Source organism: Perca fluviatilis, chromosome 14 (assembly GCF_010015445.1).
Source record: "Perca fluviatilis chromosome 14, GENO_Pfluv_1.0, whole genome shotgun sequence".
Lineage (NCBI taxonomy): Eukaryota > Metazoa > Chordata > Actinopteri > Perciformes > Percidae > Perca > Perca fluviatilis.
In genome coordinates this window covers 21,152,778-21,224,866 of record NC_053125.1, presented here as the reverse complement: position 1 = coordinate 21,224,866, position 72,089 = coordinate 21,152,778, and the positions used below count along the sequence as shown (strand labels likewise).

At 40.6% G+C, this 72,089-nt stretch overlaps 4 protein-coding genes across 7 annotated transcripts in view; 1 reads left to right on the top strand and 3 right to left on the bottom strand.

Annotated features, from left to right (window-relative positions):
* Positions 1–10,785, bottom strand: part of si:ch211-200p22.4 (phosphatidylinositol-binding clathrin assembly protein) — a 110,205-nt gene extending 99,420 nt beyond the window's left edge. Inside the window, exon 1 of one of the 3 annotated variants that reach the window (XM_039823273.1) lies at positions 9,510–10,785. In XM_039823273.1, coding sequence (XP_039679207.1) covers positions 9,510–9,639 — 130 coding nt within the window. In that variant the 5' untranslated portion in view covers positions 9,640–10,785. The remainder of the gene's footprint in view (positions 1–9,509) is intronic. The other 2 variants (XM_039823272.1, XM_039823274.1) reach the window with 2 other exon arrangements.
* Positions 10,786–28,910: 18,125 nt separating this feature from the next.
* On the bottom strand, positions 28,911–39,228 carry zgc:162171 (uncharacterized protein LOC565931 homolog). 2 transcript variants are annotated; one of them, XM_039822775.1, is made up of 5 exons: positions 38,894–39,228; positions 38,397–38,709; positions 33,613–33,743; positions 32,035–32,178; positions 28,911–30,634 (listed from the first exon to the last, which is right to left on the bottom strand). In XM_039822775.1, the coding sequence occupies exons 2-5, from the start codon at positions 38,587–38,589 to the stop codon at positions 30,416–30,418; spliced, it is 687 nt and encodes a 228-aa protein (XP_039678709.1). In that variant the 5' UTR covers positions 38,590–38,709; positions 38,894–39,228; the 3' UTR covers positions 28,911–30,415. The 2 variants fall into 2 exon arrangements, with proteins under 2 accessions (XP_039678709.1, XP_039678708.1); XM_039822774.1 differs by having other exon boundaries at positions 38,397–39,228.
* Positions 39,229–40,409: 1,181 nt separating this feature from the next.
* Positions 40,410–57,368, top strand: rab39bb (RAB39B, member RAS oncogene family b). Its single transcript, XM_039822776.1, has 4 exons — positions 40,410–41,116; positions 44,432–44,720; positions 51,728–51,908; positions 53,606–57,368. The coding sequence occupies exons 2-4, from the start codon at positions 44,506–44,508 to the stop codon at positions 53,849–53,851; spliced, it is 642 nt and encodes a 213-aa protein (XP_039678710.1). The 5' UTR covers positions 40,410–41,116; positions 44,432–44,505; the 3' UTR covers positions 53,852–57,368.
* Positions 57,369–62,929: 5,561 nt separating this feature from the next.
* On the bottom strand, positions 62,930–70,032 carry vbp1 (von Hippel-Lindau binding protein 1). Its single transcript, XM_039823393.1, has 6 exons — positions 69,901–70,032; positions 68,290–68,414; positions 66,532–66,598; positions 65,858–65,956; positions 65,464–65,602; positions 62,930–64,551 (listed from the first exon to the last, which is right to left on the bottom strand). The coding sequence occupies exons 1-6, from the start codon at positions 69,979–69,981 to the stop codon at positions 64,475–64,477; spliced, it is 588 nt and encodes a 195-aa protein (XP_039679327.1). The 5' UTR covers positions 69,982–70,032; the 3' UTR covers positions 62,930–64,474.
* Between the last annotated feature and the right edge of the window lie 2,057 nt (positions 70,033–72,089).

The window sequence follows — 72,089 nt, the reverse complement described above, 5'->3', positions numbered from 1 at the left end:
ATCGCTGAACAAAAGCTGGGTGGGACTTCAGCACCACTTTATCAGCCACTTACATGACTTCATTCACACCCCCATTAATGTGACTCCAACAACTCTCACATTATGACTAGCAAGAGTCTTACATGTGCTGTCAAGGTGTGAATTGCGGAAGTGCTGCAGAAACTTCCCACCAGTCATTCAGTAAAACAGATCAATGGCAAGAGAACAAGCTAAGTCTTCCAGTTGTCTTCCACTGGGATTATTAGATATTCCATTATCTGGATTACTGGGAAGCTCCATTAGAGTCGCATTCAACGGTTCTTAAAAAAATGCTTAAGAAATGGCCACCAACGGTTGTAAAAACAGCACCATTACTGAGGCTGCAGCCGATTTCACCATCCAACTTCCCTGTCAACTAAAGTCCATTTAACAGAAGCCAGTTGGCTGGTTTGCTGCCATGACAACAGTGTGCCGGTGAAGGGGAAACTAGACTTCAGTTTAAATGTCACAACTTCCCTTAACCCCTTAACACTCCTGTAAAATTAGCCAAAAACGCCTATCCAAGGCATACCCATAGTAAATTGGAAGCTGTTCTTGAACCATTTGTTCTACATGCATGTTTATGGTTTCTTTTGAAAGGTAACACTCTGAGGCTTCTTTCCCCAACAGTTAGAATTAATGTAAGTGCTATTGGCTTTGAGTAATAGAAGTTTGAATATACTGGAAAATATTTTTTTATGTCCGTCTGCATTATTTTTTATAGCAAAATGCCTGTAGATGACTTTTGCTGGGACCTATTAGTCTGAAAACACAATGGGGCTATAGCATGAAGTCTTACACAGTCCCAGTTGAAATTTCATATCAATATCTCATAAAATGAATATTCTACACCCGTTTTTGTAGGGGTATATGTCTAGGGCTCACTTAAAACGGACATTTTAGTGACTCTAAAAGGACCCTTGGTAATGATGGTCACATACCTAGACTAAAAACTGCTACCCATGAACATTTGACATTACAGTCATCATTCAGGGCTCTATTGAAAGGTTACATTAAGAGCTATCCTCTCATATCCAGAATCACTATCAGTATTTCTGACACAGAGTAACAGAAGCATAAACACAATCAATTGCAGTTTTCTAACTTTGTGTGTAAAAAAGTCAAAACAAGTGGTAAGGTGGAAAAGTACTGTATAAAAAGGTAACAAAAAAAGCTGTTAACATATCTAAATAAACATATTTACAATTATGTATGTACAGGTATCTGCTACATGCAACAAAGCACAAAGAACGTTTGAAGACACAAAAAGGACCCTTTCGTAAAAATTTCAAATAAGTGCTATGGTGAAAAAGTAGTGCAAAAAGATTACTATAAAACTATTTACATATTATCTAAATCCACATATTTAGAGGTTATTGGCAACATGCCAGACATTGTAAAAATCTCAAGTGACAAAGCACAAAGGACATTTGAAGACCCATAAAGGAACCGCTGGTAAAATGGTCAACAAAGTAAAACAAGTGCTATGCTGAAAAAGTATTGGAAGTACTATTATATAACTTTTACATACACATATCTATAAATTGCAGGAACCCAGCAAATCAAATCCATACTTCACTGTTAACCGTCAAGCCACTAAATAAACCTGTATGGAAAATGAGCACCTGTGCTGATGTGTTAAATTAGTTAACGATCATATGACATGAGACAGCACAATCTCTCCTTCTCTTTGTACACAGACACACACGGTCGATCTGGTGGTTGATGAACAGATATGTGCGAGGCACATAACAGCCACTGTACTAGTATTTACAAATTACAGGTTACTGGCAACATGCCAGTCATTATAACAGTCCGCCAGCGACAAAACACAAAGGGATATCGCGGGTGGAGCACTTCACTGGTGTCTTTGCATGACACTGCCTGCACTTAAGCCGACCAGCAGTGCTGATGAAATTACACTGGCCTGTGATGTGTCCACGTGGAGCAGGATGGTTGGTGTGGCTGTGGAGGAAGACCCCGCCTCTGCCAGCTCCACTGCAAGCGTCTCTCTGAATGCCTTCTGATGCAGAGGTACCTCTCCTTTGCCAATTGCAAGGTCCTTCTGGAGGAGGAGAGCGTTCCTACAATTGCGATGTCCATGAAGTGGTAAAAGAGAGTCTTGTACCACCGTTGGGTCTTTTGCAGGACTTTGTAATACCCTATGAGGGCATCTGAGTGGTCCACTCCACCCATGCACCTACAGTAGATGAACAGACAATATACAAAAACATTAATGTATACAGCACACAAATAACACTTCCAAGAGCATACATGAAAATGTAGTTGAATATATAGTACGATACCGGTTGTAGTCCTTCACCACTGGTGGAACTGGAGACGTCCTTCAGCTGCCACTGCCCATCTGCACCTTTGATCCTCCTTCTGCACTGTGTCCTCGCGTGGGCCCGTGGAGAGTTGAGCACAGAAAAACATCCCTTGTGTCTCGCCACTGAACAAAGAGCAAGGAGCCATTCCTGATCCAGCGTATGCTGCCCACGGGGAGATTTTGAGACCAGAATGTTGACCTTTGACCTTGGGAATCCGATTCTGTTTGTGCGGATGGTTCCGCATGCCCAGATCCTCTTAAGAAGGAGGTCCGCGAAACAGGATTGGACTTGTATAAAAATTGTCCACAAAGACCTTATAGCCAGTGCCCAGCAACTGTACATCAATTAGCTCCATCACTGCCTCATAACTGGAGTCCCTTACCACTGTTTCCCTGACACTTTCCCTCATAAACAAAAAGTCCCATGTATAACCGTTCCTGGAGTCTGCCAGAACAAAGAGTTTATAACCCCAGCGAACAGGCTTGTTTTTCATGTATTGTTTCAGACCAGTGCGGGCTTTGTGAGCAAACATTCCACATCAATGGCGATTTCCTGGCCAGGGTGATAGTTTCTTCTACAGGAGTCCCTCATCTCCTCGAGAAGCGGCTTTATCTTACCGGCGGTCGTAGGCTCCTGTGCCTCTCCTTTCATCATTAGCAGCATCCCCCCACGGAGCTGCTGAGGTGAAGGGACTGGGAGATCCTGAGGAACTTTTTACCAGTCATTACCCGTTCCGGGAACGGCAAGCTATAAAGATGACCCCCCGCCAGTAATCAGTGAAAGAAAAGCATTTGACTACACCCATGTAAACAACTAAAGACATGAATGCAAACATGTCCTGCAATGTCAGATCAATCCACGGGATAGAGGGTGTTGAATGGTGTGTTGATCCACAGTTGTTGGTGTTTTGAAGTATTGTCTTCAAAACAGAGTTGGTAAAAATAGTTGAAACAACTGGAGGGCTGTGCGTAGCGAATGCGTATGAGCTGGGGTCCTGGGACATTTCTGGGTCTGAAGGTGGGCTGTGGTGGTGTGATGTCTGGAACGTCAACATCATTCCACCTCTCTTCAGATGGGCTGGTTGATCTGGCTTGACTGCAGCCTCTCCCTTTTCCTCGTCCTCTACCTCTTTGTCTCCTGCTGTTCTGGGGAGTTGGAAGATGAGGGCTCCTCACCTGATGAACTGTCCTGCTCCTCGCCTCTCCTTTTCCACTACCTTGTCCTCTACCTCTTGGTCTCCTGCTGTTCTGTGGAAAGGAAAGGCTCCTCACCTGATGAACTGTCGCTGCTCCAATCCATGTGGCCACTTGCTCACTGGTGCAGATGTAGCTGGCTCCCAATCCATATCTACATCACATTTCCTATAATGTGAAAATAAAGAAATAACAGTAATTACAACTAATGTTCTGAATGCGAAGCCACCAAAAATATTAACAAATGTGTAGATATTACCATAGATATTTACATAAATACAATAACAGCTCCAAACTTGTAATGCAGTATTTACTCAAACGTTTTCTTTTGCAACACTTCTTGCAGTAAATGTGGAGCAACATAAATGTGTAACATTAGCTGTGGAGCTCTCGCAGCGGAAGAGTAGAGAGCAGGGTTGCCCTTAGATGAGAGACAACTTTGTCTGGCTCATTTAGTGTTACGTTAGCATGATAGTTTGGTGAAATTAGCAAGCTAGGGTTAGCTTAGCGAACTGTCCATTCTCTAAATTAGTAAACATTTAAATCATCTAAACACTCTTCAACAGTCAAACTGAAGCAGACGGTGAGCTCCAGGTCACAGCCTGTCTAAATATACAGTAACGTTATATACGTAAAATACTCACTTGTCGAGTAATGTCTCCTCCCTGTAAAACATGTCCTCTGCCACGGAGTCGATGCAAGACATTTCACTGTCTTTCTCAGACATTTCCTCCTCTGACTTCGTTACGCTTTCCGGTGGCCGAGTACACTCTTCCACTGCCTCTTGGAGGGTATATCTTCTTGACTTGCTAATTTTCGCCATTCTCAACTTCCCGTTCGTTTAGGATGCAGAAAGTAGTGGGACGATATTTTTGCCGGTGTTTGCACTAGACAGATCATTCCTTTGTTTAGGATTGTAAATACCCGAAAGCATCAGTTCCCCATATTGAAAAGTTGATTGGCTATGCAAAACGTCAGTCATCGGCACAACCAGTTGCAATTGGCACAAAATAAAAGTACACCTTCTTTCACCGCAGGCCCTCGTTGGCTATTCTAGGCTGTAGACGAGCCGGGAAGGTCCTATTGGTTCAAGTGAGGTGTCAATCGGAAGGTCAGAGTGCAGGGGCCATTTTGATATCAGATACCGGCAAGGAAATATATGCAAACAAGATTTACTCCAGCAAATACAGTAAAATATTAAATAACTGCGCAATTTGAAATTTAAAAACAGCTGTCCGTGGATATATTTTAATGTCATAATATGTTTGGACTAAATAGTTTACTGGATTTGATAGTCTGGACCTTTGTCAATGTAACAAGACCCTTTTTGTCAGAATATTACGGATCTGTGGATTACAATGAGGCTTCAAAGGTGAGTTACCTCAATTTTGTAGTTGTTTGTTACTCAGACAGAGGGGATGCTTGTACCTGCTGTTGTTATCGTGTCTTGGAATAGATTGTATCAGTGAAATCACAAGAGTTTTAGCTTTCTAAAGATGTGGTGGCATGAGTAACTACTTAAATATAGGAGCTGTATACATAGCATCACGTGTTAAAAGGCACACGGCGGCCCGTGGCGGCCGCCGGAACGTTAAGGGGTTAACAGCTGTAAGATGGTAAAAACAATCAGTGTTTCAATGATGCCAAAGTGGAAAGAAGTACAGTAAGTAAGTGTGTGTGTGTGTGTGTGTGTGTGTGTGTGTGTGTGTGTGTGTGTGTGTGTGTGTGTGTGTGTGTAAAATGGCATCACTCAGCTGCTTATAAAAGGCTGGATTAAACACACAATCACGCTCACCTTGACAACCTGAAAACTGCAAGCAGTCCCAGGCATATTCTGACCCATCTGAACCCTTCCTTTGGTTTTTCATGACGATAATTTCTATAAATAGAATGGCTATTCAAAACGGATGGGAAGACTGGACATTTCTGCTGCTGACTCACAAGCTGAGGGTTAATTGAGGTGGACAGTCCGAGTCATGACACTAAATGGCTTTAAAACGGCACTTATTTTCGCCAGTGGTGCGTGAATGTCACGGCTGCTCCAGCTTAACAGCGGACTCCCGAACCCTTGCGCGCTCACTGCTGGCTGGCAGGGCTTCTGCCAGAGTTATGCGGTTATTGGGTCTAGATGCAAATATGCCGGTGAGATCATTCACAGCTGGCTGTCAGACAGTCACAGCTGCTTGCAGTGAAAATGTGCCAAAGGGACAGCGAAAGAAAATGATGTATGAGTGTGGTGTGTGTGTTTGTGTGTGTGTGTGGGGGCTCTCTGACTGTGTGAAAGATAGATAAACTGACAAAGTAAGCATAAACACAACCTAACTTAGGTCTAGTGTCACAGCCTGTCAGGTTTCTCCCTTACCGTTGATAAATGGCTCTGCAGGCTTACAATTCACTAGCCGGTGGACTTGTTAGCTGACTCACACACTAGCTAGCTGGCCCTCCTGAACCCTGTTCAAACCTGTAGCATCTTGTTTCCAGATGTATCTAAATTGTGCCAATATCCAGTTGATGTGGAGCGCAGTTTGGCCCTGGCTTCTGAATGCATCAACATCAACACGTTTACTGCTGCAGACTACGGCAGTTATTAGGTAACTCACCATGGGAGCAGATTTCAAAACTATGTGAAGAATTACAGTATTTGGCAGAGGCACATTGACTTAATACCACGGCTAGTTGTCTGCTGTGCTGGTTGTGACAGGTTGGGGCACGTTAAGTGAAAATATTGGATTTAAAACGCTGGTTTTTGGCCCCACGGAAATATTTTCTCACTCCGGACAGACTGAAGACATCTGTGAGATGACAATACCTTTGAAATCGCAACTCCCTGCTGGATAACGGGCAAAACAAATAGCATAACCCATTGGTTACCCACCTTAGATTTGGGAACGAATCGCATCGTTTACTACCCCATATATTCTAGGTACATTGACACCTGTTCAGCTCATTGTTAAGTTGAAAAGGGCTGACTGAATAACTGGAAATTAGGGCTGGGCGATATGGAGAAAATCAAATATCACGATATTTTTTACCAAATACCTCGATATCGATACCGCAACAATATTGTAGTGTTGACTATTGGTGCTTTCACAAAATATTTACACAATGAGAGTTTTGATAAACAATCATCAGTAATGTGGATATAATGACTAAGTGGGTAAAGGCAAATAATAGAACAGTTACAACAGTCTGGTAAATTCAGAAAATGACATCACTTTACTGTAATGCAGCCTTTAAAACCAGGAAAAGACAACACTTATGTCATATTACGATATCCAAAATCTAAGACGACATCTAGTCTCATATCACGATATCGATACAATATCGATATATTGTCCAGCTCTATTGGAAAACTATCTCACCTGGCTGCCTGTGTTCATTACATTACTGGATGGTTGGATCAGCTGGCGGGCTAGTTGACTGAGTAATGATCCAACACGCTGCCTGCCAGCCTCCCTGGCTTGCTAACCGACTCACAAATTGACTACCTGCCGGCGTGAATGACGACCTAACCTATAACCTGCCTTCATTCCTGCCCGCTGGCCGCCCGCCCTTACTATACCAACAGCACAATGAACCTGACAGCCTCGATTTTTACCTTCACGGGGAAATCATCTACCGGACAAACAACATGACAATCAGGCCTTCATGCGATGCACCACTCACTGACCGTTACCCCTGCGGCACAGAGGTCGTTGCTCTCGCAAAGAAATCAATAATCTACAATGATTAAGCTTGACGTGGCGTATTGGCTGTAGGGGTCTGGCCAAGTTCACAAAAGGAGAGGAGACAATGCATGACTTTTGTCGAACGTCAGCAGCGGAGTCTTACGAGGAGGAGTTGACGGATGCGAGGCAGCTGAACAGAAGCATCGATCAAACACGTGCATCCTGTGCCGACAGCAGGCTGGTTCCCAGAAAACAGAATTTCAGCAAAAAAAAAAAAATCCCCCCCCCCCACCCCCCAAGAAAATGTCTAACACAAACTCTAACATTATCCCCATGATTCATTCTTATTTGTGATGATTAATGTGTTCATTCATTCTTTCCTTTGTTGTTGTCCCACTCGCATCGTTGCCACCTTCAACATGACTCAGTTTGATTTCAGGGGGCTCTGCTGGCAACTTAATCCACTCTTCATTTGCAAAGCAAAATGTGAAGAGACAACCAGGAATCTGGAGAAATACGACCAGCAACTTAGATCCAGGAATTTGCGGTGTGATAAGTTTCCCCGAAACCCCATGCACCAATGAAGTAAACATGATGTTTTCTGAGATACACAGTATACAGCTCTGTCATTTTGTCTCTCCTTGGATATAAAAAGGTGAGCACAGTCTGTCCTCCCTGGGCCACAGGTCTGATAAAATACCTGCCGTCTATTGCTTCGGTCACGTGTGTTGTTATCTCTGTCATGTCTGTACAACAGGATCCTGCCATAAGAGTTTTGTAACTGAGCCAGGACCCGAAACACAAGATGCTTTTAGAGTGGTTTGTTTTTCTTGGCTCTGTTTTAATAGAGGCCTAAACTGAATTGGTGGTTAAAACGATTTGTCTATTAAAAAGATTAGTTGAGCGACCAAGTTGATCGCCAACTATTTTGATAGTTGATTGATCATTTTGTCATTTATCAATCAGGATTTGCAGCTTTTCACTTTTTGTTTTTACACATCATTAAAAATTTCATATTTTTGGTTTTAAGACGGTTGTCTGGCCAAAACAAGCAATCTGAAGTAGAGCTGAAATGATCAGTCTACTTTTTTTGACAACCGATAAATTGTTTCGCTTATTTATTTTTTTTACGCAAAAATGTTAAATATTCTGTTTCCAGGTCCTAAGATGTGGAGATTTTATGTTTTTATATATTTTTTTGGTCATATATGATTGTAAATTGTGAATTTTAGACTGGTGGTCAGATAAAACAAGCAATGAGTCATGTTGAGCTCTGAAAAATATAATGGGCATTAGGGCTGGGCGATATGGAAAAATCAAATATCACGATATTTTTGACAAAATACCTCGATATCGATACCGCAACGATATTGTAGTGTTGACTATTGGTGCTTTCACAAAATATTTACACAATGAGATTTTTGATAAATAATCATCAGTAATGTGGATCTAATGACTAAGTGGGTAAAGGCAAATAATAGATAACAGTTATAACAGTCTGGAAAGTCCAGAAAATGACATCACCTTGCTGTAATGCAGCCTTTAAAACCAGAAAAAGACAACACTTATGCCATAGGCCTATTACGATATCCAAATCTAAGACGATATCTAGTCTCATATCACGATATCGATATATTGCCCAGCTCTAATGGGCATGGGCATCTGAAAGCAATTAATCGAGAAAATCGCGTTCATCGATAATGAAAATAATCTTTATTTGAAGCCCATTTTAAGACTATACCTTTGGCTCTGGGACATTTTGAAGGGCATTGTTCACCATTTTCTAACATTTCGAAGTATAGGAAATTAATAATTTTTGATTGCAGAAGTAATTGACAGGCTAAACAATAACGACACCAACCATTAGTTGTAGTAGCTTTAATTGAATTGTTAAGGATATTCTGCGGTTGGTCGAGCAATTTTAGGACATTCCTTTGGGCTTTTGGTAACTTCAAAAGAGGCACTTGTCTTATATGGCATTTGTAGACCAAAGGATTGATCAAAATCAAAAAGATAATTGGTAAATGTATTGACTCTAGCATCCCCACAGTTACTACTGCTAACGTGTCACTTGTTGTCTCAGTATACAAACAGTTAACAGGCTGTATGTGAGCTACATGTAAAAAGAAGCATGCAGGTCTTTATTCTCTAAACCCAGCCTGTATAATCTGTTACCTGTCCAACCAGCCAGCCAGTGTGTGAAGGAATGTGTGCATCAGAGCTTCAGTGTGCTGCATTTGAAGCCCTGCAGCTGGCTGACAACAGACACAACTAGACATCTAAAAAGAAGATATACTCACAGTCAAGGTGTTTTTTCTTGGGTCCGCTGACTTCGTGTGTGGTGGCTTTGCACACAGCCTTGCTGATAGCCGACCCGGTCATGCTGTGCTGCGCTGCTGCGATCCGATCCGTGATAGATTGGCCCGACATCGCTTCTTTCTTTCTCTCTCTCTCTCTCTCTCTCTCTGCTTTCTTTTTTCACCCCCTCAATCAGCTAAAATAGCACAATAACGATCCGATCAATGGATCAACTCCCTGCGGGACACAACTCAACGTGACTTCACTGTCAAGTGGAGGTAAAGGGTTGCGATCAGACACCCACTGTTGTGGTTTTTGTTTTTTGTTTCAGGTGCGTACAAAACCTGTGCAGTCTGCAGTAATGTCAGATCACTGGTGGCAAAAAAAAAAACCTGCAGGTACAGGATTGGCTCAACAATGAAACCCACAATCAACAGCTGATTTGCAGTATAGTTAAATTGTTTGGCAACAGTTTATTCCGACTATCTATCTATCTAGTAAACACAACACGACGACACTAAACTGAGCTAGTCTGTGTTAGCTAATGTTTCCGTTGCAGTACTCGAACCAGGAAAGAGTCCCACTGTGGAATTTGAAAACACTGGAAATTACTTTCTGGCCACAAATAAACATCGCTAACTGGCTGCTTTGTAACCTGGACGATTTGTTTTTTGAATTGATCACCTCGAGGCAACAACAAAAAAGTAATCCGTATGAAATCACAGTTTGGAGAACAGCAACAAAAATCTCGACAATCCCAAAAAAAAAAAAAAAACCTTGAGTTCCTCCTCCACGTCAACTTGTTAGCTTGACTGCTTTAGTTAGCTATCACTGGTCGCTTTTTAAAGTGTGTGTTAAACCACCCCTCGGGCGTGAAAAGTCATTCAGAATTTGGCAGCACATTGTTTTGAGTTCATAAGATACTGTGTAACTGACAGCCGGGACAGGTGCCGTTTCTCCCGGTGAGAAAAGATGCGAGGAGCGGTGGGTGTTAGCCGAGTAGCTAGCGGGGGTTAGCTGTGGTCTGTGAATAAAGAGCCGAGCCGGCGGACCTGTTAAGTTGAAAATGACAGCTCCCTTAGCTCGGTTATTTCCTTTAACGGTCCTCGGGCTCAGCTGGTTCAGTCCTTCCGCTGCACACGCCACATTACCGGCTCGTTTTACCACCGACAGTCCCGTCCTGCGCTGCTGTCTGAAAAGTCTCACCAGTGGTTTCTCTTTACGGACTGACTGGCTGCTTGCTTGCTTGCTTGCTGCTCTGCCGGACAAAATGGCAGCGTAAAAAATCAGCTGATCTCACAACTGTGCTGCCTTCAGGAGCCCCTGGAAGGCTCGGAATTTAAATCGTTGAACCCCACGACTTTCCACGAGTTCAAGTAGGCTACTCCACTCGTGTGTTTTTGTTTAACCAAATCCTACCAACTGGGGTACCTGCAGATGCCAGAGGTATATATATTTTTTGTATATCTCACGGGTGCTTTTTTTCTACAATTCTACAAGTTTCTTTAAAAAAAAAATGTATTACAATGTATTGGGGTCATGATGGACTCCAGTCAAAATTACTCACTTCCAACTATGCAGTTTTCAAATGTTTTAAAGTAGGCTATCACACTATCAGGGGGTAGGGCGGTCCTATAATATGACCTATATCGTGGTAGGGGCATCTGTCAGTCAAAATGACTGACAGATGCAGCAGACAAAGAAATCCTCATGTGCTCTGTCTATTTTCGTTTCACACAATATGCAAATCAACTGTAGGCATAACTTGTCAAAAATCATTTTAATTATTTTTTTTCAATTGGCTTTAATTGCATAGGCTTAGTTAATTTTGCTATGATGGTTGTTTCTTATACAGTAGTTTATTCTTGGGGTCTGTTACAGTCCGTGTCTGTTAGAATGAGGGTTAATAGTGTCCTTTTCTTTTAGTTTACTACTTCATAACAGTACACTTGAACACTTAAATCATCACAACAACATCCACTGTGTTCAGTGGTTCAACAAAGTGAAGAAAACAAGCAACAAGCATACGATTATTTATTTGATGTTTTAAATGATTTATCAAAAGCTTATCAGTAACAGAGCAGTGCAAACATTTAATAAAACAAATGGTAGCAAACGTAAAAATAAAATAACAATGTATTAATGTTTTTATATTAACATTCACTTAAAGTACATTGAAGTATTATTATTATTATTATTATTATTATTATTATTATTATTATTATTATTATTATTATATACATTGAGTATTTAGTGCTTAATAGCTCTAATTCCGACAGCTTCTGAACGCCTCCATAGTCTATTGGACCTTTAAGGTGTCACGGTTTTAATTGTAGCGGAATGAAACAAACGTCTTAAATTCCACATATTTTTACACTGTAAAGGCGTTTCTGCAGCCTGACTTTAATCTCTGTTTCTCTCTCTTAATTAAAGCATCTCTCGTGCCGCACTAATCCAAATTTAAGGTCGTATTAAATTATTCCTCAGACGCCGTGTCCTTGTTTGACTCCAGGCTATATGGAACACGGTGTGCCGAAAAATCTGTGGGAAACCGCTCATGCTGCACCGCGCAAAGCCCATTGGGTATCAAACCGGATCTGAAGGCTGAATAAATCAAATATCGGTCTGCGTGTCACACATTGTAGCCTGTAAGATGTAATTAGATAGCAGGCTGCTGTTCTCAGTCGTCATAAGTGGTTTGCATTGATTACAGCTGCATGTCATGATGCAATAAACCTATATCAAATCTGATTTTGAGCATGAGGACATGGGGTGTTTGAGTTATGGCAGAAAGAGAGTGGTGAGTGATACCATAAGTCACATATGACTATAGGTGCATTTTTCCTGTAGGGTGTGTGTCTCAGTTTCTTTTTAGTTTCATAGAACCAGATGCAGTTTGAAGTATGTCCCACCCAGGTGAGAAAAACTGCAAACTGACCCCAGCAGCAGCAGGTGAATTCCTAGAGTGGAGAAACAAACATTTCTGATCTTTGTGTGTGTGTGTGTGTGTGTGTGTGTGTGTGTGTGTGTGTGTGTGTGTGTGTGTGTGTGTGTGTGTGTGTGTGTGCGTGCGTGCGTGCGTGCGTGCGTGCGTGCGTGCGTGCGTGTGTGTGTAATCCACCTTAAAGAAACTGTCAGCCTAACTGCTCATCTGGTTTCTTTTTCACACACGTCTGCCAAAACTAATGAGCTGTGTGTGTGTGTGTGTGTGTGCTGAAAAAAAAACATGCATGCAGCAGAAAAAAAAAGCAACCACAGTAGATGGAAGTGGTTAGCGCTGCACAGGCCACCAAAGTAGGTTCCGTTCCCAGGTTTTTATGCTCTGTGTCACAGCTGAATGGTACACCAACATGCAGTCATGTTCAATAACAGCTGCTAGTCGACAGTCGACTACATCAACTGTTTTTCGTTATAAAAGAGGATTTGCAGTTATGTTCTTGCAGCAATTCGCAGTCGTCACATATTGTCGATTAAACCAAAAATACAAACATCACTTTATCAGATCGTGTTTAAAAAAAAAAAGAGCGATGCACATAAAGAATTGATGTACAGCAGCACAAAGCAGTCTGCACTGATGCCCACAGGGAATACAGAGTCTGAGTCTGGGAACTGCGGCACCCAGAGGAGACTCAGGTGAATTCAGAACATGCAAACCATGACATCAAACCTACATCCTGCTCTTTATGAGGCATCAGTGCCAAACACTGACTCGCTTGCTTCCCTCATACCCATCATCACCTCTCTCATACCCTCCCTCCTGACTTGGAGTGCAGTGTTGCCATCTGCAGGCGGAATGGCTGAACTCCCTATTTCCATGGCAACTGCTTGGTTGCAGGGAGTCCCCCCTGTAGTCCCTGGCAACAGGCTCTCGAAACGGGATTTGAGTCATATCAGCAGTCAATCATGGGATGAACCGCTGCCTTGCCAAAGGCCAACGTGCTAGGAATAAAGAATAAGGAATAGGAATAAATCCATTAACACGCAAGTGACAGGGATGGGGGTCAGAGACAAAAGAGAAGGGGGGGGGCGGGGGGGGAGAGGACCAAGAGGTACACACAGTTTATCCACAATGTGTAAATTAACTATAGTATGTCAGGGAGGATGGTTTACGATCGATGGAGTAGCTCAACATCAGTCAAGGTGAGCTCTAAGCTACACTTATTATGATGATTACACAAAATGGTGCTGCATCATAGTCATGGATGGATTATGAGACAGTGAGACCTTTGAATTTCCAACAAGAAATTTTGATAATTTTCATTTTAAATACAGGCTGGCCAAGGGGACCCGAAGGCCCTCTGGGACTGTACTCTGAAATCCATCCATGATTAAAATGTATGTACTGTAGGACTCTGACTCCACATATTGACCCTTGTGTGAAGTTATTTTGAATAAACTAGAGATGCTAGAGAACAACTAGAGTGAGCCAAGCCAATATACAGCTGGAAATATAGCTATAGTGCTACAGTTATTTTCTAAACAGAGATCACGTCCAAAGAAAAGCTGAGCTTAAGTTAACAAAAACAAGCTACTGTAGAAAGTCCTTACTTGTCTGACAATGACATAGGTTTCCTTTCCTTTATGTCAAGCAGAACTTGACAGACTTCAGATCAGTCTAAAGCAATAAATGCTGAAAACTGTATAAATCAATAAAAGCTGTCAACACACAGAGCTGCCAAAGGTTCACTCATTTATGTCCTGCTCCACAGCGTTCAGAAATGGCCTTCGATCAACATGTTGTATGCAATATTAAACATCGCCTTCTGCCTTCTCAGGATTCTCTCAGATCACTAATTCATTCATCGAGATTTTAAGAGATATGGAGCTGTTGAATTATGAAACTGATCAAATTTAATTGGATCCGATAAGATGCAAACTTGATAGCCTCCGTCTTACAGGGACGGTTTGTCCATTTTTCAGGCAGACTGTGAGGTGACTCACCTTTTATCTGAAATGTTATTATCTCATTTATTCAAAGACAGATACAAAGGGTCAGATAGAGGCCTGTTATTGAAAAAAGAATTATAAGAAGGCCAGTAGAATATATATACACAAGTCACTGTGTGTGTGTGTGTGTGTGTGTGTGTGTGTGTGTGTGTGTGTGTGTGTGTGTGTGTGTGTGTGTGTGTGTGTGTGTGTGTGTGTCTCAGACAGATAAAGAAAAGAAGTATGGCCTCGCAATAATGCAATTTTCTTGTGTCTTTTCACATCGACTCACTTAGTACATGTACAGTAAAAAATAGAAGACATTTTCTATACTAAGTATGAAGAAAGTGTCCATTTTGCTCAGGTTGATCATAGGTGGACTTTTTACGGAGCCTTGCAAGCATTAGGAGCGAGAAAATGTTCAAGGATTAGTAATGCAGGACTTCTTAAATTGCTTAATTATTAGTTTATGCATCAGCCGTTGTGACCACTCCAGTTATGGAGTGTTAATATTGTTAGGTTATCACTTTCATTGCATTTGTCCATGTCCATTAAAAACAGATGGTTAAATTTGAAATTATTTACTTTGAGACTATAAATTAAGATGTAATGCTCATGAATCATTAAAGGAGCAGTGTGTAGGATGTAGTGGCGTAGCAGTGGCCGGGGGTGCAGATTACAACAGAATAAATACCCGTGACCTCACTCCTCCCTTCTTAAGCGTGTAGCAGAACTTGTTTGGTTTGTCTGTTCTGGGCTCAGATGAAGAGGACCTGCTCCCTATGTAGCTCATTCTAAACTAATGAAAACATGACATTTCTTAGTTTCAAATGATTATACACTAATGAAAACATAATTATGAATATTATATTCAATTTCAGCCAATAGTTCCCCTTAAATGCTACACACTGCTCCTTTAAAGCTGCACTAATACATATTTTCTTCTCCGTGAACCATCACCTTATCGTGGTGGAGAGGTTTGTGTGTCTCTGTGAACCTGAGGGCTGTGTTGTCTGGAGCTTTGTGCTCCTGGTAGGGTCTCCCAAGGCAAAGTGGTCTCAGGTGAGGGGCCAGACAAAGAATGGTTCAAAAACCCCAATGGAAAAACAAGGTAGAAATGGAGTGACCCTGCCCGGAGGAAGCCCGGGGCCCCCGTCTGGAGCCAGGCCCAGACGGGCGCGGCTCGCCGGGCGAGCCTGGCGGGTTTGCCACGGAGCCCGGCCGGGCACAGCCCGAACAAGCTTACGTGGCTCCCATCTCTCCAGCCCATGGGCCCACCACCTGTGGGAGGAACCGCTGGGGGCGCGCGCTGCCACATGGGTGGCAGTGAAGGTCAGGGCGCCTCGACCGGACCAGACCCGGGCAGCAGACGCTGGCTCTGGGGACGTGGAACGTCACCTCTCTGTGGGGGAAGGAGCCGGAACTGGTGCGGGAGGTGGAGCGCTACCGGTTAGATCTGGTGGGGCTTACCTCTACGCACAGTCTCGGTTCTGGAACTGTACTCCTGGATAGGGGTTGGACTCTTTTCTTCTCCGGAGTTGCTCAGGGTGTGCGGCGCCGGGCGGGTGTGGGGATACTAACAAGCCCCCGGCTGAGCGCCGCTACGTTGGAGTTTACCCCGGTGGACGAGAGGGTCGCCTCCCTACGCGCGCGTGGGGGGTTTTGGGGGAAAACTCTGACTGTTGTTTGTGCATATGCACCAAACAGGAGTTTGGAGTATTCGGCCTTCTTGGAGACCTTGAGTGGAGTCCTGCATGGGGCGCCAGTGGGGGACTCCATTGTTCTGCTGGGGGACTTCAACGCACACGTGGGCAATGATGGAGACACCTGGAGAGGCGTGATTGGGAGGAACGGCCTCCCTGATCTAAACCAGAGTGGTTGTTTGTTGTTGGACTTCTGTGCTAGTCATGGATTGTCTATAACGAACACCATGTTCGAACATAGGGATGCTCATAAGTGTACCTGGTACCAGAGCACCCTAGGCCGAAGGTCAATGATCGATTTTATAATTGTTTCATCTGATCTGAGGCCGTATGTTTTGGACACTCGGGTGAAGAGAGGGGCAGAGCTGTCAACCGATCACCATCTGGTGGGTGAGTTGGGTCAGGGGTGGGGGAAGACTCTGGACTGACCTGGTAAGCCCAAACGTGTTAGTGGGGGTAAATTGGGAACGTCTGGAGGAGGCCCCTGTCCAAACGGACTTTCAACTCGCACCTCCGGGCGGAGCTTTTCGCATCCCTGTGGAGGCTGGGGGCATTGAACCAGAGTGGACAATGTTCAAAGTTTCCATTGCTGAAGCTGCGCGAGGAGCTGTGGTCTTAGGGTCTTAGGTGCCGCCTCAAGGGCGGTAACCCACGCACCGTGGTGGACACCGGTGGTCAGGGAAGCCGTCCGACTGAAGAAGGAGTCTTTCCGGGATATGTTATCCCAGAGGACCTCCGAGGCAGTTGCAGGGTACCGAAGGGCCCGAAGGGCTGCAGCCTCTGCCGTGAAAGAGGCAAAGCAGCGGGTGTGGGAGAAGTTTGGAGAAGACATGGAGAAGGACTTTCGGTTCGGCACCAAAGTGCTTCTGGAAAACTGTTCGCCACCTCAGGAGGGCGGGGAACCATCCAAGCTGTGTACAGTAAGGATGGGACACTGTTGACCTCAACTGAGGAGGTAATAGGGGGTGGAAGGAGCACTTTGAGGAACTCCTGAATCCGACTAATACGCCCTCTATGTTAGAGGCAGAGCTGGAGGATGTCCGGGGGATTGGCGTCGATTTCCCGGGCGGAAGTCACTGATGTAGTCAAACAACTCCACAGTGGTAAAGCCCCCGGAGGTTGATGAGATCCGTCCAGAAATGCTCAAGGCTCTGGGTGTGGAGGGACTGTCCTGGTTGACCCGTCTCTTCAACATTGGCGTGGAAGTCTGGAACAGTGCCAAAGGAATGGCAGACTGGGGTGGTGGTTCCCCTTTTTAAAAAGGGGACCAGAGGTGTGTGCCAATTACAGGGGTATCACACTTCTCAGCCTCCCTGGTAAAGTCTACTCCAAGGTGCTGGAAAGGAGGGTTCGGGCCGATAGTCGAACCTCAGGTTGAGGAGGAACAATGCGGATTCCGTCCTGGTCGTGGAACAACGGACCAGCTCTTCACTCGCAAAGGATCCTGGAGGGGGCCTGGGAGTATGCCTAACCGGTCTACATGTGTTTTGTGGATTTGGAGAAGGCTATGACCCGGGTCCCCCGGGAGATTACTGTGGGAGGTGCTGCGTGAGTATGGGGTGAGGGGGTCTCTACTCAGGGCCATCCAATCTATGTACGACCAAACTGAGAGCTGTGTCCGGGTTCCGGCAGTAAGTCGGACTCGTTTCAGGTGAGGGTTGGCCTCCGCCAGGGCGCCGCTTTGTCACCAATCCTGTTTGTAATATTTATGGACAGGATATCGGGCGTAGTCGGGTGGGGAGGGGTTGCAGTTCGGTGGGCTGGGGATCTCATCGCTGCTTTTGCAGATGATGTGGTCCTGATGGCATCATCGGCCTCGCGACCTTCAGCACTCACTGGATCGGTTCGCGCCGAGTGTGTGAAGCGGTTGGGATGAGGATCAGCACCTCTAAATCGGAGGCCATGGTTCTCAGCAGGAAACCGATGGAATGCCTTCTCCAGGTAGGGAATGAGTCCTTTACCCCAAGTGAAGGAGTTCAAGTACCTTGGGGTTTTGTTGCGAGTGAGTGGACAATGGAGCCGGGAGATTGGTCGGAGAATCGGCGCAGCGGGTGCGGTATTACATTCCATCTATCGCACCGTTGTGACAAAAGAGAGCTGAGCCAGAAGGCAAAGCTCTCGATCTACCGTCCGTTTTCGTTCCTTACCCTCACCTATGGTCATGAAGGCTGGGTCATGACCGAAAGAACGAGATCCAGGGTGCAAGCGGACGAAATGGGTTTCCTCAGGAGGGTGGCTGGCGTCTCCCTTAGAGATAGGGTGAGAAGCTCAGTCATCCGTGAGGAGCTTCGAGTAGAGCCGCTGCTCCTTGCGTCGAAGGAGCCAGTTGAGGTGGTTCGGGCATCTGGTGAGGATGCCCCTGGGCGCCTCCCTAGGGAGGTGTTCCAGGCACGTCCAGCTGGGAGGAGGCCTCGGGGAAGACCCAGGACTAGGTGGAGGGATTATATCTCCAACCTGGCCTGGGAACGCCTCGATCCCCCAGTCGGAGCTGGTTAATGTTGCTCGGGAAAGGGAAGTTTGGGGTCCCCTGCTGGAGCTGCTCCCCCCGCGACCCGACACCGGATAAGCGGACGAAGATGGATGGATGGATGGATAATACATATTTTTATATGAACAATTCTTCAATGTGTAAAATTAGAGGTGTCCCTCATAGTAACAAACCCACAGTGAATCATCTCCACTCTGCAGCAGTTCCCCTCTGTACAGAGCGTTTTAGCATCTTTAAGCTCATTGTTTTGGTTTCACAGCCCTTCACTTTAGGCTACTGTTTTGCTCTCACCAACATTGTATTCCAGCAGCAACAGGCAGCTGTTTTCGGTTAGCAAAGTTAGCGACTAGCCGGTGAACATTGTGGAGCATTTAGCAGCTAAAGAGCAACACCTTCTTCTCAGGAGCTGGTGGAGACCAAAACAGAAGCAAAAGCAGAGACTAAAGCGTGTTTTACAGTAACCGCAGCCCAGCTGGCGCGCGCATATGTGACGTCATGAAATCGCTGTGACTATTTATACCTGCGCTGGTGGTCGCAACACTAGTTGCAGTCTTCTCCTGAACAGCGGTGGCGCTAATGAGCAAAGGCTACCTTTTTAGAAGAAGAAGAAAAAGGTAAACAACGGCAGAACTGGCAGCAGCATTGCCGTCAATGCTTCGATTTGATTCGATGACCTACTTGGTCGGATCAAGCCTTTCATTCGCCATAAAAGAACTCATCTTAACCCAGTAAGTTTACAAGAGAGACTTGCAGTCACTCTGAGAGTCTTGGTATCCGGTTGTCGGCGAACTCATTCAGGCCTCCTGTTTCCGCTTTGTCCCTTGCCGCTGAAAAAAAAGAGCGACTCGACTCGCGCGCCATAAATCGGGCGCGACGGCAGGATTACGTGTCATTTTGACGTCACAATGATGTGCGCCACCTTGGATGCGGCTAGTATAATTCACCTTTAAGGCCCTGTTTACACGAATACACTCGCGGGTGAAAATGACAAAATATTTTATCAGATGTACATTTCGTTTAGACGGCAACGACGTTTTGGGGCTTAAAAACGCGAAAAAGTGAAACCACCCTCCAGAGTGGAAATCTTAAAAATGCTCCACTGTCGCGCGTGTGTGTGTGTGTGCGCCGTGTGTGTGTGTGTGTGTGTGAGTGAGTGCAGTGTGTGTGCGCCGCATGTGTATGTGTGTGTCTGAGTGTGTGTGTGCCGTGCATGTGTGTGTGTGTGTGTGCTGTGTGTGCCACGTGTGTGTGCCGCATGTGTGTGTGTGTGTGTGTGTGTGTGTGTGTGTGTGTGTGTGTGTTGTGTGTGCATTGTTTGGAGCAAAAAATTCCACCTCCTCGTCCGTCCAGACAAAATTGTCAGCTTTTGTTGTGCGTACTACATCGAATTTCACACACTTTTGCGTCACCATATGTACACGCTTGTCTACATATGGTAGACGCTTGTCTAAACGTGGAATAAAAAGTGAGAACGCCACTTTTGCGTTTTCTCTTCAGATCGTTTCCATCTAAACATAGCCTAAAACTCCAAATGATTCTGCTGGATGTGTAAGTAGGCAATTGTTTGCTAACACTACGTAAGTTGATAATATGTCAGTGTTTGTGTTTACAGCTTGTTGTACTGCCCCCAAGTGGGCAAAAAGTAGAAATACATAATTAGTAATAATAACTGCTTTAGTTTAAGAGTACAAATTTATTTAGCCTGATAATTAAACTGAACTGCCATTTGCTTTCGCCTCATTAGTCTGACATCTCTGTCATGCTATCTGTTTTATTTTCGAGTTTTAAATAGTTTCTTAACTAATTCGTAGTGACTGACCATGCTGCCAACGTCATTTTCAGCCAAAGTGGAACTTGCAGTAGCAGTTGCTAGAAGCAGTTAGCCTAAGTTGAAAAAAAAAATGCAGATATGAGTTGTTTTTTTCTGTTGGTTGACTTAATTCAACCTGTGCAGCTTTGTTCATAACACCCACACTTGTCATGTTTGATGGGAAACAGCCATTAACTTCAATTGAACCACACATCAGGGATGTGAGCAGCGATTCAGAGGTCAGCATCCACGCTACAATTATTCATTCTAATGTCTGCAAATGACACCTTTTGTCAATTTTTAATTCTGTCAGATGTGAAAATGCAAAATGTACGTATTTCTTCAACAAGGTATAAAGTCTTTACACAACATTTTGTCACACATTTTCTGACATGTTACATGTCATGCAAGTCATATCTTATATTAAAGTCCCAGCTCTCTTGTGAATAGAGCCAATTCACAGGTGCGAAGAAAGTCATTTTTACGTGTGAAGAAAAGGGAACTATCCAGTGTGACTTGTTAGCTAGCATGTGAGTGAGTGATACTCTAACTCACTGAGACAGGGGCTGATGGCTTCACACAATCCCATCCAGGGCTTCTGATTCACTGCCGACCACAAAGGGCTGGCAGCAGCCAATGCAGACGTATCTGAGGACCCATAGGTAGATGCAGCCGGACAGGACCACGGTCAGGCCCAGCAGCAGGAGGCTGATCAGGAACTGAGGATTTAGACTGAACAGCATGACGAGGGAGGTGTCGTCACTGGATTTCTGTGCTAGAAAAAGAAGCAGGAGAAAAGAGGTAGTCACAAAAAAGGGACTTTACTCACAGCTGACATGAGTTGAAGCAGGGGGAAGCAGGGTAGGGGATAGAAGGGGAGCATGGGGTGGCATCGACCGCCCCTCCCTCCCCCCCTCCTGACAATTGTGATTTCCATTGGATCAGAGTAGGCTAATGTCACTTGGCTGCCTATTCTGCCAATTTCCCCAGCCCTCTTCACATGACCAATAAATGTTTCCATGACGACTAACCAAAATTCTGATACCATGGAACCATGCACTGGCATTGTTTTTGTTTTTGGTTGAAGTTGGAGGTTGGTCTGCATCATGAATACTTCCATCTAATCAAGGCTAACTGAAATTGCTGGGATGGTAGCACAGAGACTCCATCACTGTATTTGAAGGCTACTTGAAGAAGATGGCAGGGTGCATACACAACGCACAGAGAGAGGGAAGAAGAGAGTGGTCAAGTAGGCCCATTATTCCCCCAGGGCCTCCTTGCACATTAATCCAGCCATGAGGGTTTGTGATCTGCAGCACTCAATAAGCTTTCACTGAGAGCATCGGAGGCGAGAGTGTGACCGATGGAATAATGTGTATTACCAGTAGATCACTGCAACAAGTAAAAGTAGTGTGTATTACCAGTGGGTCAGAGAATGCAGTTCAGGTAACAGCAGTTGAGGGTTCATATTTGGGTAATTTTGGTATTTTCATATGTTAATGGTATATACAGTTTATAGTTGTTATACAGTGTATAATTGTCAGTTTCAGCAGTTACAGTACAGTATGTTTGTGATTTCTTATTTTTCATGTGCAAAATGTTATTCCAACACCTGCAGCAGTGTAAACAAGAGCGTTGTAGTTACTGGAGGGCTCCAGCAGGGGGAATGTAAAACTGTTGAGCTATGTAGCGGTGCACGCCGCTTCTTCCCTTCAGTCATTACACACATGATCTGAGGAAAGTTTGTGTCCGTGCATCTTTCATCCAACTACTCCCCTTTTCAGGGTTATTACAAGAGCAGATTGGTTTCTTAGTAGTACTGCAGGTATGTCTGGCTTGTTTCTGTTCTGTGTCATATTGGACATGCAAACACACGCCAACACTCTAGTTTCTCATTTCCTATTTCATCCTACAACATATTATGAAATGAAACCGCTGATTTAAATGCATCTGCTTCTGGAAATGTACATTTCTGGCAGTTAAATGTGGATGTAAGTCCAACAATATATAAAACATTAGATGCATTTTTACATTTATCCTCACAAATATGGACATGGTCCTGGTTCAAATATGGTTTTGCTGTTCATTGTTTGATTAATACAAGTAGAAAATGATTTCTAAAATGAATAATAATAATAATAATTTTATTTGTAGTTTACTTTTCATTGAAAAATCAATCCCAAAGTGCTACAGGAGTCAAAAGTATTCAACACAATGCAAAATGTGTCTGACCAAAGGCCCTTTATCTTTGATTCTGAGGCACTGACACAACATCTGTAATTTTCCACTGATGCTTCAGAGAGTTGAATAGCTTCTAATATCCAGCTCTTTTGTAGAGGCAGGCAAATAATTGTGTTTTGCCTGTCTTGCCGGAGAGCTGCAGAAATGTGAAAAATACAAACAAGAAAATTGAAAGAAGAATGCAATATTCATTATAAAGCGTTATTTTAACATAAAGGTTGTTATTAGATTGGATTACAATAAACACATTTCTTCCTTTTTAGGCTCTAAGGATGGCAATGTCGGCCAGTCGGTTGGCTGTTTTGTCCTGAATGAAATATCCATTATATCCAAACTATTATTGCATGGATTGCTATGAAAATTGGTACAAACATTCATGATGCCAAGAGGATGAATACTTGTGACTTTGATGGTTCTTTGATTTTTCATCTACCATCAGGTCAAACATTTTATTTGTCCAATACTAGGATGGTGCTTTACGGTTTACGGTCCAAATGGCGGCAGCATGTCTGGCCTTCAACCAGCCAAAGACAGCTCCTGTCACTTCACTTTTCACCAACCTAAATTCCCCAAGTCACGTTTACTGTATGATTTAAAAAAACTTTTTGGATCCAAATAACAGGAGAGGAAATGTAAGATATACACGACAAAAAGGCATATTACGTAAAACACTTATCACAGCTCACTTCATGGTAATGATCTGCTTCTTGTTTTATGGTGGGAAAGATTGGTTTAGTTTGTGTCTTGATTTTTTGTTGAGTTCTGAATTTTGTGTTTTTAATATATGCACCTATTGTTGTTTTATACTGTTTAATGTGTATTTTGTTGTTGAATTTGATGTATTTTAAAGGCCCATCTAGGGACAGCCATGGCAAATTAGCTTATAGGCTATAAATGTTGTTGTGTGTAGCATTGGTTTATGCTACATACTTGTCACTATACAAATTAAATAAATAAATGTGTCTTTGTAGTTATTGCCTTATTGATATAGAACTATGGATAAAAATAAAGTTAGTAAAGGTTAAAATGGTATGTTTATGATTAATGATGGCGATGCAAAAGAACTTTTCTTGCAATCCTGGTATAAATGATAATAAATACAATATACATTAACCACACAGACATCTCTTCAAACTAGAAGCCCACTTGGATAAAAACCACAAAGTCAATAATTATCAATCATAATAACCAGCGTGCTTATAAAAAGGCTTTTAATCAATTGCCTGATGGGTAGTCTCGCATTGCCAGACCTTCCTCCACAGCGCTGCGGAGGAGGGTCTAGCGAGTCCACACAGCATTCCGGGATGGGAGAAAAACATGCTCTGGTTAATTGGCATTTCTTTAAACCAATCACAATCGTCATGGGCGGCACTAAGCGCCAGACGGAGCCCCGGTGCTGCTGCAAAATAGCTTCAGGAAGGAACTTGTTTTGGTGGAACATGTGTACGTTCAAAAGTTGTTTTAGTCATGCAACAGAAAACTCAGATTGGACAGATAGATTTACCCTGCAGAGATCGGAGGAGCAGTTAACCATAAATCCACCGTTTAGTTTAGAATGCCAACACAAAGGAAGCGGAAGGTAACGGACATCCGGGCGAAAAGAGTGTGATCTGGTGGAATTTCCGGCGGCACCGGAACAATCCCAGAAGTGGAACGTCGTGGACATGGACTACCTGATGGGCAAACTGTTACAGAACAAACTCACCTCTGCCAAAGTGTAGAATCAGCAGCAGACTGATGAGGATCTTAACAACAGTGGCCATCTTCATGGTGGAATGGATTCACTGGGAGGACGGGAAATATTAGAAATGTGACTTAGAAATGTAGTAAAGAAGGAAAACCACCTGAATATACAAACTTCACCTAAGTCATTTGAATGAACAAGTCAATAACATGACAATTAAAATGGACTTATCACAAGGTTTGATTTGTAATTTCAAATTTCAAAACCACTTCTTAATCATTTTAGGCCTTCTTAAACATCTGTTACAAACTTCAGACTACATATTTGAATATAGCCTAATTCAGTGTAAACATAGCGTGTGTCATATACTGAACTAACCTGTACACAAATCATGAACACATAAGAGACACAAGGAAGAGATGCAACTCAGGCTTACTGCGATATGGAAATGTGGACAAGAATAGTGACATATTTCAAATTCATATAGAGGTGTGAGGAAAAGACTCAGCCTTTTAAAATGCAAATGCCACAAGAAAGAAGATTAATCTATTGATGATACAAGGATGTTTTTTAAGAACATTATCCTTATAAATCCAGAGTATGTAAATGTAAACACCAGGGAAGCACAACTAAAATTCAACACACAGGACTGAAATCTGCATTAATTGCTCTCCAAATGGTTAGTTTTTTTTATGCTAGAAATAAGGTTATATCTGAATTATAAATGAAACACAAGAGTATATAAGCCTTTTTTCTATGGTGCTGACTTGAGACTACAAACCAAACACTTCAAACAAGATGTGATTCTAACTGAGCCATGTGGAAAGTAAAAGAGAAACTTAAAACCGTAAACAAAATATCCGATGGATGTGTGAGAAGACAATGGTCACAAGCAATATATTTTCGTGAATAGCATTTTTTTTTTTAAATACAGAGTTTCTTCTGTATGTCCCAACTCACAGAACAGAAATGTGAGATATCCTTCCTTTGCTGCTGTCAGTCCTCTCAGACGCAACAGACGTTTCTTTACAAAAATAGGAAAGAAAACACAACACCAATAGTCCATTCGTTCTCGAAAAAAAAAAAATCAAATCAGTGGGGAGGTTTTGCATCCAACATCTGCACATGTAGGCGACTACCTTCCTGTCTGGAGGAATTAACAGCAACCTCTATTACTAATGCAAACAGCTGAGAGGAGACCACCCCCCCATCCTTTCACAGTTGATCCTTGCTTGCTTTTTGCACTGATTTCGGGTCGCTTTGCAGGAGGGTGATAATGGGAATCAGCAAGAAGCAGAGATATATGAGAGAGAGAGAGAGAGAGAGAGAAAAAAAAAAAAAAAAAAAAAAAAAAAAAAAAAAAAAACTAGATTCCAAAGATAGAAGCCATTGGAGCTAAAACAATGGCTTCTAATAGGTTTCACTCCTACACATGCATGAGTGAAGTGAAAAAGAGCAAAGAGAGAGAAGGAGGGATATAGAAAATATTTCAGCTGCAAGTCCTTGTATTTTCTCACGTGTGGCTCCCTCTAGTGGTTCAAACCGCTCTCAGACGCAGCAGAGTGCCCTTCAAAAGATTTCCTCCTCATCCCTGTGCTCAGGATTTCAGAAAAGTGGTAGCAGGAGACAACAGGACACTTTGTATTTGTGCATGTAAACCAGAAAAGTATAATGTAAAGTAAAAATTGTCTAACAAAGGCAATGCACATTACAGTATTTGCATTCTTATTAAGGGACTGTGTAAAAATCATTGGGGTGGGAACGTGTTTTTTTGTTGTTGTTTTTTAAAGTAGAACCCTTATTAGTATTTTCTTTGGACCCTTTCCTTGACTTAAACATAAACGAAAAAAACACCCTCCCCCCATCTCAAAATAATATGACGTACTGAATTGTAACAATGTACAAACCACTTTTCCATTAATAACAAAGCGCACAAAGCATTTCAGACGGTGTACTTTATTTTAAACCTTAATGGAACTATAATCATCACATTTCTTTGGAAGAAAAGCATAAACATTAAAACTAATGAATGTCGTTCTCACACCAGGGAATTTAGAAACGCCTTAATGGAGAGGAAAAACAAGCACACACAACGCAGTATGCAGTGTGTGAACTGCATGCTTGTTGCTATGCAGTTTCAAACTGTTAAGTAGATTTATTTTGTAGTATGATAGGCCACGCTTAGCGGAAGTAAATGCTTTGCATTGTGGGACCCAGTAAGCATTCTGCAGATTTCGCTTTACTGCACACAACATGCTACATTTTAACCAAATCAGTACGTTCTGCTAGTCTAGTAGGCGGTTTCAAATACAAACTGGAATTTTGAGGATGTGATGATGGCAGGAAATGAAAAGTGAATGGATTATCCAAGTTATTACAATTCAGCCTGAGGGAAATATGTGTGTGTGAGTGTCTATACCAAATCCAAATTGCGCTATCCAATAGTTGTCGAGACCAATGCTAGCATATTAAACAAATCAGTGGTATTTGATAGAGAATGAGTGGAAGATTTTTTTTAAACTCTGCAATGCCTCTATTTGTTGGAATTTACATTTCTGTGTGCTGATAAAGACGCCATTAAAGATACTTTCAGGATGCGACGAAAGATTCGATATAAAAAATAGTTTTGCAAGTTATTGTAAAATAATTGCACACCCCAGGAGGGCCATCTTGTCAGTGCTGACTTTAAGTACTATAATGAGAGGTCTAGTGGGGATGTGGATAATTTTGCCATCTGTGTTTTCATCACAAACTGAAAGTGCTCATATTATGCTTTTTGGCTTTTTCCCTTTCCTTAATTGTGTTTTATATTTTTTGTGTGCACGTTATAGATTTACAAAGTGAAAAAGCTCAAAGTCCACCCCAAAGGGACTTATCATCTCCAACAGAAAACACTGTTCACAAACTGCTCCAAACAGCTCTATTGTAGTCCAGCCTTTACTTCAGGGACGAACGTGCGTCACTTTGTAACACACGTTATAATGCTCCCCTAGCTGGTAGCGTGGCACGTCCTCATGCTCTGCAACTGACAAGCTAGCAGTACCTACTGTGCATTTGTGACTCCCAACAAAGATGGAACAGAAGTGAGCTGCTTCACTCTGTAGCTAAAACAGAGAGCTCAACACACAGGGTGAAAAGAGGAGCTGCAGCAATATGCAGTACAACAAATATATGGTGATTTCTGAAAATTAAACCACATAAACCTATTCTGGTACAACCTCTAAATACAATTATGAACCTGAAAATGAGCATAATATGAGCACTCTAAGTAATTTCACCAGTGGTCCTTTCTTCCAACTTTCATTACTTTCCTGCAAAGCATTTACAGCACGCTTAAAGTGAACCTTTTCAGCCTGAGGTTGGACTGTGAATGCATGTTGCTATGAATAAGGCAAAAAAAGGACCACTTTTCCCTGAAAGAGTGGGTATAATGCATATTTTGGCACAGTGAATCGGAATATATTCACATGGGTGGGTGCAAAATTATAGTGCATTACATCAAGCAGAACAGCAAGTTCAGAACTGCGCTGAACCTGCATAGACAGAAACACTTTTGACAATCTTACATATATAATTAGGGTATGGTTTTCAAGCTTTTATCCACAGAGCAATACAGATGTAAGAGCTGGCAAACACAGAGAGAACAGAGATGGTGAGCTAAAAGAGTAAAAACATAATGAAGCTGATTGAATGATTCATATTCTAGAGCCGATTGAACAATGCCAGAATGAGATAATATTTCACCTGAAAACTGTGTCCCAGCGAAAACGAAATAAAGATCGTCCATCTCAATACCCAGAATACATTAACTAAAAATCTAATTATGCATGTGAAAGATAAGGAACTTCATGTAATGACTTGTAATCACATCACTGTTTTGATAATCTATCATGACAATATAATAACAGTAACTGAATAACAATCCAGCACTGCACAGTTTTAAAATAATGCCACTGTGAAACATGCTAACATGCTCACTGTGCTGTCATGCAGGTATTTTTAACATCTTTTCACTATCTTAGTTTAGCGTGTTAGCATGCTAACATTTGCTAATTAGCGATAAAAGCAATGGGCTGGTATGGCTAATGGGTTATTGGTTTTGCAGGTATTTGGTGATAAACTGAAAAAAAAAATACATTTTGACCTGATGATGATGATGATGATGATGATGATGATGATGATGAAAAGTTAAGGGATCACCAAAGTCAGTGAAATACTTTTTTTCCAAAGATGGTTAAGGTCATTTTAGCTAGCTCTTATCATGCTGAGGTGTGTTTAAGTGTTCATTGTTCTGATAAGTTAGGTTTTATTTGTTATTTGATGCTATAAAAACAAATTTAAACATCTTGATTGACAGCTTTGCTTGACTCGCAATTCGAGTGGTTGATACCGTGAATCCATCCCGCTGATCACTACTATGCAGACTCTGGCTCCAAAATGACAAGATGGCAGTGTCCGTATTAGGGATATTTTGGTTTCACTTTCATCTTTCTATACAGTCTATGGTGAAAACTAAGTCATGAACAGAAAAATAAGGCGTCACACGAAAGGTGATCTCAAAGTATAGTTTAGTGAGAACACACCACTGAGCACTAGATGGAGACAAAGCAACAAAACTAAAAGAAATGACTGCTAACATCACCATTTTAAAGGTACCCTGTTGAGTTTTCTTGTCGACAAATACAGTTGTATTGGTATACCCTGAAAACAACTAGTGAGAACCATTGAGGCCTGACAGACAATGCAATTCATTTTTCATAAAACACAAATCCAATACTTACTTTAAAAAATAGCAATGTTTACATCGTCTTCTGTGTTTCATTGGCACATTGCAATGCTTCTTTAAACTAACAATGGAATAGCGTGGCTTGCACGCACAACACATTTTAAGTGCCACCCTCTGCTGTCAGCAGCAATGTGTACATACAGTATGCCTCCTTGTTCACATGCTAGTGGAGCTTGAGATGCAAACAAAATGGGAAGCAACTCAATAAAACATTGCTCCATAGAAGAAGAAGAAGAAGGGTGCCTTTAAGTCCTCAGATGATCATCTGTAACTGAACTCAAACTGTAGTGTAAACATGCAAAAGAATCAACGATTTTTGCCTCAGGAAGCTTACATGTGTTGTGACAGTTAAACTGCATTTAGTACACTCAACATACAAAACAACCCCCCCTTTTAATTTATCTCAAATAAAATATCAATACATCTAGAATCACTAAAGCAGCTGCTTACATAGCACTGTGAGAGACAGACAGAGAGAGATAAAACATTAGACATTTTAAAAACAGTTGAGGTTAGAACAGGTTTTCTTGGCTTTTTAAATTTAAACATATGCAGTTGATCTTGCTTTCAAAGCCCGATGAAAAAAGCACGTCTTTTGTACAACAAAAGAATTAAAGCACAAAAAAAGACCTCTGAAATGTTCTGAACAGAAATAGAAAAGACGTGTGACGGATTAATGCGAACTTATAAAATACACAAATAAAATGGTTATATAAGGAATTGACTTTCATCATGTTACAAAACAAAAAGTTCTTGTAAAATTCTCTCAAGCCTAAAAATGTTGCTGTGCTGTAAACAAAATATTTCAATATCTTTATGTCTGTGTATGTATGTATGTTTTATGTAATATGTGGTAGACAGTATGTCTGTATGTTTTTATGTTTGTGTGTACCCTTCCTGTAATATGTTATGTGTACTTTTATATTTGGACCTTGAGTCTGTAAATAAAGTTATATCATTTATAAAAACCTGGTTTTCAGATGATCAAATATATTACTTTTGTCTGAGAAGAGATTTCTTCAATGGTGAACACATTTTTTTACTCAATTTCTGTTCTACCGAATACAATAATTATTTAATTATATAATGGATTTTTCAGAAAAAAACCCAAACTCTTAAACTGTTTCCTCTAACATCTCTGAAGAAATGCATTCGTGAGGATAAAAGGGAGGCAGGAAGGGGAGGCATCTTTAAGTTACAGCATATTAATCCTTTAACAAAGTAATCTCTTTCCAGTCTGCTGGGTTAGACCCGTCCACCCCTCCGTCCCTCAGTCGTTTTCCCTGTCTCTGGATTTAAGCGAGGGGCATCCTGAACACCCACTGAGTCCCTTCTCCTTTGTGTTGTAGTCGAAGTGAGGCAGAACCAGAACGCTGCCTTCCGGTTCGCTTCTGCTGGCGGTAGTGGCGTCACGCAAGGCTCTCTCATCCTCCACAGTCATGATGCTCTTCACCAAGCATGTGATGGCTGCATCAATGTTGGTGTTGTCCTGAAGAGAGAGCACAGCGGTGAAGGTTTAGAGAAGGATGATGTACTGAGCAAGCTAGATTTAAAAAATGATATTTTTTATAAAGATTTCTGTCACTACCCGATGTGAGTCGAGTGCAGGTGTGAGTTGCGCATGCTCAGATTTAAACGGTTTACGGCAAAACGTGTCATACTGAAATTTGTGAAATCCATAAAATAATAAACTTTTCTCATTACAAACAACAACAGAAGATGGAAATCATTTCAAAAACGTTTTAGCTATCTATGATTGTTTGATTGCTAACGTTAGCTCAAAACGCCATTCAAGGGACAGCCTTTGTTGTGTTTGATTGCTAACTTGTAGCCAGCAGTGAACAAACTTCGTTATGTAGGTCCATTTTTATTTTACAGAAGTCTCTCGTTAGCAGGTTCTTGTAGGCTACTTGTCGGGTAGTGACAATTTCTGTCAACACTAAAAAGCTTAAACAATGGCAAATGTTTTAATCTCTTCTTTGTCTTCCATTTTGGGTTAGAAAACATCGAAACTGTGCAGCAACATTTCAAAAAGTTCAGTTCTGTGATCCTCGTCCAGAAAAAAAATGCACAGCCAAAAGTTCACAGATTTCTGGAGACTGTTTAAGAAAAGCTCTGTTGTGGCCGGGTTGGATCAGTGGGTAGAGCAAGCGCACATATACTGAGAGGTTTATGCCTCGACGCAGAGGTCTAGGGTTCGAATCTGACCTGTGATGATTTCCTGCATGTCTTCTCTCTCCCCTTTCTCAACTAGCTGTCCTGTCAAAAATTAAAGGCGGAAAAGCCCAAGAAATAATTAAAAAAAAAAAACGGTGAGAAAAACACCAACTGGACATAGACCGATTATCGGCCCTGGCATGAATATGCAGTTTAGTGTTGCTAATTTTAGCTGCAGCAGATAAACGTGTTACTGCACGTTGGCGGCGACAAAAAGCAACCAAAGGGGGTTAAGGGGCAAGTTTTGGCTTTAATTTTGAAGTGTTTTATGTGTGAAGAAAAAGTTTGCTGTTGGTGACTGTAGCAGACAAAAGAACTTTTTTAAATTTTTTGATTTTTATTGTTTTCTTTTTACATAAACTGTTTACTAGTGCAGCTTTAAAATCAGAGGAACATGCACTGACATGAAAGAGTTGACATGAAAATAAGGGAGAGAAGAAAAAACTGGTGCAATAGCAAAAAAAATAGCAAGAGAAAAGAAGTGTGGTGGAGTGTGTGACACAGAAGGCTAATACTGTAAGCAATACACTGACAAAATATGCAGTGACGTTAGTTTACAGAGAGAAAAGACAAGACAAGAGTGAGAGGGAGACGGAGACAGAGACAGATCACAGGTTAAAACAATATTTGCAGGACATAAGGACTCAAACACAGAAGACAATCCCGTCTTACCTTGGCAGAGGTTTCGTACCAGCCGATGAATCCGTACTCTCTGGAGAAGTTCTCCAGTTTGGGCAACTTGGGGCACAAACTCCGCTGGTCACACTTGTTGCCCAATAGAACAGCTGGAACTGGTGTCCCGTTGCTAAGAGCGACCTAATGGAAGTGACTCAAATACATTAACCATCAGTAAATGGACTGTATTTATATAGCGCTTTTCTAGTCTTAACGACTACTCAAAGGGCTTTTACATAGTACAGGAACCATTCAGGGGTACTTTGCAACAATAGTTTTAGTCACACAGAGTTTACGAGGTTCAATTGAATGCACAATTAGTTTAACATGGTGCACATGAATGCAACATGGAGTCCCGTCAGAGCCCACATGCTTTACCTTTGTTGTTTGTTTACATAACTCACACACGGCCACACGACTTCGGGCAAGCAGAAGGATTTTCCAGTTCTTTTGCTTCTCATCTCCTAATCCGACAGTGGCCATAGTGTCTGTAAATGTCAAGCTGCAGGGTACCGGTAAGCTAATGTTAGCCTGTGTCTTTAGCTGCATGCTACGTGCTGGTAAGCTATGTGTTTCTGTTGTTGTTGTTGTTTTTGTTGGACCTGAGCAAGTAGGTGGGGTGGACAGTGAAAAAAATACTGCGGGAATCGCCAATTCCTGTTTCTGATTTTGAAAATTCGAAAGCTCATTTTGATTGATTTCAATTTAAAATTGCAATTGTGACACCCCGAATTATTGTAATGATGCATCATAGGTTCTTTTACTTTTTGTACTTTAGGTGTATTTTGATGATAACAGCTAATGTTTACTTAAGTAAGATTTTGAATGCAGGACTTTTTCTTTCAACAGAGTATTTTTACAGTGTGGTATTACTACTTTTACTTAAGAGTATTTCTGTCACCACGGACATCATAATTTGCTAGTTGTTTATCATATTTTTAAACAAAACTTCATGAGTTGTATTATAAACCCAGGTATCAGAAAAAATCTTTACAATTGGTCATTTGACGGCAGATTCCTGGAGATAAACAAGTTGATGAAAAGCACCTGAATGCACCATTAGTTTTGGTCTCTGTGAGTCTCGACTATTTTAATTAAGTTAACACTGTTGCCATTTGGTCTCCTGCTTCATTCGTGGTCTGTGGTTTGCTGCTTTCATTTTTATGTTCATGTTTATTTCTACAGTACACATTTATTTACATAGTATGTGTCTTCTGCTGCATTTTCTAAAGCTACTGCAAGCTGAAGTGAAGTGACTTTTACACCTTTTAACTTCCATCAGTCTTTTACCATTCGAAATAGAGGTTGCGTAAGAAAAACACAACTGTAAGAAAATACTGTGAGTGAAAAAATATCCAACACAAGCTTACTTTACTCTGTTCCAGTGTAACGAACAGTAAAACAAGTTCTCACTCTGTCTGTCAAGGTTATAAAAAGACTTCCTGGGTAATGTGGCGAGTCATGATTGAAGCAGAAGTAGACAAGAAGAGGGAAGATGCTGATACAAGACAACTAAATAAGATCCTTCACAAAGTCTCTTTCTACCTCCACCTCCTCTCGTATGATCATATTTACCTTTGAGTCCAGGTCTCCTTTCCACTTGAGCACGGCCTGAAATGTGGACAGTCTGGTCATGTCGAAGACGACGAGGGCTCCTACCGCCTCTCTGTAGTACACACGGGTCATGTTGCCATAGCGTTCCTGCCCTTTTAAAGAAGAAGAAGATTACAGAATAAATACTGTTTCCACGGTCTGTGTTATTTTTGTGTAGGCTTTTGTTAACCATTTAGGAGTTTCAAAAAGTCATTAGTTTGTACCAGTTTGTAAAACTTTATGAGACACCTACTTTTCTTAGCTCTAAGCTAAACTTGATTACAGACCAACTTGAAATACAGACAAAGGACACTTCTTCTAAATTCAAAGTGAAATGATGTATATATTATTATAATTCTTTAAGACATGACTCTTTATCTCTTATCTAAATACCTCATTATCTAAAGACAATTTAGGGCAGCAACTAACTTTAATTATTGATTAATTTGCTGTATTTGAGAAGCTGGAACAAGCCTCGGTCTGGCATTTTTGCTTGAAAACAAATCACTTAAACTATCATTTTGATTATGAAAATAGTTGATTTTCTGTCAATCAACTAATTGATTAATTGTCTGATTAAAATAAAATGTTGTTAAACTATTAATGCGCATGCGAAAGATGCATCTTTTGTTGCATGCAAGTACGTGTGTGACCACGTGTGTGTAACTGAATGTATGAATAAGTCTTTATCCTGGACGCTAACTTCCTCCACATGATCCTAATATAGTCGTGAATCAGCATGTGAGCATCTGATACACACACACTGCACATGACCTACGCAGTAAGACAACAGCTGATACAAAAAACACCCTCTGCCTTACAGGCCATAACACTGAACACACACATACAGCAGTCTCCTAACAGCAGAAGTTATCTTTCACTCACCAAGAGAAAGCGTGAGACTCTTTCTTAACACTATCTGGTCAGTGATAACAGTCACAGCTTCTGTCCAATAGTGATCAAGTTTTGGATTTTGTAGCTCCATAACCCTCCTACAGACATTAGCTTAGCCCGAAAATCTGAAACCCATCAAAATAACAGTTCATAAAAGGTGGTGTGTTAATGTCAAAATCTCAAACTTCTTGCATCAAAACCTTTGCTATATTTTATTAGCTAAGTGTCAGTATAAAATATGTAAGGTCAGTTTCTACATCTGTCTAGCATCAGCACTACAACAGAACTTCACAACGCCAAAACATTTGTCTGTATCACTCTTGGATGCATTATAAGAACGGTATCACTTTTTCAAATGTGGTTTTGCTAGCTTCCTGTTTGATGGTGCTCATGATTATATCAACCTGGAAGTTAACTTTACTCAGGTCTCAATTGCTCTATTTCAAGTGGAGTTTTTTTTTTAACTTCAATTATGGGTTTGTCACACACACACACACACACACACACACACACACACACACACACACACACACACACACACACACACACACATATACAAAATCAGCTTGTAGTAAGTAAAAAACTTAGTGACAATTTAGCACAATACATTTTTGATCAATACAATCACGCTAAAGGACTAGTTTTGGGAAATACTTTTATTTGCTTTCTTGCTGAGAGTTAGATGAGTAGATTGATATCCCTCTCATGTCTGTCCAGTAAATTTGAAGCTACAAAGCACTCGGACACAGTTAGCCTAGCTCAGCATGAGCTAGCTAGCTAGCCTAGCTCTTTTCAAAGGCAACTGAAAAGTGATCATTTTAGGCGGGGTTAAAGCTTATGTGTGTTTGACCCATGAATATATTATAAGAACTGGATACAGTGTTTGAGGCGGAGCCCAGTTCATTCCTTTGAGAGTTTCTCAGTGGCACATGAAGCCTTCATGGAGCCAAAACCACGTATAAAATTACCTGGATGATCGGTGCTGCTTCCTCACTATGCGGCCCATAGAGCAGGCGCACTAGAAACTTCCGCTGGCCGAACTGGCTACTTCCGGTTTAGCTCGCCGCTCACTTGAATGGGGATTAAATGATTTATTCATGTTGCTCTTCTAGACTTTCCAAATGTTACCAGACAATATGGATACAATTCTGATGGTGAAACGAGTCATTTCACGAGGGTTGTGATGCTCAAAAAAATGTATCCACTGATTTACAGATGTCTCTTTTGCCATGTAAGTCGGAATAATCGGAAAAAGTCCTTTTGGGATAGAGAGCATCACGTGACAATTACAGACGTTGTAATTCCACTGTTTGGTCACTATGTTCATTTTGCTTCAAAGCGAGGCGCACTTCACGGGGCATGGTTTGGCCCTGCTTCCACTCTTTATGCTAAACTAAGCTAACTGTCTCCGCTGGCTGTGGCTTACTGTACAGATATGAAAACGGTATTGATATTCTCATCCAACTATCGGCAAGAAAATGAAGTGCATCTCTTTTAAATATCTCCACTGTGAATTTTCAAGCTTCACAATTATTTGTTTTTGTAATTGTCCTGTAATTGAGTGTGTATGGTTCAAATACAGTTAAAATTGTGTATATTTATGGAGATTATCTTATTGAATAAAACCTAGGAATATGCAGTCTGTGCTTTAAGTGTTTACAAGCTAATTGTCTTCCAAGACAAAACTTTCATAGGAAATTTACACCTTGAGCAATGAGTGAAGCTAACTTCCAGGTTGGTAAAAAAGACGTCCTAACTTGACTTCCACTGACGTTTTTGTGTTGATGGTATAAAAATGTACTTAACTAATTTTATCTTCACACCTGTAGCTAAAAGAATATTGCAATTGTTACGATGCAAAAAACCTTGCAACTGTTGTAAGGGTCTGCTAATGAACAAGTAAGCTGAGACTTCATTCAGATAAACAACCACTCACTGACACCAAACAGTAATGCAATTATGACTTTAGACCGAGTATAACAGCCTCCTATGCCGTGACTCCAGTGTGAGGCCAGTTACTGGTCTGAAGTCCGTCAGCTGGACGTCTTCATGTAAATGACGACTCTTATCAGCGATCATATCATTCAACTCCCATACGCTCAGTTGTAGCACTTGAGGCAGTTTTGCTTATTTGGATAATTGTATGTGCTTTTTTTCTAGCTATTTTTGGGTAGCATCTTCATGGTTGAATGCACTTCTTGTACGTTGCTTTGGATAAACGCATCAGCTTAATGAAAGTAATGTAATGTAAAGTGTGTGACAGCTGAGAGACGAGGAAAGAGAATATTGATTTACATGCAATTAGGGAGAGATGATGCGTTTTATGAGCAGAATACAACAAGCTTTACTTTTACCTAGTCTGGTAGGCAATGGAATATACTGGAGGGTAAACTCAACATTTCATCTGCAGAAACAGCAGTTAACCACATGTTCTAGGCGGTCACTTCTCATGTTATGCAACATCATCGTTGGATGAAGTCAGCAAGATGCAGCCAGTGTGTGTGAAAATCCAGATTACTGTAATGTGTATTTGCTTCTTGGTTGGATTTTACTTGGAAAGTCCAATGTTGATACTCGATTAACTACAGGGGACAAGTAGAAGTTTAGTCAAGTGCCAATTTTCCAATTAGCTAAATCATACTAATTTCTCTAGTGCTAACTGAGTGTGAAATATGTGTTTTGATATGTATGTCATGAAAAAGTAGAATATGTATGAGTCTAACAAAATCCACAAACATGCATGTTGATTAACGTTATGGCAAAACATATCTTATCATCTTAAAATATGAAAGCCCTTGATATCACTTTTAAACACCTGAACCTATAAAGAGGAATCCATCGAGAAAAAAAATAACCAGCCACTTTTTTGATAATTGATTAATCATTTTTTAAACAAAAAGAGAGAGTAAAGAGAGTAAAGTAAAATGACATTCTCTAGTTCCAGTCTCTTAAATGTGAGGATGTAGTGCTTTTCTTTGTCACATATCATTATTAAACTGACTATCTATGGGTTTTAAAGACATTTTAAAGATGCCACCTTGATCTCTGGGAAATTGTGACAGCATTTTTTCCCCATTTATTTTGACCAAATGATTAATAATTGGTTAATCAAAAACAAACGTAATTGCACTAAACCTAACCCATATACACAAGTATGTCTTACATGATTATAATCTCACAAAATTGACTTGATGTTATGTTTGAGTACCCTACATGAGTTTTCTTTAAAGAAAGTAGTATGAAGAGTGCAGGAGCCATGAACATTTAGGACAAAATCCGTGCATGTTTTTAGAACAACTGAATAAATTACAGGCTATGATGTCTGATTCTGTTGATTTAGGTCACCTTAATCTTAATACTATTTTCAAAAAACTTAACCTAACACAATGTCTGTCGACCAAGCACGCGCACACATCAAAGGAGGCTTGAGCACCTGACCTTTTTCTTCCTCGAGAGAAAGTGCCCTTTTTCTGGGGAGCTTCTTTTTTTCTTTTCTTTTTTATAAATGAATAAATGTATTCCTGTTTGCGCATAATGTAAAGTGTATTGTATTGTATATAATGCAAAACAAATGTATTTATTGAATGAAAAATAAAAATATCCAGTCGAGAGATTATTTTTTTTATAATTATAAAAAGTGCCCTTTTTTCATTTGAGCCCCTGCCTCCCAAAATGTCTGTGCACGTCCCTGCTGTGGGCTAGTTTAAACATTATTGTGTGACCCTTAAACAGGCAGTGAGCAAGTGAAGTCGTATTTGATTGTGCAAATAAAGCGTGAATATAAACTATTCTTCAAATATAGGTGTTTTTTCTGCCTTATATCACACACAATCTGGGTATAACAGCTCATTTTCAGCCACACTTTTACGCACCGGCGATGTCCCACAGCTGCAGCCGCACCACCGTCCTATGGTCCCATTGGAGCACCTTGAGGGCGAAGTCCACTCCGATGGTGGCGCGGTAATGCTGGGAGAAGACCTGGTGCACGTAGCGCTTAATGATGGACGTTTTACCGACTCCGAGATCGCCGATGACCAAGACTTTGAGCAGGCGCTCGTGCTGCATTACTGCTCCGGTCGAGGGCGCGCGTTAAGTGGATGGCACGGTGAGGTCTCCAATTATGGGTTCCGCATGAAAAGGAGGGTTTTGGCCAGTGACCGTCGGTTTGAAGTCATGTACAAAAGGCTGGAAAACCGAGTTATACTTGTAATATTTGACACTTGAATTACAAATGCTCTATAAATAACTGTTTAAGCAGTGAAAATAAAACCAGAAAATGCGCACACTAGGTAGCCATAATATAAGATCTAATATCAGTAAATGCTATGTAAAAAGTAAACATTTGACTCTAGAGTCGCTAAAAACTCACTCTTGAGTCCTGCAGATACAGTACCAGGAATAGCCTGTCAAAATATTGTAGTTCAGTCAGTCAGGCTGTCGTATTATCATCGTTAGCCTACTGTCACTGCGAGTAGCCTATTCATGGGACATTCTGTCTCCGTCAGCTCCGTGCAAAACGTGCAAAAGTGTCTAACAGTAAAACAAGTTTAAAAAAAAAGAAGAAAATCTAGCTGGATGTAAAACGCTGTCGTGTCCAATGCAAATAAGACAAACTTTAGAGTTGTTATCTGTTTAGCCTGCGGTCTGTGTGCAGACCTCGTCCTCCTGCTGCTGTTTGATCTGATCAGCTGCCAGAGAAGAAACTGTCAGCAGTTTGTGCCGGAGCGGTCGACCACGCCCCCATACTGTCTGTCTGTGCAAACAGATTCTCACTGTGTGTGTGTGTGTGTGTGTGCGCTTCAATGTAATGCTTTACACCTTGTTACATGTTCTATTCTGGTGATTTAGAGGAATGTACGAGGCTGTCATTTACTGAAAAGATGAGGCAGATGGCAAACAGCCAGGACATACTGTACATGACTCAATAAACTTCTCTGAGCAGTAGGCTAATATGAACTGCATTGTCACTGTTACGGTTTCGCCAGCCTGCACCATACACAGATAGCTTCAATGAAGTGACTGATTTCATCTTGAATATCAACTGAACAACATAAATAACACAAAAGGTAGCTTTAAGCATCATTGCTAATCAGGTATATATATTTGATAGTCAGAGTCTGCACTTTAATAAAATGTCTTTTCTAGCAGCAGTGAGTCATGTTGCAAAGCCTCAACGTGAAGCCCAAGACTGGAAGACAACAATTTCACCTTATGTAACTTTCTTTTATTTTTTTTATAATAACTTGAAATGTCTGTCCAGAGGGGAAAAGTCGTTGGCACTTCTTCTACAATATCTTGAGATGAGATAAATGAGGGCTTCCTGCCTTAACAAGACACATGTAGAGATGACCTGGTTCTGGTGGTTCATTTAAAAAAAAAATACTTATTTCATTCATTATCTCGCATACAGCATCTTGAAATGTTAGCTCTCTATGACCTAAAAACAATCCCAATTAGTCGATTAACTTCATCCTTATCCAAATCTTGAAACCCCTAAAAGCTTAAACTAGCAAACAACCTCATCTTTATAGAGACAGTTGGCACAAGTGTAGAAAACACAAGGTTCAGTGCTGCATGTGTAAAAACTACAAGTCCCACCTTGCAGCTCGTCCAGTTCCGTGCCTGCGCACTGGTGCGTGCTCACGTGAACAGCAGTGTGCAGCTTTCCTCTTGTTGCATACAACATATAACATATAAACGATCACCATGGTATTAAAAAAAATCACTATAATATTATTTTTTTTACACTACAGCATCTGTTTTTATATCAGTCAGTCAGCATTTACTTATTTAAAGATATTAAAACATGCAGGCCCCTATTACTACAGCTAGAATGTTCCCAAAATCATACTGCAGGGATTTCTATTTATCATTCCACCGTTATTGACAAAATCTAATAACAATAACAAAAAAACATCCACAATATTCGTAGTGTTCCTTTAGAATAATTGTCCGTCTGTTATTTCATTTACAATCCCCCTAAACTCTAAGACTGCCCATAGTCCGTTTTTCTTCAGTGTTGCGCCTCTCCACAGTCCTTTACGGCAGTGGTACTGATGCGGGATGAGTCAGGCTATATGATGCTGCTGCTACTGCTGCCATTTCATCAGCAGCGAAACACCACAAACACACAGCAAACACAAACGTGATACCGCGGGACCCCCCACCCCCCCCTGACAGCGATCATCCTGCTCTCAGAAACAGCCACGCGTCTCGGCGTGGAAACACAGACGAGACGCTTGTTCGTGGTTTATTCGTGTCTCCGGTTGAAAGCGCAAGATCCGGTTTTTTTTTCTTCTTTCCATTGCACCTGCTCTGGATGCGTTTTTTTCTTTGCGCTCGGGCCTGACATCAACAAGGAAATCAGCTCTGACTCCAGCAGGGCCTGCTGTAGCCTACACCAGCGTCTGTGTCCAGGCTTTATAAGACAAGCATCGAGGGCTTTGGGGGAGTTTGGGTTGTTCTGCTGCGTCCTGAGGATCGACCCAGACAAACTCGTCGGTGCCATGGAGCCCACATCAGCCTGGTCGTGAACGCCGCAAACAGCGTAAGAAGAGCAACCATTCTGGCCTAAACTCCACTCCAGCTCCAAGTAGGCTGTTTTCTTTTTATTATTATTATTATTATTATTTTTTTACCATTCACAGTCAGTATTTCTGATATTTATCACGTCATTACGCCTGAAATTGGTTTCCTTTAGAGAGCATATTAGGCCTATTTTTCAGTCATGATGTGCACTTGTCTAATAATAGCCTGCAGTAAAAACAATCTGTGTTATAAGACGTTGTATAAGTATAACTATAGCGTCTGGAATCCATCCGGCTATAGACTATCCGTGAGATATGCAAATAAGCATAGACTGTGAAATGCTCCGTTTTGGAAAACCTGTTGTTGTTGTTGTTGTTTACAGCACACTGGCATTAAAACTCGGCTACTACACGAGATCATAAAAGCCCCACATTGAGACAATTCTTTTTTTTTAGAGATGTGACAGGTTTTTGAGACCTTTCAATGTCGGATGTGATATCTTTGCCCCCCATAATGCATCCGGTGCGAGAGCCCATAAAGCGGCTATTCACCGGGGATTCGGCCACTAATGTTTGCATACCGACCGAGCTACGCAACCCAACTCCCCAGAGACACGGAGGGGGTGGTGATGGGAGGCTGCTTGTGTCTGGCTCCCTGCCCACCTGATGGCCTGGCCAGTGTGGTGTAGTGTGAAGATAAATAGTGTGTAGAGTTTAAAATCACATGTCCCCTGATTTTGGATCAAAAGATCATCCACTTAACCCTTGTGTTATGTTGAGATTGGCCTTACTTTCTTATTCCCACAGACCCCACTGCTATAGCCTATATGAAAAAAATAATTGCCAAATTAACATTTTTTAGCCTATTTTTTACTCTGACCTTTTTTTCTGACCCTAATTATTATTTTTTTTTAATTTATTTATCCTTTATTTTACCAGGTGATGTCCCATTGAGATAGTCAAATCTCTTTTACAAGGGAGCCCTGGAGAGAATAGAAAAGCATTGGTGGAAGTACTCAGATCATTTACTTGAGTAAAAGTAGAACTACTCCATTACAAGTAAAAATCCTGATTTCAAAATGTTGCTGAAGTAAAAGTACAGAATTATGATCAGCAATGTGTACTCAAAGTATCAAAAGAACTCATTATACAGAATGGCTCTTTTCAAAGATATTATAGAATATTATTCTGTTTTATCACTAACAAATACACGTAAGAGCTTAATAATGTTGTAGATCATCAATTTTATACTTTGTATACTTCTGGGTAGATTAGTAGTCCCGCTTCATATCAGATAGCAAAAAATGAGCACTTTAATGCAAATAAAGTAACTAGCGGAGTAAAAAGTACAGTATTTCCTTATGAAATGTAGTGACACTGTAGAATGGAATGGAAATAATCAAGTAAAGCACAAGTACTTCAAAATTGTACCTAAATGGTACTTAAGTTTAAAAAAAAAAGTAATGTCAAAAATGCTACTATAGTCCCAATATGTAAACAAGCCAGCAGAGTCTAATTATTTGGAAAGTCACACATTCAAATGCCAAAGCCTCATATGAAAAAGGGCATTAGGCTACGGCCAATAATCCTAAAAAGCATGCTTATTAAAACATCTATTGATGCCATCAAGTGACGAGAAAAGCTTAAGAGGATTTTCTCTCATTTCTCGTGGTTTTAATTGAATCACGCACTGAATACAATGAAGCACAGTTATGTGTGTGATGTCGGCAAATAGCAAGTTAAAGGTTATATTCCTGTAAATGAATCAAGGGAGAGTTAGTCCAGGAATACGCATTCTTTTAAAATGACTTGTCAGTGTTTGTATTCAATAGCAGCAGTATAATGTTATAGAAAGTCATTTTAGTTGATTTTTACAAAGAATACCACAAATTTAGGACTGAATGCACAGTAGAAGTCACAGTATGTTAGCATAGGGACGCCAGTGGAGATAAAAAACAAAAGTATCATAAAACATAAGAAATTATTTAGTACCTAAAGACTATAAGTCTCAATGGGTATACTGTAGAAATAGTATATAGGACATACTTAGTTGTATTATAACTAGAGGCTACTACTCAAAACTGTACACTGCAAACTTTTATGTAGCCTATTTTTTTTTTTAAAGATTAGAGGAACATTTTCATACGTTTATAAGACAATGTTTTCCTAAAGTTCCCAAGGAAAGGACCCCTCCAGACATGTAAAATACTCTCCCTCGAATGATTATTTGCGTCTGATGTGGTTTTCTTTCAAAAAAGTTGAAATACTTTCTTAAAGAATTCCTAATCCCTCATCAAAAGTGGGATTAACTCATTTGGAAACTTTGCTTGGACAAATAACCCAGTGTAGGATTCAATAAAAGATCACTACTGACATTATATAGGCCTAATATAATACTATAATATATTATATAGTGTCTCATTGCAGTGGCTCGCACTTAAAACTGTACACAAGATGTTTCTGTTTGTGAAAACATGCCTTTGACTACTTTTCAAAGATTAAATTAGGGAAATGTTCCCATATGTTTCTATAATAATGTAGCCCCCCCCCAAAAAAAGAAGGTTATAATACGTTTTTTGTTTGTTTTTAATAAATCATATAATGACCATTCTTGTGTTTGAAAAAAAAGGTCGGAAGCTTAATTTTATGACAATGATGTCATATTACCACTTCAGATTGCACTCCATGGTAGTTTTGGTTGTGGAAACATTCAAGTAGACGGAATGAAAGTTCCTATATGGTTTTAAAGACATGATTTTGTAAAGCTTTAATGCATGTCCTGTCTTGCTTGATCCTGTGCCATTAGTAAGCTATATTATCAGAACTTTACACATAGTTCCTAACTTTTCATAGAACATTTCCACCTATTTAGCCTTTTGGAAACACAGTGAACTGCTAAAAAAAAAAATCCCCAAGACATTTTTTGGAGGTTATAAGAAATATTATTATTCAAAGACCACATTACAGGAACAGTAGGTCACAAAGCAGCTTAGAATGAAAGTTCCTGTATGGTTTTAAGTTGTGTTTATGTAGCCTACAGCTTCAATGCTTGTCCTGCCTTAATTGATCCTCTCATGTGTCATTAGTAGGTCATTAGCAGTAGCTTAGCATCTGTCTAAATGTTAAATGCACAATGTTTGCATCTGAACTGTAGTAAAGTAGCATAACATGGAAATACTAAAGTAAAGTAGGCGTACAAGTAGCCTACCTCAAAACTTAAGTGGCTTCCTACATTCCACCGCTGATTATTAGGCCACTAACAGTCCTCAAATAGTATGTATATTAGGCTATAAAAATGTAGAGGGATAAAGATTATCTTTCTTTCTCTCTCTCTCTCTCGCTCTTGCGCACGCGCCTACCCAACGCTCACGCCTCAACAGACAGACATACCGACCGACCGACAGACAGACCGACCGACCGACCGGTGAGAGCGACAGACAGGCCCAGCCAAGTCATGGAGGCGATATGGCTCTATCAGTTCCGGCTGATCGTCATCGGGGACTCCACGGTGGGCAAGTCGTGTCTGATCCGGCGGTTCACGGAGGGACGCTTCGCCCAGGTGTCGGACCCCACGGTCGGCGTGGACTTCTTCTCCCGGCTGGTGGAGATCGAGCCGGGCAAGCGGATCAAGCTGCAGATCTGGGACACCGCGGGCCAGGAGCGTTTCAGGTGAGAACAGCTGGGTGTGTGTGTGTGCGTGTGTGTGTGTGTGTGTGTGTGGGAGAAAGTTATATCTATTCTGAGTTTAATATAGGCTACAGTAGGCTAATATCCGATATGATATTCCTATAATATGCCAGTAGTGACCAAAGTGTGCCCTTAATGCTGAATTGTGACATAAACAATAGTGATTTATGGTAGGCTATTTGTTTGCCAAGAGAAGAGTTGAAAAACATATTCAATACACTGTAAAAAAAAAAAACTGAATTATATAGAAGTAGGCTTTTATTGTAAAATGCACTCAAAGTTATAAAAATAAAAGTTCGAATTATGAAGAATACACCCGTTCAGTGTTATGTTATCATATCATATCTAATCCTACTGGATAATTAGCTGGTTGAGATTCAATCAATCAATCAATCAATGAAGTTTAAGTTAATGTAAACTATTTTTGCCTCATTTTGGGGTTTAATTTATGATTTATGTATCAAAACATAAATCTAGTTGAGTAAAAACTACAGTATGTTCCTCTGAATTGTAGTAGAGTAGGTGTAAAGTAGCCTAGCATAAGCAAAGCACCTAAAATTTGTACTTGAGTGGAAGTACTTAGTTACATTCCACCACAGGCCATGGCCTCGTTATTGTGTGATATTTTGTAATATTTCAATATAAACATATAGCGACAACGTGAGGAAGATGAAGACAAGTTATTATTTTGCATTATGCACGGGAGTTTGCAGATATACTAAGTATCGATACTATAATTGTTACTTTGCAACACTTGTAAATCCCAGACTGATGTTCAGAACTTCACCATCGGCTGTCTTCATGGCTTAAATGTCAGTGGCGAACACTATGAGGTAATGCACTTCATGTTTCTGCAACAGCAGTTTATTTGGAGTAAACACACGAAGGGGAACTGTCAGCACGAGCAGCTTACTGACAATTACAAACTCAAACTAATTCAGCAGAAAACACGTCAGAGCATTCACATAATACATGTGATCTCTGAGAAATCCAGTGCAGAATCACAGCCACTTAGCAGCACAGATGATGTCCCCAACACGGAAGTCGTGGTTCTCCTCTTTTAATTCTGATTTATTTGGAAACTGAAAGAGTTATCCGGAGTGAAATGTAGCTGTGTAGCTGACCTCTGACCTCCTTGTTGAAGAAAATTGTTTCGTTTTTTCTCACAGATCAATAAACAGTTATCAGAATATCACATTAGAATTACTGGATGTCTGATTAACAGCACCAGACCAAAATAGTATCAAAAGATTGTGAATTGTATTACATTTCCAGAAAGATTAAAAAAAAAAAAAGAAAAGAAAATGAGATCTTTAGTACTTAACCCTTGTGTTGTCCTTCGGGTCCCAGTGACCCGAAGGACAACACAAGGATTATGTACTTCCGTTTACTTTGTTGAGATTTGCTCTCAAAACAAGGGTTAATACAGCATCTTAGTTCTTGTTTGTACAGCATTTTGGTCAGCTTAAACTGTGTTTAAATGTGTTCTAGAAATAAACTTTACTTACTTACTTTACAAGAAACAGGGTTTAGAGAGCAATTCTCAACAAAGTAAAGGGAAGTACATAATCCTTGTGTTGTCCTTCGGGTCACTGGGACCCGAAGGACCACACAAGGGTTAATGTTTGGCAATATTTACAGCTTTATGACGTAGGCTGGAAACTCAAAACTCAAATTTCTCCCTGTGACTAATGTGTTTGCCCACACAAAGAGAAATAGCAGTTATTTAAATGAGGTTTCAAGTGATAGGAGTAGAGAAAACAACTAGAGGGGTTGTTTCTAATACGTACTGTAAACACATGAAAGTATAGCCTAGAAATCTAGACGCACCCTATCGGCAGCAAATGCAATTTGCAGCCAGGGTCGTCTAGCAGCTCTCCGTTGGCTTGCGAACTGGAAAAACCAAACTCTGGTCAGGCCAATCACATTGTGTATAGAGTCGGTGGGCGGGCTTAACATAATGACGGCAGAGTTACAATGGTTCCGCGTGGATTCTGTCGGTACACGATCCGTTCTGCCTGCACGATCCGTTCTGCACATGCGCAAGATAATACTGTTTTACCGAGGATACGACCTGCACGATCTGTTCCACGCTAGCCTATGGCTAGCCTCCACCGGGAAGCTAACGTTAGTTTAGCTAACAGCTAATTTGGCTAACCGCTAGCTGACAGCTAGATTCAGTCTAAAATAACGTTAAGTCAACCTTAATGGGAGAAGCAGGCTACAGCTAAATTAAGACTTTACAGTAATAACAAAGACAAATATTGAGTGATTGTATTTTAAATGAGCACAAGTACAGTAGAACTGACGTAACAGCTGTTATATATGTTAACGTTTATTCTCAAGTTTTATTTTGAGGGTCTTTTAAAGTTATTACATGCTGTCTCAACTAGCGGTTAGCTGAATTAGCTGTTAGCTAAACTAACGTTAGCTTGGCTGTCGACCAGAAGCGTAACTAACGTTAGCTTGGCTGTCAACCGGAAGTGTGGAACAGATCGTGCAGTGTCGCGAATCCTCGTACAACAGCGCATGCGCGAACATTTTGCACATGTGCAGAACGGATCGCGCATGTGTCGCTCATGTGCAGAACGGATCGTGCAGGCAGAACGGATCGTGTACCGACAGATTCCCTGCTACTTGAAAACAAAGATGATGGCTGCTGCTGCTGGTGAACAGCGGTCTTCTGGAAGACTTGGAGTTAAGCTTTTCTTTGAGAAAAGAACAAAGAACGACACTGAAATCATTCTTAAAAAAGGAAGATGTGTTCGGAGTTTTGCCGACCGGATACGGCAAAAGTTTAATCTATCAACTAGCTTCGCTACCTTCTTCGTTGGTCTGCCTGGTTGTAGTGCTATCCTATTGCGTGCAGAGGGAATTTGATAGACAACCGTTTATCCCGCCCCTCGGATTAAGCCCTGCCAATGGTGAGTTCCAGACCCAACATCTGGATCTTGTGGTATGGCTTGTCAGGCTAATGAAAGTGTTCTTAAAAGCGGAAATTCACAAGGGTACATTTGAATGGCACAGATGATACTGCCTTTAAAATAAACCTGCTTTATAATATAATAAGGTAATAAGGTGATGTCATGGTAAGAGCAGATTAGCCTATTGTTAGCAGATTATTACCGCGTTATTACGAGTGATGATCTGCCAAATAATTAGCTTGAAATGTTAAATATCTACGTTTACCCCCATTCTTCCTCTAATATAAAAAAACCACCTATATCACCTCTAGTCTCAAAATATTATATCTCTGTAACTGCAATGGTATTACCGTGGTGTTCCCAAGATATCACCCCTTTATTACCTAGTTTTTTACTGAGCTTTGATGTAAAATGCTGCCCTTGAGCAAGACACTGAGCCCCACAATCTCATTACTTTTGCATCTGAACGTCAAAAAAGCATATATCCCCCATCGGTATGTGAACAGGTATAACATAATACAGCCAGAATGATGTGCCTTATAGCATGAAATGCAGCTTCACACATGCTTACACACCCACACACATACTCATCATCCTGACAGAAGGGGACTGGTCTCACCTGTCAGCATGATACGCGTCTCCATGGCAACTGTTACACGTCCCCTCCTTCAAGACCGAAGAACAAGTCAGAAATGTCATCCAGAATGTTTGAAACATCAAATAAATCTATGATCTCTCAAAAATGTAAGGATATAAATGTAAGACTACTTTCACTGTTTATTGAACATTTCCATTTTGGCTCATGTACTGTAGCCATTTTGGGAAAATAGCCTACTTAAGATCCACTAGTACTGACATTTCTACGTATTTTGGGATTCATGTCTTTTTCCTGATCCTACGGATGAGATGACAGCTTCTGATCTGAATCCACCTCACCTGACAACGCGGTGTGTGTGTGTGTGTGTTTGTGTTTGTGTTAACTCAAATGAATAACTCGCTGGTTCTGAATTTTTGCCGCCTACTCCTTCCCTCTTACTGTATCTTCTCCGTCCACTAATCCTCCCCTCTTTCATGACACGTCTCTCTTTCCGTCTCAAGTCTGTAATTTTCATCATCGTTATATTTATGTTGACGTTCTCTCTGCGAGCACACTGTGGGAAGATAGCTGCATCATAAAGGGGGTTGGTACGCTGTATATTTGCATGCAGGGTGTCACATCTTGTCAAAATCGAGCAGCAATTCTCCTCCCAGTCGAGGCTGCAGTGTTCCTTTTGTAAAATCAAACACCACAATTCTATTTAGTTCACTCAGGCTGAATTTATATCAACTTTCAGAGGATGATATTGATATTGTTGCAAGTTAACAGTTTGTATGGTTAGATACATGGCGTGTTGGCAGTGCCGATAAAGTATATTGCATTTCATATTTAGTTTAAATTAGTTAAGATGCTAATAAGAGGCACCAAAAATACATTCAAAATTAAATGAATTCTTATCCAAACCTGTCCACTGAAAAGGAAAATCAGTACATTTCTTTTTAACAAACTGTAAAATGGACAGTAATCAGAAAATGTGTTATTATCATACTGATATGATACTACATATCATACATGTTGACTGTGTTGTTTCAAGTTGTTTTGTTCTCCAAGGAACATTTTTCTAAAATAACTACATTTACAATAAATCATTTGTTGATCATCAAAACTGGTCACAAAAACCAAGCAAAATGATCCAGATTGTGTCATGTAAGGCATACAGTAACCCTTCACACTCAGCTGTTTACATCTTTTCAATTCTGTTCCCAACTTCTCAGCTCTGACACCCTACATCTCCATCACACCCCTCTGAATATCTTCCCCCCAGGATTAATCATGTCTTATTATCTCTTTCATTGCATGTCTTATCTCTCATTCTCTTCATCCTGAACAGATGTAATAGTCTTACAAACCAAAAATAAAAGTGCAAGGAACGTATTAATATGTGTGTCTGCTGTAAACTGAAATGCAAATGTTAGCATGCTAACTAGTTTACTGCTGCACACAGTGTAACCCCAAGGTCAAGAAACATTCTGTTAGCTAACAAAACATTAAGCTAAGACAATTCAATGAGTAGTACTTCCCCACTGTGAGGAACATGGTCAGTTATATTACTATATCAGAGTGCAGACTAAATGTTAGCCGTCCGTCCAGCTCTTTACTGGATTTGGGGATGTTTACACTCCAGCAACCACAGCCAAATGTTTTAACCGAGATAGCATTAGGTTTTTAAAACCCACTTGTTATTTCTCATCCTAAAATCCTTTTCTCTTGTAACATTAAAAGTGAAAACATAGTTTGAAAATAAAAACAATATAAAGCATAAATATCTAATGTCTTGTGTGTCCAAGTAAAGGATAAGCAGCCAAATATTACCCTGATATTAGCCTACCATAATATATTACTAAATACTAGAACTACCTAGCTCTATCTTGCAATACGAGGACAAGGCAGTTTCTGTTTTTCCTGTAATCTTGCAGCGGGGTCATCCCAATGTTCCCAGCGTCCTATGTTCTTCATATGAACTAACATTGTAAGAGATTGGTGGGGGCTATCTTCAAGGTTCAAATTGCGAGTGGAGATAGAAGTCTCAAATGCAGTTCGAATGGTAAACAACCATTTAGCCACCGTGGAGATATCAATGTCTAAAGAAAAAAGAAAACTTGTGTCTTGCCTGCACATATGAGGGCATAGGTTTCATGCAGTATGACATCAGTTGGCTATAAGCTGTAGGTGGGCGATTTCAACATTTGACCTAGAGAAACTTACATTGCTGAGAAAATAAAACCATTTGAAAGGTCTTACTAATGTTTCATATAACAAGGATATTAAGCTGGGGAACATAGGACCCTGGGAAAAAATCTATGCATCCCTTGTACCTACAGTACATGGATCATATGGGATGCTAGAAGCTTTAGCTGCAGTCTTTTCTAGCATTATATCATGTTTGTAGCCATCAGGTGCATATTTAGGACCCCTTTTTTTTCAAGATTATTTTTGGGGCATTTTAGGCCTTTATTTATAGGACAGCTGAAGACATGAAAGGGGAGAGAGCAAGAGGGTGAATGACATGCAGCAAAGGGCCACAAATCGGAGTCGAACCCGTGGCCGCTGCGTTGAGGAGTAAACCTCTGTATATGGGCGCGCGCTGTACCAGGTAAGCTACCCAGGCACCCGATATTTAGGACCCCATTTACAAGATTCACCTTTTAAACATGAAACTAGTTCTAGTCTATATCCACGGTGTTTCACTTCTGGGGTTGTTCAGGTGCTACCGGAAATTCCACCGGATGTCTCTCATTTCGTCCGGATGTCCGTTACCTCCCGCTTTCTTTGTGTTGTCATTTTAAACTCTGGTCGATTTATATGCACTATTGTTAACTGCTCCTGAGATCTCTGCAGGGTAAATCCAGACAGCTAGCTAGACTATCCGTCCAATCTGAGTTTTCTGTTGCACGACTAAAACAACTTTTGAACATACACATTCCACCAAAACAAGTTCCTTCCCGAGGCTATTTTGCAGAGGCGCCATTTCTCTGTCCGGCGCTTAGTGCCGCCCAAGACGATTGTGATTGGTATAAAAAAAATGCCTATAAAACAGAGCACGTTTTTCTCCCGTCCCGGAATGCTGTGTGGACTCGCCAGACCCTCCTCTGCAGCGCTGTGGAGAAAGGTCTGGCAATGCGAGACTAGGTTTCAACTAACTTTTCGAGCTAACTTTGGCTTGATTAGCTAGCTAAAGCTGATAAAATCTGCCAGTGACAGTTGTCATGTCAGCCAGAAAAACTTACTGTCGTGAGTTGGAAACGAGAAAGCCTGCTTTTATACCTGTCTGAAATCAAGGACTCACTGTTTGAATTACTAAGAATTTTGCGTGTTGAATCTGCCACTGTTATCATTGTACACTGCATATGTGCCATGTGGGGGGTAGCAGGGGTAGCAGCAGTACTAAGTGATCTGTTTATTGTACTTGAAAAATTAATTGCATGATCTAGCGCTGATCTTTACTCTCCATTTTGCAACCTCTGCAGGTCCATCACTAGGGCTTACTACCGTAACTCTGTGGGAGGGCTCCTCCTGTTCGACATCACCAACCGCCGCTCGTTTCAGAATGTTCACGATTGGCTGGAGGAGGCTCGCAGCCACGTCCAGCCCCACAGCATCGTCTTCCTATTGGTGGGTCACAAATGTGACCTGGAGGCACAGCGCCAGGTGCGTAAAGTACAATAGTGAACACAACAATATTAATAAAGCTTTGTTGAAATAATGGCTGGGATAGTGGGGTAGTAGGATAGTAGGATATTGGCTGTTTTGAATGTTGTGTAATATGCAATTTAACAAAGTCTGCAGCCTTAAAAATAACCTCGTGTTCAGCACACATTTGGATCAGAGGCAAGTCGTCATTATTTGTTCAATTCTCTTGGGGAAGCTGGCAGACAGGAAGCAAAAATATCACCATTGAAATTTAGACAGGATGGCACTGCAAAACAATGCACAACATGTCTTCACTATATAATACAATGCTTAAAGGAACACGCCGACTTATTGGGAATTTAGCTTATTCACCGTAACCCCCAGAGTTAGACAAGTCGATACATACCCTTCTCATCTCCGTGCGTGCTGTAAAGCTGTCTGACGGCTCCAGCGGCATCAGCCCATAACAGAACAGGCAGGTGAATGGTTCCAGTAATCCTACTGCTCCGAATAAGGTTGACAAATGCGCAACATGTTCCTATTTACATGTTGTGATTTGTAGAATTCACAGCGTGTACAAAAACAACGTAACATGAGACACAGCCATCTTCTAACCGTAAACAAACCGGGAACTATATTCTCAGGCGAGAGAATATAGTACGAAGGCGAGTGATATGCTCGCAGCAAGCCTGTCTGAGAATATAGTTCCTGGTTTTTGTTTACGTTTAGAAGATAACTTGTCATATTACGTGTTTTTTGTACACGCTACTATAAATATCATAACATAACATTTATGTTAATTACTATCAATAATCGGAGCAGTAGGATTGCTGGAACCAGGATCTGTGCTGGGCTAAGCTAATGCTGGAGCCGTCAGACAGCGTTACAGCATGTACGGAGATGAGAAGGGTATGTATCGACTTGTCTTACTCTGGGGGTTACGGTGAATAAGCTAAATTCCCAATAAGTCGGCGTGTTCCTTTAAGAGCAGGATTCAGATCAAATAAACCAGGAAGTTCTGAAAGGTTTCCCGTCTTAGCCTCTTTAGCCGGATCCTGAAAGGTCTTGGTCATTCACAAAAGAAATTATAGAGCGGTTCATTCCTGGTGGGAACGTGATCTGACGTCCATCTGACTAAACTACGAGGCGTAGAGCTACGCTACTTGCAGAGTAGCTCTACTCTGCAAGTTTGAGCTGAACAGCTCCTGTAGCCAGGTGCACTTTGCATACTAAAATGGCAGCGAGGCAGAGAATGAATCAGGCCTGACGTAGACTAGCAACAAAGTCTGTTGCCTTCTTGATATTTGGGCAGATAGGACCATCTACAAAACCTACTTCCTGTGTTTTCATTCTAACTCCTGCCCCAGACACATCCAGTGAGGAAGGTGAGCAATCTCATGTAGCTTTTAGTGATGCATTTCTGGGTCCCTTGTATTTTTGTGTAAAATGAAACCAAACCAAGGGGAAAGTGTAAAAAGTCTAGCTTAAAACTCATCCGCTGATTCAGACCAGAGTAAACAGACTCTTGGTTTGAAAAATCCCTTAGTTTCTGCATTTAGATCCTGGAGAGTTCCTGGGATTCAGGCATTTCCAGATCTGGACATAAGACCTCAGAAGTTCTACTGTGGTTCTCAGAGAGTGTGTTACATCTACTAGCTCTTGAATGCCAAGTTCCCACATGGGGAAGTTTCGTCTCATCTCATTTTATCTTCTAGGTGACCCGCCAGGAAGCAGAGAAGCTGGCAGGGGCGTACGGGATGCGATACGTCGAGACGTCGGCGCGCGACGCCATCAACGTGGAGCACGCCTTCACCGAGCTGACTAGAGACATCTTCGCCCTGGTGCGGTCTGGCGATATCACAATCCAGGAGGGCTGGGAGGGCGTGAAGAGCGGGTTTGTCCCCAATGTGGTTCACTCCTCGGAGGAAGTGACCAAGAGTGACCGCCGCTGTCTGTGTTGATGTGGGAATGAGCTTTGGGACTGAAGGTGAAAAAGGGTAGGGATTCAGAAAGGATTCAGAGGAGAGCGGCTGACGGACTGAGGTGTCAGCCCTCTGAATGAAACTGTTGATAACCCTCTGTTGTTCTTTGTTCAGACTGGATACAGAAGGGGATGTTTAATGACTTTCAATGAAGGTAGAAGGCGGAGAAGAACACCTTGAAAATGGGTGGATAGCTGAAGGGTTGTGCCCATTTCTGTATACGTTTTATTTCCTGGAGAGGAAGGATCACAGATGCTCATTTACTTGTGAGGGCTCCCATGATTCCATTCCTTTAGTGTTAGGTTTGGGCTTCTTGCTTGAAAATCCCTCCCTGAACGTCTTAGAAAGGCCTTAGAAAGAGGATCCATTTTTGTTCTTCATCAAAATATGATAAAACTCAATAGACTAATCTTTCTTTCTCTTATCTCTTCCTTCACCTCGCCTCCACCTACTTCTTAATCTTTTCCTCTCTTCCAATATGCAGTTACATGATCACATACCAAACGATCACTTTTACGTTGGTGTCCAACATTTTCCTAGCACATATCATTTAAAGTTAAGTCGGCACCTTTAGATTCAACTTCCCTCGTTAATAAGAGTCATGTTTCTCTTGTGCTGACATTTTGCTGCACATTCCACTATCAGAGGTCAACGGAGGAGTCCTGGAGGTCCTACATTTAATGAGGGAAGACTGATTTCCCTCCCGGAGCTGTGGTCTTGTTGCCAGGGACCACATTATTTCTCTTTGAAGCAATTTAGGTCTCCAGTGAGCTCAATGACATTGACTAAATGGTTATATCCAGTATCATTCTGCTAAATACTGCACTATAACAAAACATCATCACCCATCCAGTTCCTTATGGACTCCTTGAGCAGGAAAAGACAACGTGTACAGCTTGACCGAGGTGGACTTGTTGGACTAGCTTAACAACACCTTACTGTTTACCTTTAACTGGGGACTTGTTAAGGTGGACTAATACGAGTTTGAAGCCAGAAAGCACCTTCACAGCCAAATCCATCTTAACTGTGGAGCCTGATTTTGGACTTTTGAAGGGTGCAGATAAACACAGTGGAGATTGATTTCTTGAAAGCAGACATAGAGGGACCAGACCACGGATTCCACAAAAGAATCACATTATCCACAATGCACGCATATAGACAATATAATCATGCAAAAAATGTCCAATTGGCAGGTGTTAAATCAACCCAGCACAGATACAGGCACAAGGAAAACCACAAGGTTACATTTTGTCCTGAGCAAGTGGTTTATATGCCATTTTTATGTGTGCGCGCAAGTGAATTATCTCATCAAACATTTATTTTCATTTGAATACACTCCAGTGCTGCAGGTTGATGTACCTGGAATAGTTACTTGTGCATTTTCTGCAATTCAAAGATCCCACTTAGAAACTACATGGGTTTTGTATGGGTCAGGTAGCGTTCTGATACCAAAAAAAGCCCTACTTTCATGAAAGTTCAATGAATGATCACTTTTTGTTAAAACGGTTTGAAAGAGGTATTAATTCAACTGTATGATCATTTTGAAGCACGTAGTTTGTGCTGCTGTTAAATTGTATTGCATTATAAAGAGAGGTGTTTTGTTTTCTTACTCTACCCATGATACCCTCTACAATTGATATAAATGGGTTTGACGTATTAGAAAAACATCTCAGTATGACGCAAGATAATTTAACAGAACCACAAACTTCAGCCTCCAAAATAACCATGTTGAATCAACACCTCTCTATATCGGCTCCAAAACTAAATCTGAATATTATAACTTTCAGGAAGGTAAAACTTTATGTGCCCGTGAAGAAAAGCAACAATTTTGTCTTGCCAATTGAGATGCACATGTGTGACTAAGTGCAAACACTTGTTGCAATTGTTTCAAATCGCATCACATGAAATGACTTGTGTAAATGGGTCAAACTGTATCACATTGGAAACAAAACTACTGCTACAGTAATGAGACAAGCTGTGATGTCAAGCAGGTGTTTGCCATCACCGATTAAAGACAGAACACCTATTGTGACATCACTGTTTGGGGTAAGGCCAACATGCTTTTTAATGTTTAAAATCATCATTTGTTTTGTGTGGTTCTGTGTTAATTTACCTTTTTTTTAAGATTATTTTTGGGGCATTTTAGGCCTTTATATAGGACAGCTGAAGACATGAAAGGGACAACCTGATCTCACAGAATTCCGTAAAATGAACACGGCCAATTAACTCAAAATCTGTGGCAGTTTCACGGAATTGCATAAAATTCCATGGTGGACCCACGGAAGAATTCCGTGAAATGAACACGTCCCCTTAAGTTAAGAAAAAGGTTGTGGGTAGGCTTACGTTTCCATGACACGCAGGACAACAACAGGATGGTTGGGTTTAGGAAAAGAAGAACGTGACGTTTATGGTTGGGTTTTGGAAATGTGACATGCGGGACACGATCTCCGGTCTCCTGGGTGAAAGTCCTGTGTTTGACCCATACACCACCCCAATCAACCTCCCTACGCGGATTTTCGGGCTTTCATACTACTCGCTACCGTAGTCGCTACTAATGCTACATCATCTTCCCATTGACTTTACAATGGCATTGTTTTCCGTAATTTTCACACATTCCGTGCAACCACCACGTAATGCGGTGTGAACAGTTCGTGATCATTTCACGGAATTCTGTGAGACCAGGCTGGAAAGGGGAGAGAGAGGAGGAATGACATGCAGGAAAGGGGAGTAGGGCGGAGTCGAACCTGTGGCCGCTTGGTCGAGGAGTCGACCTCTATACATGGGCGCCTGCTCTACCAGGTGAGCTACCCAGGCGCCCGTTAATTTACTTTTTAAGTAGGCAATTATTTTCTGTTACATTAGTGTTTTAACTCAAAATGTCAGGCCAGTTGCTGACGTTTATTTTTAAAGCCAAGGAAAATCAGAGACAGTGAATCATCCTGTTATATAAAAAAATGGTATTTAAAGGCATTTTCAAGGAACATCAAAAATCATGTGTGTTCACAGGCAATTTGTCTGGTTGATTGATTATACCAGTAATCTCCAAGACGATTCCAATAAAAGCTACATATTCTTATGAGATTAGTGCAGGACCAAATATATTCATCTGTTTAATGTTTTGTGAGCCACATCGACCTACATATTTGGCTATATTTGCTACAATAAATGATTGTCATTTAGGCACTGACATGGAACATAGACTTTTAGCATTGTTAGCAATTAAATGTACCTTACCTACCTTAAGCACCTGGATGGCTTGGTGTAGATCTGTATTTTTATACACCTTCAACAATCTTTATTTAAACAATTTTTTTTCCTTTCATATGATTTGATTAGCATTTTATATTTGAACTCTTTTTGGCCCTTAAACTGATACACAGTCCTACGTGAATGCCCTTGTCGATCCTTGCTGTGATCTCTGTTATATTTCTTTTTTTAAATTAATGTATCCAATCCTTTCCCCCTGCAATTCATAATTACAGTGAGGAAACTGTGAGTGCTTCATTTTTTCACACTGTATGCCTTCTTTTCACGCCTACAAAGAGTTCAGCTTGCGTCGTCTTATTTTCAAATGAATGTATCAGCAGGGGGAAAGGTGAGATTTTTACACCGAGTTGTCACATAAGAAATGTGTAAATGAGTTAAAGCAACACACCCCGATTCATACAAATGCTTTGTCAAATGGGATTTAAATGTTTTGAGACTTGGATTGGAAATTATTCAAATTATAGCCCACTCCCTCAGCTTTACACAATGCATTATTCCTTACTGAAATGAATGAAATGCTTCCAGGCAGAAAAAAATAAAATAAATCAATCTTAAAAAAATCCTTCCAGGAATAATAATTAACATTCTCCCTAATGCCCTTCTGTTTTTGAAATTGGACATTGAAGGTTATGTTTTATCCCACAGCCACTTTAAAAACTGTTTTTTTTCCCCCTTTCTCTGCTTGCTGTATCATCACCAGTGCTTTCTACCGAAACGTCGGTGTCATGGAGTAGACAGATCAGAAGTGCCCAAAATTATGCTCATGCTTATGAGAAGATTAACACTCTCATGTTTGTTTGTTAAACGAGACCTATTATGCTTTTCCTTATTTTCTGTAATATCTACAACGTTACAAAGTCAGATGTTCATATTGAACGTGGCCAAAGCTTCACATAATGCGCTAAACGTATGTAAAAGTAATCCCTGTGAGCAAAAACCTCAGATTTCAGACCGCTCTCAACACTTCGCATCCAACAGTTTTTTGTACTCTCAGCTCAAGCTAACGTCAACTCGTGCCGGATTTTTTTATGTCATCTGCTTGAGGCAGGCATGTTAAATGTTGACAGTTTATTGTTGGTTTACTGTTAAAAAAAGAATTATCAGATTTTAAGTGACAGATTTGTATTGCTTTCTGGCAAGAAGAAGCAACATACTGTATATTTGGTGTTGAAAATTGTATATGCATATTGACTGAATACAGCAAAACCAAAAATCTGTCACTGACATCCTTTTTAAAGAGTAAAATAGCCACGTAAGGTCTAATCCTGAAGCTACCATCAAGGGATTCCAGTAAAACACAATTTGATCAGTGCGAGAAATAAGCAGCCAGCAATTAAACACTAAAAACGTCTTTCATTTGAGAGGCCTCTTCTTTCCCAGAAGCCCAATCAGCTGCTAACGGTCTGCACGTGGCTGTTAATGTTTTTCACCTCAACTGACACTGCAGTCTGTGAGTAAATCAAGTTAGTTTCCTTTCAGTAAGTCACATAACATTACTGAACTTGAAGGTAGGGCTGGGCGATATGGAGAAAATCAAATATCACGATATTTTTGACCAAATCAAAAATATCGATCGCGCAACAATATTGTAGTGTTGACTATTGGTGCTTTCACAAAATATTTACACAATGAGATTTTTGATAAATAATCATCAGTAATGTGGCTATAATGGGTAAAGGCAAATAATAGAACAGTTACATCAGTCTGGTAAGTTTAGAAAATGACATCACTTTACTGTAATGCAGCCTTTAAAACCAGGAAAAGACAACACTTATGCCATATTACGATCTAAATCTAAGACGATATCTAGTCTCATATCACGATATTGATATAATATCGATATATTGCCCAGCTCTACTCCGTCAAGTTTGTCTCGAACAGCTTCAGTCTTTTATTGATCGAGGCTTAGTTTGATGCGATCAAAAGATGTGAAAATTCAAAATTCAGAGTTTCTGACAAAAGCCGCCTCAGGACTCATGAAGGGCTCAAGGAAGGGCACGTTCAAGGGAGGCACTCATATGATGGAAAGCAGTTTGATGTTTGACAGCAAAGCAATCTACTTTTTGGATGGTTTCCAGAGAAAGGTACAAGGCGATTTACTGGCACTGTGCACCGATCACTGCCAGGATCCTTGGCAGCATTTATGATTGCTTTCAAACACAGAATACATAGGACTGCTGAACTCACTTCAACTGTCAGTAAAGACGTCACTATCAACAAAAGTGCACCCTCACACAACCTGAAAATAGGGTTCTGTTGTAATTGACTTACAAATGTATGTTTGAAGTAAACACACTTATTTGCTTTTGCAGAGAGTCAGATCAAAAGATCAATACAACCCTTATATCTGTACTTCGCGCATATGTCGTTTGCAACGTGGCATCATGACTTCGCGTAAACATACACCCACTTTCCTAAAGCCAAGTGGCGTGTTATCTGTACGCATTTTGAGCTATCCGCGTGTATGTCTACGCTGCCGTCTGCTGTATACGCCGATTTTCGCCCCCTCCTACTACTCGCTACGGCGTCAATTCACATGCAAACGCAAGGTAATGTAAGTCAATGGAGGACAAACGGCATTGATAAACATGCTGAAAAGCGAGTATGCGTCTTCATAACACGGCAATAACGGCATACCAATTGGCGTGTCATACATACGCCACTTCATGACCCGTTTGTTAAATCGGTACAAAAAAGAGAATGTTAAAATGACACATTTTGGTTTAACCAGCTGCTAGCTGTAGCTTCATATTATATATTAGCCCCAGTTCGTGCCTCTCATGTATTATCATTACATTTCAGTCACAAGGCTAGGCATAATTTCTGTAAAAGATAATTACCCGGCCATGTTTGAAAAACACATTGTATAGGTTGTTTAAGTAATTATCTTTCAGAGAAACACATGCGTAGCTCTGTGACTCAAATATATTGCTAATATGTATACATAACAGGCATAAACTGGGGCTAATCTTTACGATAAATATGAAGCTAAAGCTAGCAGCCAGTTTGCTTAGCTTAGCATAAAGAATGAAAACAGCTAGCCTGGCTTGTCTAAAAATAATAAAATCTGCCTACCAGCACCTCTAAAGCTCAATATTTTAAGACTCCAGGAAGTAGCTGCTCATAACTTAAAAAAAAAGAAGAAGCTATTAGCAAGCCAGTTTTTATGCTAAGATAATCTAACAGACTGCTGGTTATAGCTTCATATTTACCATACAGATATGAGAGAGTGGTGTCAATTTATTCATCCAACTTGCCAAGAAGGCAAATAAGCATATTTCTCCAAATATGTCTGTCAAATTCCTTTGAGCCTCATCATTCTTTTGCAACTTTTTTCCACAAATAATGTCCCCGTTGTTAAAGGAAATGCATTTCCAGTGGATAGCGGATGTGAAATGAATCTCCATATTTTGGTGACATTTCTGGCTGTGGCTAATGAGCTTGTCTACCTGCCAAAATAAATGTCATTCTAATAAGCTGATAATGGAACGGGTAAAGCTGTTAATTTTGTGGCAACACAATAAATTATGTTTGAATATTTCAAACAAATTGCACATGCTACACCTCACTTTCTAAATTATCCTTTTCTTTGACTTCGCACACAGACACATTGTTTATAGGGGACGAAGGGAAAACCAGCTGACTGAAGTTTGGCAATATGTTAATGTGTCAGCCCTGCCATCGAAAGCATGCATCTGTTGGGTGACAACAGTGTAACCCTTCTCACAGGAGCTGCCGTGGTGCAACAAAAATAAGGTTTCACTTCTTAACAACCCTCTGAGCTGTACAGACAATACTGTATATCACTGTCCTTAATCCTGCTGGGTTAAATCGGACAGCCTCTCTTCCTTTGCTCTAGTTATCTCTCCGCAAATTGAAATGTACTAAAAAATTAATAAAATGTGCTGGAAAAACAAAATTGTCAATGCTATTTTATGCCTTATTGCCTTAGCCTGGTATCTGTGAAGTGTTTGAAAGAGAGGGATGTTGGGGAAAAACTCTGAATAGTATTACTAAATGTTTGTGGATGATCTACAGATGTTTGTCACCCTGCTAACGGTGAGCGTGACTTCTGCCTGGATTTCAAGATCACAGAGAAAGTGTGCAAAGAAGTTCTGTGGTAAGAGGCTGCTGGAGTCTGCAATAATATTACAGGATCTAGTTGTGGATGCAGCCATTGTCCAGTCTTTGCAGGCCCACGTTAAAGAGCCGTTTTTGCTCGGAAGAGGTCAGTGAGGTATGAGGGGGCCAGATGGTGGAGGGCTTTGTAGGTGAGGACCAGGATTTTGTAGGTGATCCGGTGGGAGATAGGAAGCCAGTGGAGTTGTTTTAGGACTGGAGTGATGTGGTGCCAGGATTTGGAGCGGGTGATGAGTCGGGCGGCTGCGTTCTGGACTAGTTGGAGTCTTTTGATGTAGCAGCACACCAGCAGCTCCAGGTGGTCTTTCTCTCTCACCCCAGACGGTCAAGGCAGATGGGCGGTCGCCTAGAGCCAGGCTCTGTTGGAAGTTTCTGTCAGTTGTTCCTCGCCGCCGTCGCACCAAGGGTAATTTTGGGTATCTGTAAGTTATTGTGTTGAATAGACCTGCTCTTTATTAAAAGGGTCATGCGATAACTTAGGATTTGATAATAAAATATAATTGTAAAGATACATAACATTTAATTGTGTGCAGCCACATCAGAAGTGTATAAGGCTGCATATAGGCTCAGTGGCCTCCACACTCTTAATTTGAACAAGGCTTAATTGTATGTTTGATGTCTGTTTGCCTTGTCTTTTAAATTAGAGTTATACAGCAGATGATGAGCTGACCTAGACACACACTTGTAAATGTTTATAGAGGTTATATACCATATCTTACCAGGGCCCCAAAGTAAAACGAAATAGATAAAGGGAAGACAGAAATAAAATGTTAAGACAAAAAAGTAAAAGACCCTGCCCTGGTCTCCTCCCCAAAACATGTATAGATTCTGAATAAATTGATATGGGTATGTAAAAAAATAAAAATACAAAAGAACATGGGGGGAAATCTATTCTAAAATATATTAGGCAAGATAGTGGCAGCCTTTGTGGTCACTTTATGCAATTTTAAGCAGTTTAACAACTCGTGTTAAGAATTAAAAGTGTTTTTCAAGATTAAATTGATTTGTAAAAAAAATAATAGACAAGCGTGCGACATGTTTATATATTCCACCTTTTGCTTTAGTTTTTGATCCTGATTTTCTGTTAATAAAAATATTTTAAATATCAAATAGAAATGATCATATAATTATAGTACTGTTCCCCAATCCAAATAAATAATTTCACTGTGTTAATTTCACAATATCTAAAAACCCACTCAAAGGCTTTGAAAGGTTTCTTTCAATAGAAGTGAGTTCCCTGGTCATTAGAATTCAACAGATTTCTTTTAATCTATTAAAAAAAAAAGCTTGACAAATAAACATTTAACAGAAGGAAAACAGATACAGGCCTATCTAACTTCCAATTTAACATACTTTATGTAGCCTATATTAACGTTAAGTGTAATATTTCAGACAGCGCCTGAAGGCAACAAACATCGGTACCAAAAAGGATCTGCACCCAAGAATCTGTGTATTACTGTTTGGAGTTGAGCCACTGGGGCAAGCTGAGAATTATGCATCTGGTTGCTCAAGATGTCAAAGCACCTCGTAGGTGGTTCTTTAAGCATTTCGAATTCTCTCGACATGCGAGATTCCACAGCCTCATGTCTGCATTTTAAACCGGGAAAAGCAGGTAACTCAGCCTGAAGGAGCAGACACAGGTGTCCCAGGTACACACCATGCCAAATGGCTTTTTTAATGTAGTTTGTTGAACTGTAGTTTCACACATTACCACTGGGTGGGAGCAGCGAGGACACTAGAAGAAGCTTTCTGTACAAATACTTTCAGCTAAATTGCCTTACAGTGTTTCCTCTAACAGCATGCTCATTTAGGTTTCTCATCCAAAGTTTAAAGCAGGAAGAGGACAAGATGAATAAAAGGGAAATTGGGGGCTTTTCAGGTGGAGAGGGAAACGTTGTAGACAAAGCTCCAGGAGGAAGAACAGGAGGGATGAACCGAGAGTAAGACAATCTTTTAACTATATAAAAGGAACAAAAGCAAGTGTCAAATGAACAAATAATTATAAATCATGAATTGAGGTCAATAAAAATGTATATACAAGAAATGAATATACGTTTATACAAATGAATGTAAATCCATCCAATTATAGGTCAAATAAAAATAAAATAAATCAATAAGTTCATAGTTTTAGGAATGTATTCAATTTATAGCATAACTCATTTTTAAAACCTTATATTAATTCCTGTTTTTATTTCCAATTGATGCTTGATACTTATTTGCATGACACTTGTGGCCCTCCATGCTGGCAACCTTTATCTGCAGTTACTGTAAATAAATGTTGCACTTATGTACTGTTTATTCTTAACTGCAGGTACTTGACTTCTAACACTGTTTCTAACCGGTTAGGTCTTCTCCTCAGAAGAATAATCACACAGAACAGGTCAAGGTCTCGTCTCTTTGCCCAAATGTTCTTCTTTTACTTCATTCATTGTTTAATGAATACAGTGAGAGACAAATAAATACAGACAGAACAGCGGCTAAGAGGAGAGGAGGAGGACGAGGAAGAGATGGTTTGATGTGGAAAAGTTGAGGGACAGAGGAGGAGCAGCAGGTGTGGAGTTGATTCCTCTGAAGTAAAAACTGGAGCCACGAGGCTGAAAAAGTTTTGTTCTCTATTCTTCTTCTGTTGAGATCTTTGTGATCCTACAAGTCTGATTCTACGGAGTATAACGGCAACTGGACGTGTTTCAAGAACGAACTACTCAAGTAAAAAGTCCCATATGTGTGAACGCTGTTGCAAGTTGAGGAAGTGCAGGTCAGTAAGGAGGGAAAAATGCAGGGAAAGAAAAGACGATGCGAGGAACCCTCATTCTGCATAAATCTGCCAAAGATAACAGGAACATACTTTAATCGTTAAAAAGAATACAAAAAGTGCCTGGTTGCCTTTGTTTTTTTTGTTAGTTTTTACTTGAAAAAATACTTTAAAAGTAACAAATCAACAGAAAACAGTAGTGGTAGAGGTTTGAGCCTGACTTAATAGAGGGCATATTCAAAATAAAAGTTATAAAGTGTGCTTGATTCAATAAATCACATTGACTTAAATCAAACGCACTACAACTTTTAAAAATATTTCAAGCATGCCCTCTTATCTGCCAAGCCCTGGGGTGAACATACACATGAATTGGGGGTGTTTGTTGTATTAACAAAGGAGAAGATAGTTAGCAGAAGGAGGACATGGACGCTGTCCTGTCGATATTAAGACTTGTCTGCTGATTTCAGGAGGTTTTCTTTGCTCCTTCTCTTCACGTCCCAGTTGTAGACTCGTGCCATGTCTGAGGGGAGCAGTGAGTTAAGGAACAGCAGCAGCAGTGTGACGGCAGGATCCGTCATATTAAAAACAGTGTTTCAGATGTTTATTTCACAGTGTACTGGAGGTGTGCACATGTAGTAGGTAGGTATGACAAGAGAACAAACCTGTGATGTTTCCATGCCTCGCTTCACCACACCAAAAGGTCTTGGTAACGAATTCTATAGTTTTTCAGGCACCGACCGAATTGCCTCCTTAGTATCGAATATCAAAAAATGCCTCGTCATTTTAATACCTAAGGAGTAAATCTTATCAGTGTCAGTGTGCCAATCTGAATGCAGCATGCTTCTCACCAAGATCTAATAATGCTGCTGATTGGCTGTCATAACATTTAACATTACACATAGTAGAGACGCGCAGGCAAAACTCAACGTTACTGCACAGGGACGGGGCTCACGAAGTAGGAGCTAAAAAATTAATAAAAAGATTTGTGCCATAATGTGTAATGTTGCAATTTCTTTTTGTTAAAATGGATTTCATTAAAACTGGTATCGAAAAAAGTATTGTTTAGGAAACGGTTTCGGAGTCACAGTATTGAAAATCTTTGAATGATACCCAGCCCTGCATATCAGAGAGGTGTTGTGCTCGTTTTGAATGCGAGATGTACTTGCTAATTGTTTTTTGGAACTAATTCATAATAATGAAAGTAGTAAGACCTCTAACCATCTCCGATTTAATCCATCCACGCAGATGCAATACCAAGGTTTGTCCAGCAGATGTCCTCATTTTCAACACAATTGCTTCAGAGTAATTCAGCACCATCAATGAACAATGAATAAATCATGAGCTTGTGCTACACAAAATTGCAACGACAGCTCCACAGAACTTTGACTGAGCGCAATGCCCAACCTGAATGGACCACATAGTGGAAGGATACTGACTTCGGTGGTAGTGAACTGGTCGCGCAGGAAATCCAGATCATCCTCGAGTGTCTCTAGGTTACGAGATGCCGTGGATAGGTTCTTCTCTAGGAGAGCCTGGGCATCATCAATGTCGTACTCTAACATGACGTTAGCCTGTTAGAGTATGGGGGGGTAGGGGGATGAGATGCAGAGAGGACTCAAGTTATAGCCTTAACCGATGTAGCCTCTAACCTCTCCTGAGCATTACCGATCCTTCATTCATCACTTAAGTTTACCTTTTCTAGAACTTTATAACTTCTGCCCAAATATCTCATGCTTGTCTTGCACTTATAACCATTTTGTTACACGGTTTTACGATGCCTACATACTAGTGAAATAAAACTGACTTTAAATCGGAGCTCTACATACCCCTAGCCATAGGCAGACTTTGTCGGTGGGCGGCACTGAGGCCTTGCAGTAAACATTGTCAGCCAACAGGAAGTGTGTCTCCATGGGCGCTGTGGTCTCCTGGGGAAACAAAAACATTAAAGCAAGGCGTCCATCATTCATTTTTTCATCACACTCACCCCCGTTTCTAACTAAGTTTGATCTTAAGACGTTTTGTATTTTCCAACACGCTGCTCAGATAGATGGACGTATCGGCTAATAAAGACCCTTGAAGATAAAGAATTGTTTTTTGGTTTTTAAGGATTTATACGATAAGATCTTAGATTTGTTTATTTTTGTATAATTGACTTATTCATTGTTTGCAGCCTATACATATTTTTATTTGAAACATTTAGAACCAGCTACTAAAGGATTTTTAATCTTAAGTAAATCTTTAACATCAGAAATATTGACTTAATCTATATTGCGACATTTATCAATATGCATTGATATACAAATATATTGTGATTGAAGTTTTTGCCCTATTGTCCAAATCTCAAACGCTCATTAAATGCTATGCAACGTGGATTTAATGACCCAATAAGCTGCATGCATTGGTGTCAATGATTTAAATAAAGCCATAAAATAAAAATGAGTTTTAAGAAGAGGTGTAAAAGAGCATTTCCACATTAGTTCACAAAGACGACGATACACACCTTTTTCTTCTGCATGTGTCGCAGGATTTCTAGCGTCTGTGTGATTTGTGGGATCTGGCTTTTCAACCTACATAACAAGAGAAGTAAAACGTTTTAGTTCGAGTAAGGAAGGCATTCATTAAGTTATTACATTCATGTTACACAGCCAAATGCAAATGTGGATGTTATTACAGGAGTGTATGTGTGTGTACACCAAGGAATTTTCTGAAATTCAAAAGTGGCATAAGAGATATAAACATGATAAATAAGTAGAATTATAACACATAATGATAATACATTTTCTTTATGAGAGTCAGTGATGTTAAATACTTATTCATAGAGTTTTAAGTACATACAGTAAGCATATTGCATTGGGGGAAAAAAACAAAAACAGACATTTTCTATTCAAGCCTGGTAAATCTTTTATACTCATTAGGATACAATTATTTATTGTAAAAACTACAAACACCAACAATCTTTGTCTTTGTTGCATTTCCGGAATATTATGTGAAAACTAGGGCTGGGACGATTCGTGTAAATGCGTCGACGCGTCACTAAATAAAATAAATAAATAAAACTCACGTGCGAATTAATTAATGTAATGCAGAACTAATGTAATGCGGAACTGCTGTTAGATACGCAGGTTCTAGGGTCACCTAATCTGTACCTCCGCCTTATCTCTGAAACTAGCCGAGCTCCTCCGCCAACATGACGGTCCAGTGAGTGAGTCAGAGATAGCAGCATGAAAGGACGAGTATGGCGAGTGGTGGCGACCCGCAAGAGTTCCCCGCCGGCCTCTTTAAGATTGCAAGTTTGGCAAAACTTCGAGACTGTATGGCTGCAGCCTGGAGTCTCCCGTGTCACGTCCTCTTGTCTAATGCCGTCCCCGCCTCGAAAACTTCGGTCTCCGGGTCAGTCCCAGTAGTAGGCTACAGGCGAGAGAGTGGTGGATAAGACGAGGACTGCGTGTCGGCGTTGTTCAGCAGTTGTTGGGTATGTGAGTGGAAATACATCTAACATTCTAACGCATATTCGACGCCATCACCCAGATGTGCCAATCACTGGAACGAGACAAAAACAAACTGTCCAACTTCTCCTCCCTACAGTGCTTAACCAGCCTTTAGATACAAATAATTAAAAGTTAAATTAAAAGGAAGAAGAGCTTGGATGTTAAACAAGAGCTTATTCATTATTTTACCTACTGCTGTTAAAAAAAGCAAATACAGGCTGCTCTTTTTGCACTTGCTCCGTTTACTTTAAGTTTTTATTTTTGTATTCCTCCTGAAAGTGACTTTATTTTGTGGTTGGATTGATAGCCTACATCTGGCTTCAGGTTGCACTACAAATTCATTTTACTTGAACAGTGCAGTGTTAAACTATTTTAATAAATAGAGATTTGAACCTTATTGAAATTTGTTTTGTGTAAATTGTTAATAATTGAGCAATGGGTAAATAATTACTAATTGAAAAATGAATCGTCAGATTAGTCGACTAATCGAAAAAATTATCGCTAGATTCATCGTTTAAAAAAATAATCGAGTCTTTGTTTTGACAGCATGAAGGCTATTCCCCTTTCACTGGTAAGCAAAAACGTCTGCTTACATTCATATTAAGTACTAGTCAGTCTTCTATCTTCTCATTACACATTACAGGTTATTGAGCAGTCCTGGCAGCACATGAAAAAATAGGATAGCAAACTGTCTAGTTTCACAAAGACAAACTCCAGTGTCAATTTATTATATGCGAGCAGACTAGATGTCTTTTTGTCTTTTGTGTTACCTGAGCTTCTTCTGAGACAGATTGAGCTCCATGTATTTATATTTCTGGTACTGTTCGTCCAGCTTCCTCAGAGCTGAATCTGCCGTCTCATTCCCCGGCTGCTTCATAAAAGAGTCGACATCCTCCTGTAAAATTCAGCAGAGGAGAAAGAGCACACGGTCAAGCCAAGACATTCTAGCCGGAATGATATCTGAGTCAATTCAATAACAATAATTCAACAAACATCTAACATAACACTCTTTTATTAGGAGTGATTTAATTTTTTAAGAATTACCACAAATACCCAGGAGCAGGAAATGTAAAGTTATCTGTGCTGTCTGTTTGACAAGCTATATGGCAACACTAGTTTAAAAATGACCTCAAACATATCTTGACATTTCCATACTGCAATCTCTAGCGATTCATCAGCCGATAAATTACCGATACAAAATAATGTCTTTTTTTTATGCGAATAATATGGGCCCAGCCAATGTATTGGCCAGACTCTACAATCGTCAAATACGTAGGCCTACTCAAGAAAAAAACTAATGAGCATAGTTATTTTGAATGTAAATGTTCCTGATAAACTGAAGGATGAAGTGTTCCTTTGTGTTATGAAAATTCTCCTACTTCTTAAGCTAAATAAAAAAAGCCTCTTGGATCAGCTTAAAAAAAGGCATGCCACAAAGTTTAAAACAGGGCTGTTTTTCTGACGACATGAAAAGCTTTTACAGGACTGCAAACGCTACGTACATATGATCATCTTATAAAATATGATGCATTGCTGTAAATTAAACTACCCAACAGCATATTAAGGAGTTCAAATTAGTACAACCGTAAACATCTGCAGCAGTAAAATGCAACATGTTAATGCAGCAATAATAGAGACACTACAGGTGAATAGGGTACAACATTTTAGCTAACATGTCACCATGAAACTTCCCCAGTTGATTACATAGCTAGAAGAAGAAACATTTTTTTTGAATGACAAGTATTTTGAAATGTTATGTTTAAATGTGCAAATGAGGCATTCCCTATTGCATACTTTGGTAAATTTGGGCGTAATCTAACGTTACAGTCGCAAATAGAAAAACTAAAGTAAAATAATCACCTAAATGTGTATTTTGGATGTTTGTTTCCCCCACTTACGATAGTCCCTTGATGTACAGTTTTCACTGCAGGACTTTTACTTGTAGTGGGGTATTTTCACAGAGTGTCAGTACTCTTAGCTAGTAAAGGATCTGAATAAAGCAGTATTAATATTACCTAACAATGAATGGGAAAGGTTGGAGGCAGCTATCGCTATTTTAAGCAAGAGCTTTATTAGCAAAGCAGGTTACCAGGCTAACGTGTAGGCTAACTTAAATAATTGAAAGCCTAAAGAGGAAACGAGGTACAGTGAAAATAAAGAAGCAGCTCACACACAGACACTGTGATGTCCATAGATGGAGGTGAGGAGCCGCCCAGCCTGCACACACAGCAGGATTAGCTAGCTAGCTCTCCGGCTAACTAGCTAGCTCGTAGCCAGCATGACGCGCCCACACATCGGCTACACGTATAAAAGTGTGTTTTCAACGGCCTAACACCATTGAAGACATGTAGTAAAAGGGAGGAATGTCAGCCTTTACGCACCACAAACACGGCTTCGGGGATTCCGAGGTGCTTTCTCTTTGTCGCCTGAGCAGCATTGCTGTTGTCTATGGTCGCCGCCATCTTGGAGAGAGGCTACTCCTTCCTTCCTTACGTCAAAACCGTCTCTGCTTACGTACAAGTCGGTGCGTCCACATCAATGGTCCACCGTATCAGGAGCAGCGTGGACGCTCGGCTGCCTCTAGTGGCCACAGGCTGCATTTGCTGCTAGTGCTACTAAGTTACCCATAGATATACAGTACAGTGGGCTATATACTGTCTACACCAGTAGCCTACTACAGTTGCAGTGGTGTAAGAAGATCCTTTACTGAACTGCCCCTCATAAAAGTAGCCTGTTGACTCCACACTGTGGAAATACTCCACAGTAAAAGTCTTGATTTCTAAACTTCACATTAGCAAATGTACACTAGGCTTATGTATCAGTTAAATGTATTTAGTAGGCTAGTATAAAGTATATTCATAGTGCAGTAAAATGTTCCCTGTCAGTGTTTTCCTATTATATACGATGTTTCTGATATGAGTTTTGAATATTTGGGGGGTTGTAACCCCACATCCCCACATAAATTACGCCTATGGATGTTAACAGCTCTTTTAAAAAACAAAACCCCTGGGAAGCAGCCAGATCTTTTTTTTTTTTTAATTAGTCGGCTAGTGGGTTGTTATAGTTAATCTGAATAGGGTGTCCAAAATAGAAGGTTTGATCCTGTATGGATAAATATATTTTGACATGAAACAGTTAAGACTCACAGGACTACTGCTTTAATATTCAGGTTGAACAAAGCAGCCTATTGTGACAGCAACAGCCACCAATCTGAATTTGAATGGTAATACATAGATGCATCATTGATCTCAGGTTTTTGGAATCATCCTTATGGAATCATCCATTCTCATATTTAGGCTAATTGACCAGAAACCCAATGAAGGAGGTATGGTGGCTACCTGCCCAAACTTGAGTTTTTGCTTTCATGCGCACATACACCTGGTCCGCTTTCTTCAGATGCAGGATTGCTGCATTTCCTCCATTATCAGCTGAGTCAGAGCTTTTGTGATCAGTTGTGCTGGCAATGACGCCGTAGTTACGATACAGTGACAGTCCTGACTCCTGTAGTCCTCCAGCAAAAAAGAAGAAGGTAAAATAATAAAGACCTTCAGCAGGTGCACTGAAGACACCTGTGGAACCAACGGGGGTATTCATCAAATTTAAAGATTTTGTGAAAAGCTTTGCAAAACCTAGTGTGAAAAATCCTACATACTACGCATGTGGAGTTTTCACATCATTGTTTCTGTAATTTTCAAGGAGATCTATGATAATGTATTTTTTTTTAAAGCTGTATTAATAATTTTATTTGGATGCTTGGAAAAATAAACACTTATGATAATTAGAGTTTTATTAGCCTGGAATTGCACTGGTTAGTAGTTAGATTACTGGTATGATTTCTGATACGCAGCTACCATATATCCATTAAGCCATAAAAATATCTCAAACCAAACAATCAACATAGTTCATTATGATCTGCATGTGATGCATTTACCTAGATGGATCATAGGCAAGACCGATGTTTGTAAGCACTTAATTGTAAATCTGAGTTTTTTCTGTATTGAAGGGTCCATGGGCCCCACCGTATTCTGCCATTACAGTGAATGCCACCTGGGTTTTCTCTGTATAAAACGAAACAAAACATTCACTTGCACACCAGGAACAGAATCATGGAAATTTACTGTCACTGATCTGGATGCGAAGCAGATGCTAAGTTTTAAATTTGATGTTCTCACTGCTCACACAAATAAAACCCATCTGTGTTTGGACATTTTGTACAAAACGTTTAATTTCATCACAGCAAATTGTCATTACATCCACTATATTTTTCACTTTTTTAAATATTTATACTTTATATTGTATTTTTGCATCTACACTTACATTTACATAAGTACAAAATAATCACACTATATATATATATTTTTTCAATTTAATGTTTATCATCTAGGTGCGTCCAGTTCCGCCCAAAATGGAGATGATAAACTTATCTTTTAATGTTACTCAGAATAATGTTAAAATAAGACTAAGATTTCTTTCATGCACATATTTAAAAATGCTGAAATGATTACACACAAAATAAAATGAGTTGTGTGAATTATGGAACACACACTTTTTCAAGTGTTTCCGTTTGCTA

Coding starts and splice junctions, on each gene's coding strand:
- rab39bb (XM_039822776.1), top strand. CDS start 44,506: ATGGAGGCGATATGGCTCTATCAGTTCCGGCTGATCGTCATCGGGGAC. Junction 44,721..51,727: donor GCGGGCCAGGAGCGTTTCAG/GTGAGAACAGCT, acceptor CAACCTCTGCAG/GTCCATCACTAGGGCTTACT. Junction 51,909..53,605: donor ACCTGGAGGCACAGCGCCAG/GTGCGTAAAGTA, acceptor TTTATCTTCTAG/GTGACCCGCCAGGAAGCAGA.
- zgc:162171 (XM_039822774.1), bottom strand. CDS start 38,589: ATGCAGCACGAGCGCCTGCTCAAAGTCTTGGTCATCGGCGATCTCGGA. Junction 33,744..38,396: donor GCAGCTGTGGGACATCGCCG/GTGCGTAAAAGT, acceptor CTTCTTTAAAAG/GGCAGGAACGCTATGGCAAC. Junction 30,635..32,034: donor GGTACGAAACCTCTGCCAAG/GTAAGACGGGAT, acceptor CTCTCTCTTCAG/GACAACACCAACATTGATGC.
- vbp1 (XM_039823393.1), bottom strand. CDS start 69,981: ATGGCGGCGACCATAGACAACAGCAATGCTGCTCAGGCGACAAAGAGA. Junction 66,599..68,289: donor CTGTCTCAGAAGAAGCTCAG/GTAACACAAAAG, acceptor CTTGTTATGTAG/GTTGAAAAGCCAGATCCCAC. Junction 65,957..66,531: donor GACACATGCAGAAGAAAAAG/GTGTGTATCGTC, acceptor TTGTTTCCCCAG/GAGACCACAGCGCCCATGGA.